The sequence below is a fragment of the Thrips palmi genome, unplaced genomic scaffold, assembly GCF_012932325.1.
Source record: "Thrips palmi isolate BJ-2018 unplaced genomic scaffold, TpBJ-2018v1 HiC_scaffold_17, whole genome shotgun sequence".
NCBI classification, from domain to species: domain Eukaryota; kingdom Metazoa; phylum Arthropoda; class Insecta; order Thysanoptera; family Thripidae; genus Thrips; species Thrips palmi.
Window position 1 is genome coordinate 10,632,327 of NW_023144626.1, and position 69,590 is coordinate 10,701,916.

The following is a 69,590-nucleotide window of genomic DNA, read 5'->3' on the forward strand; positions in this document are numbered from 1 at the left end:
TAGAATGTACGGGGGTCTGGTAACCGGGGATGGACAAGCCCAAACCAGGCACTTTTAAAGGTACAGTAACTTTAACTTTCCTTTTTATTCATTGATCCTCAAAAATTTCATATAAAATTTTCTTTGAGTTGAAGTTCGATGTGAGGGCGCCCTCCGATTTCTTGAGTCATGCCCAAAAAATCGGTAAAGGATGCCAGAGTTATTACAAGCCCCTTTAAAAGCAGTGCAAGCATCTGGGAACAACTAGAATAATTGCAGTATTATCGTCTTTCTGACTCTACGTTTCATTATTTTTTGCTCAAGTAATGAACGCAAGTAACCAACCCAAAAGTGATAAATTTTTTTCATCATTTAAATGGAGAAAAGGAGTATTGTCATAAGAAGCACCGGTAAAAGCGATAAAGTTCTATTGAAATGTCAGGCAATTAAAAAATTTAGGACTTGTAACACCTCTGGTAACGCCGCTCGCAGATACCCCCCGGGTCGGTTGGAAAGTCTGCGGACTCGTTGCGTTTACACATTTCCTCCTAAGTTTCAGCTAGCGGATTGTCTTCTCAATAGACATTGTCCTTCTAGCACACCAAAGAAACCTCTCCTTCACGGGAAAAGTTTTACTGAATTGCTGTGGTTTCAATAGCTCACTATTAAGAATTGGCTCAAAAAAGTTTTGGACCTCGATTTGAGTGCATAAAAAATTGTAACCCTGCACTTTTGCATACTCTGCATATTCTTCTTCAACCTTCACCACAAAGTGCTCTTCTCATTGCTTCAACTTAAAAATCTGTGATGCTTGCCGAAGGCAAGCAGTAAGCGCCGCAGGCCAAGGTAGGTGTAAACGCCAGGCGTGGATTGTCGTAACTAGCGGAGCATCGCGAAGCCTGTTACGACAAGACACGGTCTGGCGTACACCTACCTTGTAATTACTAAAGCGATAAGTACGCATTATTGTTGCACAAATTACTGGAGGTGCTACTGACAGTGTCAATACCCTGTACTTGAAGTCAATAGCGAGCCTGAGAGTGCTTAAAACCGAGGGGGCCACCACCCCCGTAATCCTGTGTACAAATTGGCTGGTAATCTCTGGTAATCCATGGCGTAATCACGTAATCCTTGACAAAATTCTGTCATTTTTCAACGTTTTTGAGCTATTTTTCAACGTTTTCGAACCAATTTTCGAAAATTTCACGCGTAATCCCTAGTAAATTTCCCGTAATCCCGTAATCTTGTGTACGCCTGAAATGAGAGTGGTGGCCCCCTCGCTTAAAACAACAAACTGTACGCATTTTGTATGCGGGTTCTCGGCATTAGCTTCACTCACAGCACGTTCGCATTACTTGTCGAACCGTTAACTGGAGTAGCTTGAGAAAATTTTGTGGTGGCTACAGACACACTTGAAACTGTGTGTTTGGTCATGGAGGAGGCGGTCTTAGTAACTAATCATTTTTCACACTTACACTCATTCCAGGAACGTGACATAACGTTGGAACGAACGTGACAAAATGTCACGTTCGTTTGAGCATTCGTGTCACGTTCGTTTCAACGTGATGTCACGTTCTGGGAATGAGAGTGTATTCATTCTAGGAGTGACATGACGTTAAAACGAGCGGCACAAAGTGTCGTACTCCTTTGATCAATTCGTTTGGATGTGAATCAGCCATAATTACAAAATTTACAATGTTAGTACCCCTTCTTTCTCGGAGATACCCCAATTCATTGTAAACATATACCAAGTGCGCTGTCTGCATTGAATGAAAACCTTGACACAACAATCATGTACTCGTATGTAATCTCTTTTTTTTTCACTTCTGCCGAGAGAAATCAGTATGATCAGGCAGTTGTGCTGGAAGCATTTGTCAATTTCCTCTTTGTTGAACGTTCAATGTGAGCCGCCATTCACCCTGCTCGTCTCTTTTTACAGAACGTGACACATTGCCCATTGGCAGAGCTGATTTATCCTTCTACGCAACGTCGGCTAGGTCCTTCTGAACTCATCAAATCTCAGGTTCGTCCCGTGTTGGACTGCTCGACGGTCCCTATCGATAGGCTCGTAAGTCCGAGCGGCGGGAACGTAGGAGCGCAAGTCCGTCCGCCCGGGACATACCGTCGTATCTCGCCCGGGTCGCGACGTAGCGCGCTATGTAGATACGGAATGATGCAAAGATAGCACGCTACACGGTGAAACCGATGTCTGGAAATTTCCAGACATTTTTTCCTATTTCCAGACATTGTCTGGAAATGGCCGTTTTTTTCCAGACAATGTCTGGAAATGTCTACTTTTTCCAGATAATGTCTGGAAATGGTCAAATCCCAGATATATATCTGGAAAAAAACCGGCATTTCCAGACAATGTCTGGAAATAACATTTTCCAGATAATATCTGGAAATTTCCCAGATAATGTCTGGAAACAAAGGCCTTGACGCCGAGGTCCACGGATTTGCGACCTGGGGGTCCCCGATGGTGTCCTCGAGGTCCCCAGGACACGAGGAGTCCAACGCCGAGGTCGCCGACGCTCTAGGACAAGCGGTTCCGGAGATACGAGGACGTACCACAAGGAGTCCGTCAAAGCAACTTTTTAGTTGGAGGCCAAAATCATCATCGGCCTCTGGCTGCGTTCCACTTGGGTGTCCGGGACTTTTCACTTCAGCATCGTGTTAAGGTAGTGCTAGACTACCAGGAAACCGTCAGAGGTCGCCGTCGGAACACCGGTGCGCCCAGGATGCCGACGTACGCGGCTGCTGTGCCGCCACACGGTTCAACACCGTTGTCGCCACCACCCAGGTGGTCCCCGATGGTGTCCTCGTGGTCCCCAGCACACGGGGAGTCCAACGCCGAGGTCGCCGACGCTCTAGGACAAGCGGTTCCGGAGATACGAGGACGTACCGCAAGGAGTCCGTCAAAGCAACGTTTTAGTTGGAGGCCAAAATCATCATCGGCCTCTGGCTGCGTTCCACTTGGGTGTCCGGGACTTTTGACTTCAGCATAGTGTTAAGGTAGTGCTAGACTACCAGGAACCCGTCAGGGGTCGCCGTCGGACCAACGGTGCGCCCAGGATGCCGACGAACGTGAGGCACGCCGGAGCGCCGTGGCGTGCCGGGTGCCTAAACAATCGTCGCCACCGCCGCGGCCGCTCCCGCCGGGTCCTCCGCCCCAACCGCGAGCTTGGACGACGGAGGCCGACGCCGTTGGCACCGACGCCGCCGACGTGTACGTCGACGCCACCACGTGCTTAGTCGGCCGTTAGTGTGCTCCAACGGGCGCTTCGGCCTCTGGCTGCGTTCCACTTGGGTGTCCGGGACTTTTGACTTGAGCACTGCGTTGGGGTGCTCCCGGGCAACCATGAACCCGTCAGGGGTCGCCGTCGGACTACCGGTGCGCCGAGGGTGCCGACGAAGTCAGGCACACTGGCGCGCCGTGGCGGGCAAGGTGCCTGAACGATCGCGTCGCCCCCGCCACCGCCGTGTCCTACGTCGCGATCCACAGCTTGGACGACGGAGGCCGACGCCCTTGGCGCCGACGCCGCCGACGTGTCCGTCAACGCCACCACGGCCAGGGCCGACGCCGCTGCCGCGTGCCCGGACGACGGCTGATGCCGCCGGCGTGTCCTTCGTCGCCACCGTGTGCTTTCACGGTCAAAGACGACGCCGTCGTCACCGTCGTCGGCCCTGGCCGTGGTGGCGTTGACGGACACGTCGGCGGCGTCGGCGCCAAGGGCGTCGGCCTCCGTCGTCCAAGCTGTGGATCGCGACGTAGGACACGGCGGTGGCGGGGGCGACGCGATCGTTCAGGCACCTTGCCCGCCACGGCGCGCCAGTGTGCCTGACTTCGTCGGCACCCTCGGCGCACCGGTAGTCCGACGGCGACCCCTGACGGGTTCATGGTTGCCCGGGAGCACCCCAACGCAGTGCTCAAGTCAAAAGTCCCGGACACCCAAGTGGAACGCAGCCAGAGGCCGAAGCGCCCGTTGGAGCACACTAACGGCCGACTAAGCACGTGTCGGCGGCGTCGGTGCCAACGGCGTCGGCCTCCGTCGTCCAAGCTCGCGGTTGGGGCGGAGGACCCGGCGGGAGCGGCCGCGGCGGTGGCGACGATTGTTTAGGCACCCGGCACGCCACGGCGCTCCGGCGTGCCTCACGTTCGTCGGCATCCTGGGCGCACCGTTGGTCCGACGGCGACCCCTGACGGGTTCCTGGTAGTCTAGCACTACCTTAACACTATGCTGAAGTCAAAAGTCCCGGACACCCAAGTGGAACGCAGCCAGAGCCGATGATGATTTTGGCCTCCAACTAAAACGTTGCTTTGACGGACTCCTTGCGGTACGTCCTCGTATCTCCGGAACCGCTTGTCCTAGAGCGTCGGCGACCTTGGCGTTGGACTCCCCGTGTGCTAGGGACCTCGAGGACACCATCGGGGACCACCTGGGTGGTGGCGACAACGGTGTTGAACCGTGTGGCGGCACAGCAGCCGCGTACGTCGGCATCCTGGCGCACCGGTGGTCCGACGGCGACCTCTGACGGGTTCCTGGTAGTCTAGCACTACCTTACACGATGCTGAAGTGAAAAGTCCCGGACACCCAAGTGGAACGCAGCCAGAGGCCGATGATGATTTTGGCCTCCAACTAAAAAGTTGCTTTGACGGACTCCTTGTGGTACGTCCTCGTATCTCCGGAACCGCTTGTCCTAGAGCGTCGGCGACCTCGGCGTTGGACTCCTCGTGTCCTGGCGACCTCGAGGACACCATCGGGGACCCCCAGGTCGCAAATCCGTGGACCTCGGCGTCAAGGCCTTTGTTTCCAGACATTATCTGGGAAATTTCCAGATATTATCTGGAAAATGTTATTTCCAGACATTGTCTGGAAATGCCGGTTTTTTTCCAGATATATATCTGGGATTTGACCATTTCCAGACATTATCTGGAAAAAGTAGACATTTCCAGACATTGTCTGGAAAAAAACGGCCATGGGAAAAAATGTCTGGAAATTTCCAGACATCGGTTTCACCGTGTACGTAGCGACCCGGGCGAGATACGACGGTATGTCCCGGGCGGACGGCCTTGCGCTCCTACGTTCCCGCCGCTCGGACTTACGAGCCTATCGATAGGGACCGTCGTGCTGGTTCCACTGAGCTTACACTTGTGCACTGTAACGCCCAGTCTCACTAGTTTGTACATTTCTGATCAACAGGGTACACATTTTGGAAGAATCGACTCAGATATTTCGTTTCCGGTAAAATGCCCGCCCAGTGCGCCATTTGCAGTCAAGTGTGCTTCTCGCCTTCAGCGCTAAGGTTGCATTTAAGGGTCGACTGCGGGGAGCAGCCTTTAGAGTGCACGGTCTGCAGGAAGATGATCAGGAATAGAAGAGACCTCCAAAGGCACCTCCTCACTCACATCGCAGAGAAGCGTTTTGAGTGCACGGTCTGCATGAAGAAGTTCAGTCAGGGAAGCCATCTCAAAAGGCACCTCGTCACCCACACTGGTGAGAGGAGTTTTGAGTGTACGGTTTGTACGAAGAAGTTCAGTCGAGGAAACGATCTCGAAAGGCACCTCCTCACCCACACCGGAGAGAAACCCTTCGAGTGCACGATTTGCAGGAAGAAGTTCCGTTCTGGAAATGAACTCAAGGTGCACCTCCGTACCCACACCGGTGAGAAACCTTTTGAGTGCATGGTTTGCACCAAGAAGTTCAGTCAACGAAGCACACTCAAAAAGCACCTCCTCACCCACACCGGGGAGAAACCCTTCGAGTGCACGGTCTGCAGGAAGAAGTTCCGTTCTGGAAATGGACTCAAGGTGCACCTCCGTACCCACACCGGTGAGAAACCTTTTGAGTGCATGGTTTGCACTAAGAAGTTCAGGCAAAGAGGACATTTTCAAAGGCACCTGCTCACTCACACAGGAGAGAAGCATTTCGCGTGCACTGTTTGCGCGAAGAAGTTCAGTCGAGGAGATGATCTCAAGTTGCACCTCCTGACTCACACCGGAGAGAAGCGTTTTGAGTGCACGGTCTGCACGAAGAAGTTCAGTCGAGGAAGCCATCTCAAAGGGCACCACGTCACCCACACTCTGCTGCCTCTTTCGGGGTGCAATTTGGTATCAGAATGAGCCGAAGTAGTTTCGGTTTTGTTTTAAATTTGCAGCCGAGAGGGTTGAAAAAATGATTTGTGTCACTCACATGAACCATGCACTTTGTTCAAAAAATGTGTTTCTTTTGACCAGAGCAATGCAATTTTCTTCTTAACTTGACCTGGATTTTGAAGCCCGGTAAGATCATACCATAAGTAGACTTCAACGAATCTCTGAACTCTTGTTTTTTAACATCCGCTGCTTCCTCAATAAAAAATAGAATCGAGTGTGGCTTCTATTGTATTTCCATACGCGCGCCCCCACTCTGGCACCCGGTCAGTTACGCCAAAATCGGCCTGTAAAGCAAGTTTCATTTTTCGTGCTGACTCCCCAATTATACTCATAGATACGGAATCGGCATGAGAAAATTAGCCCTGAGTAGGCAATTGTGAGATTAACTGATAGGATCTAATCTATAGATTTGAGTGTTGATGATTTGAGTGTTGATCAACTTTGTATCAAATGGACATCTGCTCGTCACAATTACGTACTCGGTATAAACTGTCCCTGCACTCTGGAAACCTTACAAGCTTAATAGCCCTTACGGATTAAAGTAGCAGCTTCGTATAACAAAGTGTTTCGAGCACACGTGAGCTTGCAAAGAAAATAGTTCACATAATTCACGAACCATTTCTTTGTATAACAAACTTAATTAGTTTGCACTTGCACTACGTATGCTGAAATCACTTCGTAACGTTTCAAGCGCGTGGTTTTCCGAGGAACTTCCTGGATATCGCTTGTCATTACCATGGGCTTCCAGGGAAAACCAGGAACCGTTTTTACCGTGTATTCACTGCAAATCCTGTAGTAAGTTTTCTTGCCAAATTTTGGCATTCAAACCGGCTTGCCAAATTTGTGGCAAGTGAACTTACCACAGGATTTGCAGTGAATACACGGTAAAAACGGTTCCTGGTTGGCAAGCCGGTTGGAATGCCAAAATTTGGCAAGCTTTGACCTGAAATCTTCTAAAGATTTCCAAGTTTTGGCAAGCTAGGAAGTATTTCCGGGCCAAGGCTTCCAATTTCTTGGCATTCAAAACGGCCTCCCAAATTTGTGGCAAGTAAACTTACCACTGGATTTGCAGCGTTACCCATAGACATTAAAACTGTGAGCAAGTTATACCAATTCACGAATCTCCCACCCTTCCCCGCAACCACGCGCGACTGCGACAAAGAAGCACGTCCCGTCACGACACATGAGCCGCCGCCTCCGCAGACTTGCTTGTTTGCCGGTGCATCCGATACGCGTTCCCTCGAGGTCCCCAAAACAGCGTAACGAGGAAGGCGGAGCTATTCGCGGTGGCGACATATTTTAATAAACATCACGCCACGCGCGCTGAGTGGGCAGGCGGGCCTGGGCACCGTGGGCCAGAAGACCGCTGGAGGCGGCCAAAACTCTAAACGCGTTTTGAGCTCCAGAGTTGCTAAACAGGCCTCGAACCAACGTGTGGCATCACCAATCGATTCCCATTGGAGGCAATCATTCACGGATTGAGGAATTACCCGCTTAAACTGTGAGCCATTGACCATTCACAATCTCCCACCCTCCTGCAACCACGCTGACTGCGACAACAAGCACGTCCGTCACGACCATGACCGCGCCTCCGCAGACTTGCTTGTTTGACCGGGCATCCGATACGCTTCCCTCGAGGTCCAAACAGCGTACGAGGAATGGTGGCTATTCGCGGTGCGACATATTTAATTATACATCACGACCACGCGCGCTAGTGGGCATGCGGGCCTGGCACCGTGGGCCAGAAGACGGCGAGCGGCCAAAACTCTAACGCGTTTGAGCTCCAGAGTTGCTAACAGGCCTCGAACCGAGCGTGTGACCCCCATCGTTTCTTCCTTCGGAGACCAGTCCATTGGTGGGGTCACACGTTCGGTTCGAGGCCCCCCCTCTAGTGACTCTGGAGCTCAAAACGCGTCTAGAGTTTTGGCCGCCTCCACCGGTCTTCTGGCCCACTGTGCTGGGCCCCGCCATGGCACCGCCACCGGGCAGTGAGGCGGCGCGGCCACAGTGGGCTTCCATTTATAGCAGGCGCCGCTAAATGAGCTTGGGGAGCAAGGCCGGACTTCGCAAACGCCAGAAACACAAACATTCACACACGCGCGCGTACCTCGCACCTAACCGCAATGTATTGATGTGCAAGGCTGAGGGCATAACCTCACATATTTGGACACGGCGCGGCTTGATGATCAGTAACCAGAATGAACGGCCTACACATGTATCTTCTCTCTCTCTCTCCCGTGTGTGTGTGTGTGTGTGTGTGTGAGCGTGGGTGTTTACGCTTGTGCTGAAAGGCAGTGTAGGGCTCTGCCAACCCGACGGAAGCATTACCACGGGGATACATTTCCGCGTATGACGCATCATTTTGACACATGCTTTCGACAGCCACGCATTTTAAAGGGCTTTCTGAAATATTTGTACGAGTTGCTTCGATTTGCCCTGTACAATCGCCAGTGTCCTGTGGCAATGCTTGGTACGGAATCGCAGCTAGTGGCCAGGAAAGCAGGTCGCAACGGCACCTCACTGTATACAAAGAAAGTTTAGTTTATGTCAGAATGCGCTTAGAATGGGGAAAGGGGGTGCAAGGCACCATCTTGAGGCTTGACACAACCAACGCACGACTTTGATGTTCTCCCCAGTGGCATTCAAACTACAAAACTCAGTCTATGTTTTATTATAAAGAAGTTATCGCAACGTTTCGCAGCAATGATAATTATTTTGCAATAATTCGGCAAAATAATCTCCAACAAAAGTGCTCTAAAAGAATCATCGCATACATTAAGGGGTGTTTATAGCGAAATATTGCAACACCTGAACTACACCCCTGAATGAGATCAATCGTAGGATTCGCAATCTCTGTTATAGCGCAAAATTTGGAGTAAATTTATCGCAAATTGATTGACAATGGCTGGGTACACTGGTGGGTGACGAGGGAGGCGAACAACTTCGAAAGATGTTTCTACTCCCTTGTTGCTAACTCAAATAATTTGACGCTGCTTCAACGTAAATTATTCAGGTGGACCGTACACCAAGATTCAGGTTATTTCCCCATCGGTCGGTGGACGATTATCAAAGAATGGCCCGAAAAGGTTATCTCTCAAGGTTTGCAGCGGCCAGGTGGCGGGCAACTTTGGCAGACACTGGCAGTGTGCCTCGTCCTTATTGATTGTCCTGGCCACTCATGTGCAAGCCAAGGCGAGGCATAAATAAAAGTGCCACGTTCCCAGGAGTGTGACCGTTCCACTTTTACAGCGCAGCGTCTCGGCGCGTGCGGGGCGGCCGCCAGCAGGCTGATTCCGGGCGTCGTCTTCGTCGCTCTGTCTCTCTCGCACTCACGGGTCGCACCGTGCAGGTGCGAGAGAGACAGAGCGGCGAAGACGACTCTCGGAATCAGTGTGCTGGCGAGCACGCGGGCCGTGCCGAGGTGAGTCCCCCCGGTAAATCATTCCGCAGCTCCTCCTGCGTGATTTAAAACTCTTCGAGACGCCGAGCTGCGCAGCCAACTCGACCTCCGCCGCCTAAATCTACGTGGCGAAAAGTTTCTCTGCTCCGTACGGTGACAAGGATCAGCGAGAACGGGAAGGGGCAGCGCGCCGCTCGGTGCTGCCAGCGGGCTGACTCGGAGAGTTCGTCGCTCTGACGCTCTCGCACTCGTGGGGCGTCCCTGGTGCGAGAGAGACAGAGCGGAGACTCTCGGAGTCAGCCCGCAGAGGGCAGGGCTGGGGGAGGGGGCGTTTCAAGACGATGCATAACCTTTGGCCCGTGCCTACAAGGGCCACGGCGCGCTACACGCCACTGCACGCGGAGGGAGGGGCAGCAGCGCCGGCCAAACAATTTCATGCCACATTTCACTCAGTCCGAGCCGCGCGGGCTGCGCGAGCGACGCCCCCGTCGGGCCGCATTGCAATGACCAACAGACTCGGCTTCTTCTTTGCCTTGCGGACGGCCTGCAGACCGAGAGTCGCTTTCGTCGCTCTGTCTCTCTCGCACTCCTGGAGCGTCCCGTGTGAGTGCGAGAGAGACAGAGCGACGAAAACGACTCTCGGAATCGGTCTGCTGGAGAAGACGGAAGCGGAAGCAGCTGGCAACACCGCCCCTTGGCGAGAACCTGCAGAGCCACAGTCTTCCGCACGGATGTATGGCATCAAAAGGTTTTCCAGGCGGGCCCTACATTCTCATTTTTTTCTTATTTTCATAGGTGGGCTGTCTGTGGTATGTTTCCCGGAAACAACGATTTTAAATATGAAAGAAAATGGAACCAACACGCTAAATTACTATGTATTTTTTTTCCGTACTCAGCTGTTCTACAAAATTGAACGTGTCCCTGGAACACGAATTTATACGCTCACTTGCGTGCTTAGTTACGCACCAATTCGTGCATTTTAAAACGCATGCACAATTTTGTGCGAAGCTGATGCACAAAGAACTGCAAAGTAGCTTGAAAATGAAACAAGTCCCCTCATTCTTGAATGCGAGAGAATGCCCCGGTTTAAGTCGTCAAGCTAAAAACTAAAATATACCTACGTCAAATTATTTTTTCCCCTTTACAATTGGCGTAGTTTTAGAATACTCGATCATTCACGGCCCGTCTGCTCGAGCCTTCTTACTATACGGAACTGTGTTTGGACCCTGGAAGTGCAGCCTGCAGTAGGCTCCGATTTCTTCCGCCATCACTTTTCGCGCTTCTATATTTCGCGGGCTGAGCCGTGGCCGTGCGAGGATTATGTAATTGTATATCGTTTGGGCTTGAGCACATCTCGCGCCGGGCTCGGATGGAATTATGGCAGACCGGATTAAAACTTTTTCACTTGCCCCACCGTGAGACCGCCTGATGCTTTTGCAACAAACAACAAGAACAATAACACACTGTGCACCCAACAATACCCCATCCACTGCGAGAAAAAAGGGTGCAGGCTTCATTCGAGTTGGTAATCTTCAGTGCAGTGTTGCGCTTTTCTATGTCCTGTATTGTTTTTTTTTTAAAAACGCCCACCCTGCCCCTCCCCTTCTCTCTCTCCGCCCCCCCCTCTCTCTCGCGAGCAAACTTGGACACGTTTTCCCGACATTACTTAATCAAGTTCCCAAAGCACGGACTAGGGGGCTGACCTAGGCCGAGCCAGGTTGAATTTCATACAATATTCATACCAAAACGACGTTAGTTTTTCCTTAACGCTCTCGTAAAAGTCACACACCGAACGATCAGTCCACCTCTCTCCATCTTTCTTCTTCCCATGCCCCTCGGGGACCACTTCCCTCCCCTTCCTGGACGTCTCACCCTCTCACACACACACACTTTTATCTCCTGCGCTTCAGCCCCCCCCTCTTGGGCTCGCGTCGGACAGAGCAATCAAACAGTTTGAATTAAAATATATTGCATTGCGCTTCCAATATACCCAGTACGGATGCAAGTAAAAGTGTGAAAAACGACGTGAAATCCCAGTCAAATAGCCCTTTCGATTCGAACCTGTTTCAAGAAAAATGCAGTGGGTTCGACTTGCAATGACAGTTTTTAAGGATAAAAAGCGTAATTACTCGGACGGAACAATTGTACTCATTTCGACAACCAACGGTAATTAGTATGCTGCTATACTGATGAAGTAATTTTATGAAGTTTGAGTATCTCTTCTTGGAACAGTTTGAGGCGTGTCGAAGACCTCCAGCGGGTGTTCCCACACGACCTCCACGACTGCAACTAGCGCGGAAAACAAACAAGACGCACTAGCGCGCGAACACACACACACACTCACACACTCAAACACGATACATCACACCGCCATGCCGACGCGCACAAGGACTTCTCTACTCGTGACACGTGACTGAGACAAAATGCACGGGACTCAAACTCGGTCTGGCTGCATCCGACCTGCATTTGCATATTTAGATTTAAACTACTTCCTCGCTGTTGAAACAGAGTTTATCTCCCAGGCGAAAACAGAGACTTCAGAATAATTCCTGGGCAGATAAGTAATTTGCTCCGTCTTGCTCGGGTGCCTCCTCCCCGCGGTGGCCTAATCTAAATGCCCTCTTCCCTCCTAAGCGGTTTCTTGTTTCTGTTCAAATGTCTCTTTTGACCGAGATGGGCGATAGAACATTGAGCATGATAAGCATGTGATGTTCATATCACCATTAGACACTAAACTCCTTTGTCAAAGTTTCGAACGCCATCGCACACAATGTTGCACACACTGCGTGCTTTTCGTGCAAATTACACGCAATTTGGCACACACTTGCACGATTCCGCGTTATTTCAAATTTGTACGAAGAAGTTCACATGTCACACATGTTCGCACGCCTGGCCCAAGTCAGGAAACGAGACTACAATGTTCGAAAGTAAATACCGCCGGTGAAGGTTCCCTTCGCTAGTCGGAAACCAATATGGTCCTGGCACACACGTGACTGTTGTAGCAGTTGAAACCTTTCTGTGCGATCTCATTGGAAATGCCGTCCACGACTTCTCGCAGCGACCCGAGAAACAATTATTGCCATCGGAAAAGAAAAACACTAACGCACTCTTGAGTGAGCGGGTGATGTGCCCTTTCACCGCCTTTTACACTCTTTAAAACCGAGTGAAAAGTATTTTGAGCTTACGGAAGGTACAAACTAGTATTTAGATTGTTATACGAAGAATTAGTTCGTCAAGTTTTTTCTTTGTAAGTTCTATTATGTACGATGGTCAAAATACTTTTATACACGAGGAAGGCTATACTGCTGCTTCTGAGGGCCAAAATTGTTTGCACACTGATATTGGAAGAGTCATGATCATGACTAAAGTTTTGGGCGAGGAATTCTGTATTACCCAAATTTGGGTGAGGAAGGTTTCCTCACCCAAATTTGGGTCATAATACTATGGAGCCATGTAGGCAGCTGATACACCCTTCCTCACCCAAATTTGGACGAGGAAGCTTTCACCCAAATTTGGGTGATAAAGAATTCCTCGCCCAACATTTTAGTCATGATCATGACTTTTTCATTCTCAGTGCAAGGTTTCGAGAGTGCATAATTTGCACGCTTAAAACCTTACGAAGTGTTTTCAGCATACATAATACAAGCTTATTTACTTTGTTATGCGAAGTAATAGTGTTCGTAAATTACGAAGTATTTCCTTTGTAACACACTAAATTACTATGTACACACTAAACTTCTTACGGATACATCCTATCTGTATTACGGACATTTTTGTGCAATTGCAATTACGGATAGATTTTGCTTGTAATACGGATGAAATCATCCGTATTACAAAGAGTTTGACGTCCGTACCATACGCATATTTTCGTCTGTATGTTACGGACGTAAAACTCTTTGTAATACGGATGATTTCATCCGTATTACAAGCAAAATCTATCCGTAATTGCAATTGCACAAAAATGTCCGTAATACAGTTAGGATGTATTCGTAAGAAGTTTAGTGTGTAAGTCCTATGTATGATGCTCAAAATACTTTTATACACGAGGAAGGCTTATACTGCTGCTTCTGAGGGCCAAAATCGTTTGCACACTGCGAATGGAAAAGTCATGATCATGACTAAAATTTTGGGCGAGGAATTCTGTATTACCCAAATTTGGGTGAGGAAGGTTTCCTCACCCAAATTTGGGTCATAATAGTATGGAGCCATATAGGCAGCTGATACATCCTTCCTCACCCAAATTTGGACGAGGAAGCCTTCATCCAAATTTAGGAGGAATTCCTCGCCCAACTTTTTAGTATCGATCATGACTTTTTCATTCTCAGTGCAAGGTTTTGAGGGTGCATAATTTGCACGCTTAAGACCTTACGAAGTATTTTCAGCATACATAATACAAGCTAACTTACTTATTAAGTAATAGTTCGTAATACGAAGTATTTTCTTTGTAAGCTAATGTATGCTCAAAATACTTTGTTATAACGAACTGCTTTGCTTTGTAAGGCCTAAAGTAGTTTGTAAGGTTTTCTCAGTGTGAGAGACATTCACCCGCGAACGTTCTGCCCCCGCTTCGATGCCAAATCTCGAGGCGCTCCCCACCCCGCCTTGCCCCGCCTCCTCGCAGGTGCATGTTCGCACATTCACCTATACGGGCGTCACGTCAACTCGAAAAGGCTGGCGTCTCCTCACCAACACAAAACACGCTTTTCCTTTACTGCCCTACGTGCCACAGGGGAAACGGCCTCCTTGCCGTGCCGAGCCGAGCCGTGGCGAGCCGAGCCCGAAGTGAGGAGGTGTCCAGGAGTACGTGCCGTGCTGCGCGCTGCTGCGCGTTGCTGTGCGAGCCACGCGTGTTCTGGCTGCGTCAAGGGGCACCCCCGCACCCGGCCAAATCAAAATGGCGGCGGCAACGTTAAACGCCGATCCACTATCAGATATCGCACCGGAAAAGTAGCTCGGGAATTACGCAGTGTGGCCTAATTGGAAACCTTTGTTGGCGGGAAACACGAAAGTTGTAATTTTGCCGGGTGGCCTGGCTGGCGCCGCCGTCAGGCCCGGACGACATAAACAGGAAGGCGATCTCATTTAATTAAGGAGAGCACCATTATATCCGGTACAGCGATCAATGGAGACACGCCGTCAGGCCTCGCGCCTTGTCCTGCCCGGCCGGCTGACTCATCGACTCAGCAAGTCACCCCCGCCTTTTACTGTCTTTCGGTGATCATATCTTATCGGAACTTTTGACCTGGCTGTCTCTATCTCTTTGGGAGTCGCATTAATTAATCTGTGACAGTCAGCAATTTCGGAAGACACGGACTCGCCGTGTCCCCGCCGACTTTGCGAAGGGATCGGCCGGTTTTCTTTTTCCCTCCCTTTGGCGCAACTTGTTACGGTTGTGGTCCTTATCAAAGACAATTTGCTACTTGATACGCGAATTTATGTTGCCGCCCGTCTCAGGTGTGGCCGCGTTTGCAAATAAGACTCCGACGTCCTCGCTTCGGGATGAAGGGATTTCCGCCCGTTTTCCAGAAGACGGCACTGCTAAGAAGGACAAAAATCGGAAATTTCCGGAGAAAACGTTGAAAAATAAATAATTTCATCTAATCTTTGGAAAAATTTAAAAAAAAATGCATTTGAAGTTCTTGTATTTTATGTAAGTTTTTCAATAGGGATGGTACTTAAAAAAAAGAAACAACTTGTTTTTTGGAGAAAGCGAAGTCTTGGGAGAATCCTGACGGCGATTTTGATCACACTTCCCGCGATTTTCCCACATTTTTTTTTAACAGTGCAGGAAAAAGAATCCTCAACACACTCGCGCCGCGCCTCACCGCCGCGGCCCGCTGCGCCCTTTGTCCCCCCTCTGCCCTTTCGGCGCTCTCGCCATTCAGTTCGAACCACTACCTCGACGATATTGTGTCTCGCCGCGCCTTCCCGCAGGGCTCCGCGTTCCGCACCGCAAGAAAGCTCTTACTGGGATTACTCACATTTGATAAATTAGACACCGCCAGCTAGCTGCTGGCGGCTAAGCGGCCCGGCCCGAGGCCCGGCCGGCCTGCATGCCTGCAACTTGCGCCCCGGCCCGGGGCCCCCGGCCCTCCGTACAGTGGGCCAGAAGGCGGTGGAGGCGGACAAAACTCCAGACCCGTTTTGAGCTCCTTAGTCTCTAAATGGGACTCCAACCGAACGTGTGACCCCACCAATGGATTGCTCTCCGAACGAGGAATCCATTGGTGGGGTCACACGTTCGTTTCGAGGCCTGTTTAGCGACTCTGGAGCTCAAAACGCGTCTAGAGATTAGTCCGCCTCCACCGGTCTTCTGGCCCACCGTGCTCCGCCACGTTACACTGCTACACGCCGGGAGGATGGACCGAGCGGGGCTGGGGAAGGGTGCCAGTTTACCTTGGGACGACCCATTTTTATCTTGAAATAAAGATAAGCCGGTGCGGGCAAAGCCTGGCCGAGGGTTTGCTGGCCGTAAGCTTGCGTTTGGGTAAGACTCGCAGCAGACGAGGGGGGAGGGGGGCGTCGGTGCGATTTGTAGGCCAGGGCAAGGGATGCGTTGTTGCCTGCCCTCATTGGCAGCACTAGCGTGCACTTGCTGCCTGACCCCATTGGCAGCCCTCGTGTTTTCTTGCTGCCCTCGTTGGCAGCACTAGTGTTTTCTTGCTGCCTGCCTTGCCTACCCTCGTTGACAGCACTAGCGTGCACTTTGCTGCTTGCTGTTATCCTTCGTCCCGTTTTATTCCTCGTTCGGTTCCCCGTATTTTCCCTGCAGTTTCGCTTTGTTTCCTTGGCGGGCAGTGCAGCGGCTGGTTCCCAACGGTGGTACTTTCGTCACTTTCTCTCTCTCTCTTTCTCTCTCTCTTTCTTTCTCTCTCTCTCTCTCTCTTCTCTCTCTCTCTCTCTCTCTCTCCTCTCTCTCTCTCTCTCTCGCAGTCGAAGGGCGGCGTCCCGCGGGGTGCGAGAGAGACAGAGCGACTGCTGGAGGTCGGCCCCGCACGCTAACGACTGGGGCCGCGCCGCAAGCAGCCGCAAGCCGCAAGGTGGCTAGGAATCTGAAAACATGCCAAAATAATAAGGCAGCCCCGAAGGAAGGCGGGCAGGCGGCGACAGCCACCGCGCCTTGAGCGCTTTCCCTCGTTAGCACACCAAAGTCATTTTAAGTTTGGCTGTGTCAGCGCGCCACTACCGAGGGTTAACGCTCCGCCGCCCCCCTCCACTTTCCCTTCTACTGCCCATCACACAGAGCACCCCCTTCATTGGTGACCCTCTCTAGGCCGTGGAGAGCCGCGTCGTCTTTCCCTATCACACACACACACACGTACACGCACACACACACACACACACACAAAAGCACGTGTACTGCGGGGCCCAAGTCAGCACACCATGTTTTACGCATCATATCGCATTATGGCCGGCGGGCATCTAGAGCACGCACGCCGAGAAATCGCCACTCATTCCCCCCCGGCCGTTCCCAATGCACTCGGAGAAGGGACTCGGGGAGAAAACGCCCTTCCCTCTCGTCACTTGCACCACACAGTGGGCCAGAAGACCGGCTGAGGCGGCCATAACTCTAGACACGTTTTGAGCTCCAGAGTCGCTAAATGGGACTCGAACCGAACGTGTGAGCCTGTCAATGGATTGCCCTTCGAACGAGGAATCCATTGGTGGGGTCACACGTCACGCGCTCGGTGTGAGTCTTTGTTAAGCTCGAAACGCGTCTAGAGTTTCGGCCACCTCCACCGGTCTTCTGGCCCACTGTGCGGGGGCACGTTTACACTGAGAATGCAAGAGATTTAATGAATACCGTATTACCGCGTATTGTTTGTCACCCACATTTGGGTAAAGTACATTTCCTCACCCGAATTCGGTACAAACTTGGCACGAGACGTGTTTTTTTGTCCACTTTTCGCACTATTTTCGTACGAAAAACTGCACCTATTGGTAAATAACTGTGAGTTTCGCTGTACAAATTGAATGAATTCCAGTTGAATTTCGAAAAAGGTTGGCCAAAAACTACTGAATTCGGGGAAATTTCGATCCAATTTAATTAACTTATGGACATATGAAATCTTTGATGAAGATGTACAAATTTGGCTGAAGTTATTTTTCCTTTAACGTTTCTTTGGTCTTGAACACTCTTGTACTAAAATTGTACTAAAATTTGTACAAAAACATTTAATGTGTAACATTTTGAACTTGGCGGAGCCGGAGCCAGCCCATCATCTGAAGAGCGACCCTTGCCCCCTCCCCCCGTTTCCTCTCCATTTTCGTGGAAAAGGTCCACAATAGGCCGCCGCCAGACAAATATGAAAGCAGCTGTGACGCGTGGTGGACCATTAGCGTTAGCATCCCAACAAATCCTTTCACGACTGGGGGCAGAAAAAAAAGGCAGCGCTCCAGCTTTCTCCAGCGCGCCTTGAGTACGTCTGGAGGATGCAGCAGACTGACTCCGAGAGCCGCGTTTTCGTCGCTGTGTCTCTCTCGCTCTCGTGGGGCGTCTCGTGTAGGTGCGACAGAGACAGAGCGACGAAAACGACTCTCGGAATCAGGCTGCAGCAGGGCCACCTTAACGACGCCCCCTCCCTCCAGGAGGGCGATTGCGAAGGGCGCCTCGTCGCTCTGTCTCTCTCGCACCAGTGCGGGACGTCCCACGAGTGCGAGAGAGACAGAGCGACGCGGCCGCAAGCAGCCCTGGGACGGCCCCCGCGGAGGCGATGCCAAGGGAGCGCGCCAACTCGCATCACGCCTCCCGCATCAGCGACCATAAAACAATCAGGTGGTCGCGGCGCAGCGCGGCGCAGCGGCCGGGGCACCGCATACCAACCAGCCAACCCTTTTTTCCGACCCGTTCCCCCGCGGAGCCGCCGCCGCCGCAGGCAACTCATTCTCTCTCTCTTACAGCACTCCTCACAAAAATCCTCAAGAAACACCAAACCAGCATGCACACTGAAATTCGAAGGGTAAGACATCTGACCGATTTTCGGTGATACAAAAAGTATGACCGAAAAACGGTCATACACAAATGTATGACCGAAAAACGGTCATACTTAAATGTATGACCAAAAAAAGGTCAGACATCAGCGAGACTGGCTATAGTTTAGCTTGGGGATATATCAGCCTTTACCCGTGATACACTATAAAGTATGACCGTATTTCGGTCATACATCGAAGTATGACCTTTTTTCGGTCTTACATTTCAGTCAGACCGTTGAAGGGGTCAAAAGTCTGACCTTTCTATTTTCAGTGCATGCATGCAAATGTTTGAAAAAAACAAAATCAACCAAGTAACTCCTCCCCATGGCCTAATTGGTATTAAGAAGAAAAACCAGAATAAAACGGTGTTAAAACATTTTTCTCTCACTCGTTCTCCTACGGGGCGAGTGTGCCTAGCGACAAACCGACTCCTCGTGGACACTGGCAAAAGGCTACAGAAAATTCTGTAAACAGCTTGTGGTAATTCTCCGTAGACCGCTTGCCGCTTGTCAATCGTCTCCGTAGGACCTTACAGTATTCTCCGTAGGACCGTGCAGTCATCTCCGTAAGACCTTACAGTGATCTCCGTAAGACTGTCTTCCAGGTCCTTTGTCCAGGTCCCACGGATAAGTCTGTACGGTCTTAAGGAGAATACTGCGGTCCTACGGAGGATACTGTAAGAGCCTACGGAGAATCTTGGCTAAAAAATTGACAGAATTTTCCGTACCTTTTTGCCACAGTGGAATCACGCGGCAGTGCGAACAGCTCGTCGAGCGCACTGGTTTAACGGACGGCTCCTGAGGGGTATCCCCGAGGTGCCTCCCAAGTTTGCTCCGTACTGATGATGATAGTTCGAAACTATCACTGCGGGATCTGTTCGCTGTCCGTCTGCGTGGAGGGAGATGATCGGAAACGGACGCTTCACATTGCCGTACTAAACCACACTTTAACAATAACGAAACTTTTAGTTCCTGATATGACTGTCGCACATTTTGACATACTAGAGTTACAATGAGTGCACTTATCTAGAAAAAAAAAGCTAGTAGTTTATTCAAGTTAAGTTAAATACTATTTAGTTTGTTCTACAAAGAAATGCTTAATTTCAAAGTATTTTGTTCAAAAGGTCAGCACGCGCGTGCTGACAATACTGCTTTGAAAATAAATAATTTCTTTGCTGATAGTTTGTTCTCTTTTTACACTCTCCGACACTCCACGGACATTTTTTTCAGTAAACCTACAGTTTAATTATTTTTTCTGCAATTGTAGTCCTTTTGATTGTAAGTACAGAAAAAATAATCAGCAACCTTACAGAAAAGTGGTCTGTTGATAATATTTTCTGCAACTACAGTTATGATCAAGCAGAAAAAAATTACTGTTCCATTCTAGTAAAAATGATCTATAAATGTAGGCAAAATGTTCTCTACATACAGATAATATATACAAGAATTAACAGAAAAGATTTTAAAGAGTCAGAATAACTTTTTGGATGTTTCCGCTAAAAGTCACAATTCAACCATCTCTTAAAAGCCGCTTACATTGAGTCCTTTCTTGACTTGTCGAAGCTAAGAATGTTTTGTAGGATCATTTTGACTAAGCGCATTACCTTCCAATCAGCTTTGTTTGAACGGAAAAAAATTTCACTGAAAATATTTACTGAAGATCACAAAGTAGTCATCGACAAATTGTTTATGAGCACAAACTTTGTCTTCTACATTTGCAGAAAATAAATTCTTTGATTATAAACAAATTTGTCATCATATTTCTACTGACATTGTAAATTTTCTGTAAGTAAGTAAAAGATTGTCTATAATTACCAAATTTGTTACCGCTAATTTATCTGTATCTCATGTAAAATTTATTCGATATGTTATTGAAAATATTTACTATATCATAGTAACGCTCTAAAATCAGTAAGCCGTAGTGTAAATTTTCTACAATATAGAAAAAATAATCAGTGAAGGTCTGAGAGTGTAAAAATTGGCTGAGCTGTCTTCATCTGTACTTCGTTTCTATACGTCGATAACGATATCACCGCCGATCCAAAGGTTATACTTTTGGTATCTTCTTAGCGATACAATTGAGTACCGTCAATAAACGGCCTTACTCGAAAACCTCGCCCTAAAAACGACGGTACACAAATAATCGCAAAAATTTGGCGGTACTTTGGGGTATTGCCAAGATTTGAAAATAGACATCGAGTAAATCAAGGGGACCAGTTCTTTGTCTATTGCCAGATTTTGGTGATATTCGAAATTGCCGTTATGAAGGCAGGATTTTCCGGCAAGGCCGTTTGTTGGCGATACTCAATTGTATCGCCGAAAAAAGGTGCTCAAGTATCGCCTTTGAATTTGCAGTGGTAATGCACGTCCAGCAGTTTGTTTTTTCGTTCCCATGGCGGTACTGTGTGGAGAAGGGCAAACACTGTTTAAGAGTGTCCTCGTAATACTCAACAAATGCACTGTGGCAAAAAGCTACGGAAAATTCTGTGAACAGCTTGTGGTAATTCTCCGTAGGCCCCTTATCAATATTCTCCGTAGGCTCTTACAGTATTTTCTGTAGGACCGCACAGTATTCTCCGTAGGACCGCACAGTGATCTCCGTAGGACTATACAGTCTTCAAGGTCCTACGGAGAAGACTGTGCGGATTTACAGAGAATACTGTGCGGCCCTACGGAGAATACTGTAAGAGACTACGGAGAATATTGATAAGAGGGCTACGGAGAATCCTGGCAAAAAAATTAACAGGATTTTCCGTACTTTTTTGCCACAGTGTGTGACGTCATATCGTTAAAATGCTAATTTTTTCACGTTCATTTAAGTACGCCACCTTTGTTTGAAAGTCTTTCTCGAACGAATCTGGCATCCCAACTGAACGGCCGTGTCCCGTTCAAACGAGTGTGACGTCATACCCGACAAACAGTGTAGTGTGGTAATCTTCGTGGCAACAAGCGCTTCTTTGTGAGGTTGTGGTCGCGTGAGTGCTGGTGATGGGGACGCAGCCTTGGTTGCCGCCCGCGCTGCGCGGCAGCGTGGCCGCAGAACTGCCTGCATTTGACACTTCTACGACTTGGGGCAGCGCGGGGCGGTTTTCTCCGCCTCCGCTTTCCACTGCAGATGCCCTGCAGCCGCTGCGGGGGCGTTTCTTGTAAACAGAGAAGTTCAGTTTACCTCAACGCCTTTATCGGCAGACAGCCAATGCGGTCAGGGAGAACAAAAAAGTTAATCTCATGACAACGTGACCTTTTAAAGTTGTTTTAGAGAAAAATGTGACCATCTTCTCGCTAATTTGATTAACCCCTTCTTCTCACTGGCATCCTAGGCGAGAAAGACGCAACGATTTGGGCTACCGTGTCATAATGTGTTGTTTTGAAACCGTGAAACCGGTTAAGGCATGGCCACAAACAGACCTTATTTAACGATACATTCTCCTCTTGAGGACATTCACATATTCCTTTGCTTCTGTCCTCACGCTCACTGACAGTCCGTAAGGAGCAAGAGGGACAGAGCTAGAGGGAAACGTTACGTAAATTTTCGTGCACATGTGCAACGCAAAAGGCTACACAGGCACTTTACTTAATGATACCATTTTTCAACGAAAAGTTTAACACGGATGTCATGAAACAGTAAACTTGCAAAAGATTGAACCAACATTTGTCTCATATGATCCATCCGGTACTGACACACCCGAACTGAAAAAACGGAATAATAAAACCCGGCTCCGAAGCAGTGAATGGAGCCCCCTCTGCACCATACTTACAGCCCGTTTCCTGTTTTGGAGGGGCAAGGGCTGGGCTGATGCCCTCGGGGGTTCCGTAGGCGCACAAAGATGTTTGAAGCAGTCTTTTCGAGAACCCGCCTCGAGTGCCGCCATTGTCGAAGTGTATCTGTGCAAATACAATCACCCAACCGGTGCGAGGACGTTACCTCGCGGGTGCATGCTCGAGAGGGCCGCACTTTTATTCTTTATTTCATTTTCTTTCTTTTTTTTAGGACGTTGTGTTGGCACTCACAGCCCTTCCTCCTCGAGGCTCCAGGGAGCTCGCCGCGCAAATCTGGTATAGAGTGGTCGCCTTAGTACCTGATCTACACACATACGCGCGTGCACACACACACACACACCACCCACCCAGTCTCTCTCTCACACACACACGTACTTTCACTCAGATACTCGCTGAATGGAGAGCCGCACTTGTAGATCCCGTGTGGGAGCGAAGCCACAAGGCGCTACTCGGCCAGGTGGCCGACTGAGAACAGGGTCGTTTCTCGCCCTGTCTCTCCCGCACCCAAGGTGGAACGTATTCATGAGTGCGAGAGATACAGTGCGAGGACACTGTTCGGAATTAGCATGCAGGTGAAATCGAAGGGGTGCGTTAACGCACCCCTTCGTCCAGTCAGTGAACACCCCTGACACCAGTCACTGCCGCAAACATATCCCCTTAAAACGCATGCACAATAATTCCGTGCATAGCTTGCACAAAACACTACATGGTCATTTAGAAATTCGGAGCAGGTCACGGTCACTTTATCTCGTCTCTGTTCTTTTCCACGGCAGAGCCCCCTCCCCCGGTCCAGCCGGGCCATAGCCGTGCCCCTGCAGCCCCCCATGGAGGGCGTCCAGACGGTCGCAGGTCCGACGCCAGCCCGACTCTCTGCTTTTGTGATTGTTGAGTTTAGATTTACTGCACTGCAACGACACCCCGCGGTGTCCAGGCACCCGCAGGCATCTCCTCGATACGTATTCCTTGCGAATCGACCAAACATAAATTGCGTGTCGTTACAGTGCTTCCATAGGTACTGTATTTTTGTGTTGTGCTTATCTTGCGTTTGCTGCGTCAGGACAACATGCGTTCTTTTCTGACAGTCCCCACTAGCCTCTGGGTCCCACCGTTTGGTCCCACCCGGTTTACGAACATATTTTTTTCTTTTTTGGAGTGGTTTTGACAAATTCAAGGATTTTTTTGACAGCTGCGTCCCGCACCACTCCCAATTTTGTATTGGGGAGGAAATTGATTTTAAAACATATTTTTGGAGAGCTAATTATTGAAGGGACGTAAGGGACGTGTAAGAATGGGCCAGGGACATAACACCGGTTACGAAAAGTTGGGGGGATCGCGCCGGGGATGCATTCTCGGGCACTCGTCAAGAGATAATTTTTCTAATTAAAAAACCCTTGTGCAGTGGAAAAAATTATCTCTTTAATCAGTTTGTTCTAGAAGTAGCACGTGGTTTCCGACCCCGCTTTCACAGAAAAGCAAGGATAAAATCGTAGCCATTCCACTTAAGGTCAGCCACTTAGTCCAATGAAATATAAAAGCAACAAACTGTTTAATTAAAAATTAAAATTAAAACATTTTTTTTAATAAAAATTTCTGATGTCAACTAAAACAAGGTAACACAATTTGGGTTTTAAGGTGATACGACTGTAGCCCCAGTAGTTCTTAATGACTTCTTATGATTGTTGCAGCCAGCACACCTGAACACTCCTCACTGGTGTTAGCGTGACGGTGCGTAGGAAGGTTTCTTTCTTAAACGAGCTTCTTAATGCAAACACCTCTCAAAGGTCTTCCCTGGTATGAGAGCGCAGATGCATGAGAAGGTTTCCTTCTTGAGAGAACTTCTTATGGTAGACATCACACTTAAGGGGCTTTTCGGCAGTGTGAGTACGTAGGTGTGTCAGAAGGCCTCTTTCTTGAGGGAACCTCTTAGTGCAGACAGCACACTCGAAGAGCTTCTCACCAGTGTGAGTACGGAAGTGCTGTCGAAGGCGTCCCTCACGAGCGAACTTCTCATTGCAGACAGCACACTCAAAGGGCTTTTCCCCAGTGTGAGCACGAAGATGCGCCGAACGGTTTGCTTGCGAAGCAAACTTCTTATTGCAGACAGCACACTCGAAGGGCTTCTCCCCAGTGTGAGTGCGGATGTGCCCTCGAAGGTGTGTTTGCTGAGCATACTTCATATTGCAGACAGCACACTCGAAGGGCTTCTGCCCAGTGTGAGTGCGGAGGTGCATTCGAAGGTGTGTTTGCTGAGCAAACTTCTTATTGCAGACAGCACACTCGAAGGGCTTCTCCCCAGTGTGAGTGCGGAGGTGCGTACGAAGGTGTGCTTGCTGAGCAAACTTCTTATTGCAGACAGCACACTCGAAGGGCTTCTCCCCAGTGTGAGTGCGGAGGTGCCCTCGCAGGTGTGCTTGCTGAGCAAACTTCTTATTGCAGACAGCACACTCGAAGGGCTTCTCCCCAGTATGAGTCCGGAGGTGCACCCTAAGTTTGTCTTGCAGAGCAAACTTCTTATTGCAGACATCACACTCGAAGGGCTTCTCCCCAGTGTGAGTGCGGAGGTGCCCTCGAAGGTTTGTTTGCTGAGCAAACTTCTTATTGCAGATAGTACACTCAAAGGGCTTCTCGCCAGTGTGAGTGCGGAGGTGCCCTCGAAGGTGTGTTTGCTGAGCAAACTTCTTATTGCAGAGCACGCATTCAAAAGGCATCTGGCCTGTGTGGAAGCGGAGGTGCGATCGAAGATTCCCACCGCGAGTGAACTTTTTGTTGCAAACCATGCACTCAAAACTGCCCTCCCCGCTGTGAGTAAGGAGGTGACTCCGAAGGTTTCCTTCTTGAGCGAACTTTTTATTGCAAACAGCACACTTGTGAGGATTCACCCCAGCGTGAGTGCAGAGGTGCATTTGAAGATATCCTTCAGCAGTCAACTTTTTGTTGCAGGCGGCGGCGGCGCATTTAGGAGACTTGTCCCCAGTACGAGTCCTAAGGCGCGCAGTGTAGTTTGACGGAGAGGCCCTCACCTTACGCCAATCTGCGCTCGGAGTGCAAACTTCTCCGCGAGTGACTGTTGACTCCATGGCTTCGTGCGATACTGTCCACGCCTCAACCTGTGACACCAGAACGACTTCTGTTAGGGAATTTGAAGTGACAAATTGGTCATCCACTGAAAATTGAATGGTCGGTCACATGGCCAAATTATCGTCACGCCGTCATACAGCGGGAATGTACCGTAAACCGGGGTAACTTGAGACAATATTTCACGTGTTTTGGACCGTGTCTACAAAACTTCTCTGAGTCTAGGACAACTCGTCCCGACCAACTTGCGCCTGGCCCAGTAAGGGAGTATGGGGCGATTTGTAACAGATTTCGGAATTCTCTGTACAAAATTAAGAACATTCTGCATATCGGTGTCAAACTTGTGCCAGTTTAGCAGTCCGGCCCTTCATCTAGACTGTGCAGCTCCATTGGATCAATTTGGAGTCCGTAATCTTTGAAATATAAGACGTTTTCCAAACCCTTGCATGCTGTTACGAATCGCCCCAGCGTGGGATGATTTGTAACAGCCATGGGGCTTTTCATAACATCCTACACATTAAATGAAACATCGTCGGGAATGTTATCTCCTCCACCAGTTGTTCTTCGGGTGTCCTGCAGACGTCTAAAAACCTACATTACAAGCTGCCGTTGACCGCCTCAGCATTAACTGATAGGCTATGACAATCCTAACCTCACTTTTTTCAATTATAGAGGAAAGCATAGAATAACTCGCTTTAAAATGCATTTCGAGCTGTGTAAATGTATTGGAATTAGGCAGCAGATGATTCGAGAAATAATTCAAGCATTTAACAGCAGAACTACTTAAATTCTTGTTTTTATACGGGTCTGTTACGAATCACCCCAATTGCCTGTTACGCAAGAAATCCGTCCCTAACTATCACTGGACAAAGTAAAAGCAACTTATGCCACGTGTTTACATTGTAAAGGGGTCACGCTTCAAGGCCCCAACGGTACTTCGATGGTGATTCATACCTGTGGAGCCTCAGACAGATACTTCCTAGAACTCAAAATAAAAGATTTGCCTGTTTGCCGAAATTTCGGTGTACCCTATATTTCAGACGCCCTCCAAAACTATACCTGAGCACCGATCACATCCGCTTCGATTGTTCAAAGACCCTCTACTTGAAGAGAAAGAGGGGCCATACTCAGATTTTCCTCTGCTCCCTCCACTTAAATTAATAAACGCATTTGTTACGAATCGCCCCTGTTACAAATCGCCCCATACTCCCTTACGTCCCGGGGTTATCCCGTCCCAACCCGAGTGGCCCCCTTCCTAAGTCGTCCCAGTAAGTATATTTAGGGGTTCCCAAGAACCCCTATTGTCCGAGGTCCGTGGATTCCTTCCCCCCCCCCTCTCCGATTTTCAAATAAACAACGCTAAACTAATTCAACCATGGAAAAAACGAAAATTCCATTTTTTTTCGAAAATTCATCGTGGAAATTTTCCGTAAACTAGAAAAACATAAATTTGCAACAATCGAAAACGAGAACCCTTAATGATATGAAAAAATGGTTCAAATAAAAAATGTGCCACTCCTCAAAACTAAACCTCCTGACTCATCAAAAAAACAAGAAATCGTCTGTGTTCTGAGCAAATAGTTAAAACATGAAAAATAATCTCCATGGCAACGGCATGGTCCCATCGTGCCACCCGTCAAAATTTAAAGTCGCCGATAAAGAGAAATCAAAACGCCGTGAAATTCGAAAACGCTGATGCTAACGCATTGCACGGTGTCTCAACGTTGGAACATCTTTAAAGTCTGTCACAAGTAAAAAGTTCGTAGCAGAAACGACGCATCAAATTAATTTTCGTGGGTTGGCACTGATTTGCTTGCTGTCTGCGCCCTTTCGAAAATCGCGTGGCTGAAAAAAAGAGTAGGCGCGCATTGAAACTGCCCCTCCATTGTTGCTCCGGTTGGATTGTTTGGCATGTTGTTAAAGGCTGCGGTTCTCTTGTCATGTTTTCCTCAATTCTGTCGAACAGTTCTTACTCACAACGTAAAAACAGCACGATGGTTGGTTTGACAAACTTTACAAACTCGGGAGGGGTGATTTCGGAACGCGGGTGACTTTCGTTTGGCGAACTTGAGCACTGTAAGTTGCGAGATGGAGTGAGGTGGTCATGGTGTTAACTGAATCAGGTTTGACCAGAACTCTTTTCTATTGGTTAGTTAGAATTTAGCGCATGCGCACTTTGAAATTTTTGGATGTTCTCATAATCATTGAACAGTTGACACTGGCACGCTCCAATAAATGGCTATTTTAAAATAGCCAAATGTGAAAATGGGAACACCGTGCAATGCGATTAGCATTGGAATTTTTTTTATTTATTATTTATTTTATTTAAATTTTTTTGGTTTCTGCGATTGGTTTTATTTTACGGTAGGTCCTGTGATGAGTGCCAACTGCTCTCACCAAGCCGAATCCTAACTATGTTTAATTTCACATGATTACAATCCGTTTGGAATCCATGAATTTTTTGGGGGTCAACTAAAATAAGAGTCATGGGCCTCTAAAGTTGTCTTAAGTTACCCCGTCATATGGGGTAACTTCTCTGCAAACTTAAGTGTGTGCCAGGCATGCACTTCTTGGTGCATGCCTGCAGGCACACACTTCCTGGTGCATGCCTGGCAGGCACACACTCCTTCAGAAATAACGAAAATTACCGAGCACAATGAAATTTACAAAAGACTCAGGATTCACAAATTTCGCTCAGTCCCTCTTCGGCTCATGAAGCTCATTAATAGTTGATGTGCATTTACAAAAAAATGGGGGGAAGCACGGGACCATAGAGCAAGTGCAACTTCAGAATGCTGACCATGATTTTCGGGGCCTGGGACGACCCATCGTAAACTGGGGTAACTTCAAACAGTACGTGTGTGATATTTGAACCTAATCGAATTAACGTATCATTGGATAACTTTGTTCTGTTCTGCCGCATGTCTAATATTAAAAGCAGCAAGCAAATACGTGGCATCATGGTTTAGATGATGGCCTTCTCGGTGACCGAACACGTGGTTTCAATGTGTTTCCCTCAGTTGATTCAGGAAGGGGAAGAAGGGGATAACTCCATTTTGACCATTTTTCAGGGGCAACAAAAAACTGTCAGCAGGGAAATCTAAAACTGAACAATGGAATGTTATAGATGACTCGCGCTGCTCGCTGGGGGCTCCGCCCCCAGACCCCCGCCCGCATGTGTGGGGCGCGTGCCGAAGTATTTTTAGTAAGTCCGTGGTGACCAAAGGCAAATTTTCTAAGGAAGTAAATGTACTGCTTCTTTGAAAGGTCTATTTAACAGCTTTTGACCATATAATTAAGCTACTTTTACTGCCCAAATAGATAGCTTGTATTGCATTGGCTACTGTGGCAGTCAATGGGTGCATACAAGGTCCGGAAAATATTGAAGACTGCTTTGACAAGGATAGAGGTGAATGGAAAAAACCGCAAGTCTCTACGACCACTCCTTGACCCCAAACATTTCTATGAGTAAGTGAGTGAGTGAGTCAGTCAGTCAGTCGGATTGGGGCTATATAGATTCTTGATGATGATGATTTACTCAATTGCCGGTGGCGGGGACCCGACTGCGGCACAGTTTCGGAAATTCTCGACCAGACCTACCGATGGGGCGAATAAAAATTTTTAGTCATTCGGTCCCCTTTTTAGAAGATTGAGTAGGTTTGCTCGGAAACGGTGAGAAATTTTCAACTTTTGGGATTTACCCCTATTTTTCCATTAAATTTGGAATCGAATGGAGAAAACCGCAAGTCTCTACGACTACTCCCTGACCCCAAACATTTTTATGGGCGAGTGAGTCAGTGGATGAGTCAGTGAGTCAGTCAGTCGGATTGGGGCTATATAGGTTGTTGATGAGTGAGGGAGTCAGTCAGTCGGATTTTGGGGCTTTATAGGTTCTTGATGACAATTGATGATTGATTTTGAGTATGTTGCCGGTGACGGGGACCCGATTGCGGCACAGTTTCGGAAATGTCTCGACCAGACCTACCGATGGGGCGAATAAAATTTTTTAGACGGTCGGTCCCCTTTTTTGAAGATTGAGTGGATTTTGTTGAATTTAGGCCTATTTAATCGTTTTGAGGATGTTGCCGGTGACGGGGACCCGATTGCGGCACAGGTTTGGAAATGTCTCAACCAGACCTACCGATGGGGCTAATAAAAATTTTTAGTCGGTCGGTCCCCTTTTTTGAAGATTGAGTGGATTTTGTTGAATTTAGGCCTAATTAATCGTTTTTGAGGATGTTGCCGGTGACGGGCACCCGATTGCGGCATAGTTTCAGAAATGTCTTGACCAGACCTACCGATGGGGCGAATAAAAATTTTTAGTCGGTCGGTCCCCTTTTTTGAAGATTGAGTAGGTTTGCTCGGAAACTGCGAGGAATTTGGTCCCCTTTTTTGAAGATAAAGTGGGTTTGCTCGGAAACGGTGAGGAATTTTCAACTTTTGGGATTTTTCCCCATTTTCCCATAAAATTTGGAATCGAATGGAAAAAACCGCAAGTCTCTACGACCACTCCTTGATCCCAAACATTTCTATGAGTGAGTGAGTGAGTTAGTGAGTCAGTCGGATTGGGGCTATATAGGTTCTTGACTCGCGCTGCTCGCTGGGGGCTCCGCCCCCAGACCCCCGCATGTGTGGAGCGCGTGCCGAAGTATTTTCAGTAAGTCCGTGGTGACCACAGGCAAATTTTCTAAGGAAGTAAATGTCCTGCTTCTTTGAAAGCTCTATTTAACCGCTTTTGACCATATAATTAAGCTACTTTTACTGCCCAAATAGATAGCTTGTATTGCATTGGCTACTGTGGCAGTCAATGGGTGCATACAAGGTCCGGAAAATATTGAAGACTGCTTTGACAAGGATAGCGGTGAAAGGAAAAAAACCTTAGGTCTCTACGACCACTCCTTGACCCCAAACATTTCTTTGAGTGAGTGAGTGAGTGAGTCAGTCAGTCGGATTGGGGCTATATAGATTCTTGATGATGATTGTCCAATTGCCGGTGGCGGGGTCCCGATTTCGGCACAGTTTCGGAAATTCTCGACCAGACCTACCGATGAGGCGAATAAAATTTTTTAGTCATTCGGTCCCCTTTTTAGAAGATTGAGTAGGTTTGCTCGGAAACAGTGAGAAATTTTCGACTTTTGAGATTTTTCTCAAGTTTTCCATTTAATTTGGAATCGAATGGAAAAACCCGCAGGTCTCTACGACCACTCCTTGACCCCAAACATTTCTATGAGTGAGTGAGTCAGTCAGTGAGTCAGTCGGATTGGGGCTATATAGGTTCTTGATAACAAGTTAAAAAACGTAAGTTGAATTTTGAGATAAACATCAGAAGTGTCAAGTCACTGCGTATACGATATCTGTGACTTATCGCTTTCCGCTTATATGGAAAATAGAGTCATCTCAACTTATATTTCTTAAACGAAGTGGAATTTGGAGACATGTCAAGTGGAACTATAGTCAGCAGAGTGTTGGTTCCTCTAGTGCATTTTTTGGACTTAGCTCTTTTACAGTTTAAGTTCTTAAAATTAAAGGGGGGTAAGTTGACTTGATTCTTTTTACAATGGATACATAAAACCACAAGTTGAGTTATCTCCTATCAACAATATGTTGAACGGAGTCATGTTGACTTTGGTTGAGATGATTCCATTTTCTGCTAAATTGAGAGTGTAAAAGGGGTCAAGTTGAGTTACATCTTTTTTCGAAGTGGATTTTCTCTTTAACTCGTAGAAATTTAGTCAAACAATTTGGTGCAATGATGCAAACCATTCTAAGGCACGATATAATAAAAACTCAATTTGGAGAAAAGTCGAATTATTCCCTTCTTCCGGTTCCTGGATCAGTTTACGGTACTAGAGCGCTCTCGCTGTCTGATAAGCCAAGTTACACTTCCCACCTACCTCAGATAGGTCCGTCAAAGAAAGACCGACGTGAAACGCTGAATCCTTGCCCTGGACCCTGCAATCTTCAATGTGCCTGTAAAAGAGAAATTCTATGAAACCACCACAAGGTTACAAGGTCGTCAGTTTCTCTGAACCCTCCTATATTATTGATCTCTTTGACCACAGTGAAAGAACAGGCGGTACACGTGGAGCACTTGTCAGATACAAACTATTAACTTTGTTTCCTACACTGCATTACGTAGAAATTTCCCATTATGCGAAGAAAATGGCACGAGCATACTCTACAAATCGAAAAGCGTGCTTTGTATGGTCTAACTGGAGCATGCCTGCAAGCACGCTCTAGCTAGCGCATGCCTGCCAAGCATGCACTTGCTAGTGCATATATGCCATGTACACGCTAACTGAAGCATGCATCTAGTGCATAAGGGATAGGGAGTTGCCTGCATCAGGAAGCGTGTACATGGCATGTATGCACTAGTAAGTGCATGCTTGGCAGGCATGCGCTGACTAGAGCGTGCTTATAGGCATGCTCCAGTTAGAGCATACAATGTACGCTCTTCGATTTGTAGAGTAATACGAAGGTAGTTTTTCTTCGTATTACGAAGGTTTTTCTTCGTCTAACAATGAAAATTCAGACAAGATTCGTGTTGCGAAGGAATACTGCTTCGAATTATGGCGCCGAATTCACTGTAACATAAGTCAATTTTCAGTGCAAGGCACAAAGAATGTAGACGAAGAAATACCTAATAAAATAACAGGTTGCTATTTAAACGAAGGGAATGGATGCGTAAATGACTGTAGAAATGACAAGGAACATTACGTTGAGGCTTGAAATAGTTCATGAGGTGAGAAGAAAGAAACAACATCCGGAAATCGTTGTATGATAAAGACTGTTAGTCACAAGAGATTAAAAAAATCAAAAAAATCGGAGTGGCGTTGCGTAGCGGGAATTTTAACCTCGGTATCTACTGCACCGTCACTTGATTGAAGTTTCAACTTCAGAACTTTAATGAAGACAGGACGTTGTGTCTGACACCACAAGAAGTGAGTCCGTCAATGTCATCTGGACCTGCGTATCACATCTTAGGAACGTTCCCTCACTACGCGGCATTTCCTTTCAAATTCAGTCTTGCGTACTAAGTTTCGTTGCTCCGACCAGTTAACAGAATTTGAAAAACCAATAGTTTGGAAGAACCTACCTCTGGCTACATGAAGATACGAAACATTGCTACGCAGCTGAGCACCAACCGCATTGACGATTTAACCCTCCGATCTATAGAGCTGGTTACTGACTCAGGCACGCGTAAGTAGTGAAATCTTAGTTTCACTCGGTTTCTTCTGGCTGGAATCGTACTACTGGGTTGTGGTACCGAATCCCTGGGCCAGAAGTCAAATGACAAAAGTGCAAACTGGCTACAACGCGGGGCCGGAAGTTGAAAAGATATCAAGAACAAACGCCAGATCCGTATAAGAGATTCCCGTACGATTTTCCTAATCTGTTTTTCCTAATCTGATTTTCCTAAGGGACTCGTTTCCGAATGGATACTTTTCCTAAGTCATTTTTCCTAAATCTCAAATTTCCTACGATTTCCTAAAATGTTCCTAATAATGTAAATCAGTAGGAAATTTTTAGGGAGATCACTGGCCACACAAGCTGAACGTCTGAATTTCAGTTACAAATTTGGTTCCAAATTCACAATGGCAGAAATAGTTGGAAAACAATTGCATCCTAATGGATTTCTATACTACACAAAAGGAACTCTGTGAAAGGAAAATTTTATTGGATTTGTAAGCGCGGCAAGACCGAAAAAACGTGTAAAGCAACTGCAATTGAGGGATCCTTTGACTTAACTTAGCATTTAACTCACACTGCTTTCGTAACGTAACATAAGACAATGTTCGCTAAAGGTTAAGTGTACGGACTTTTGAAAGTACTTCCAAAAGTATATCCACACAAATTCGAGACAACAAAATAATAACTTATCCTTTTGAAAACTTTTTTAAACGTTAAAGGTAATAATTTTAAGTACCCTATGAAAGGTGATATTCAGCTGTATTCCGTTTTAGGAAAAAAAGCTTTAGGAAAAGCGTCTTTAGAAAAGCCTGATTAGGAAAATTTGCTTTAGGAAGATTGTCTTTAGGAAAAATACACATTAGGAAAAATGGCTTAGGAAAACTGGGCGGGAACGGTATAAGAATATGACTGCACACTGCACAATGTCTTACGAAGAAATTTCCCATAATACGAAGGAAATGGCGCAAGCATAATACGAAGGTAGTTTTTCTTCGTATTACGAAGGTTTTTCTTTGTATCTTTACAATGAAAAAGCTAAAAAGATTCGTATTACGAAGGAATATTGCTTCGTATTATGCTTGCGCCGAATTCACTGTAACATACGAAGAACATAGGTCAAATTTCATTGTAAGACATTTAGAGTGTGTGACAGCGGCAGAACGGCGACGCACACGCTCATTCTCTCAAATTTCGCATTCTTTGTTCTCGGTTCTTTTTGATTTCTTCTTTACTTCCGCTCCAGCTCCTCTCCGATGTGCCCTAAAACTTCCGCTTTCGATCTCCTAGCTTCCGTTCTGAGAGAGTGTTGGAGGACACTATAGACACATAAAATATTCGTTCCACATACCTGCGTGATCCAAATCGTCGTAAATTCCTGCGAAGGGTCGCTGGGCAACGGCACTGTGCGATACAGGTCGTCCTGATGAGAGGGGAAGCCGAGCGTCCCAAGTTGCATGCGCGGTTCAGTTGTTGTCGCTGCCACCACAGTGTATGTCCTTGATGCGGTTAGCTACAGCAGCTCCTCTCTTGCGTAACATCACTGTCAAAGAAAAGAACCCTTTTGGAACTGCTAGTTTGCACACGGTAAATACGGAATCTGGTTTTCCCAGGAAGCCTATGGTAGAGACAGGTGGTTTCCAGGGAGTTCCTGGGAGAACCAGGTACCGTTTTTACCATGCACAGCAGTTTTCGAAGATAGTAGGCTCTCTTAAGTCACAGAAACTTTCTCCTCTTACACGCTTTAAACGTTGCGGAGTATTTCGAGCAGAACCTAATTAACTTCGTTACACAAAGAAATAGTTGCACTCTTAAAACCTAATGAAGTATTTTGAACATACATATAACAAACGTAAATGCTATACGAAGAAATAGTTCGTAAATTACGAAGTATTTTCTTTGTAAGCTTACGTATGCTCAAAATACTTTGTTATACCAACTACTTTTCTTTGTAAGGCCCAAAATAGTTTGTAAGGTTTTCTCAGTGTGGTATACTGAGTATTTTCTTTGAATGCGTATGTATGCTCACAATACTTGGAGTAACAAGCTACTTTTCTTGGTAAGGCTTAAAATAGTCTGTAAGGTTTAAAGAGTGTTTATGACCAAATTTTGAAAATTACACTTATAACATGTCATTAACGCATTTGAAGCAAGTGGAAGAAAAGAGCTGCTTTACTGACCTAGTGAGGTTAACTATACATTTAACTTCAAACTATGTGTGTTGATGCGGCCCATTTTCTGACAGGGGAAGGAACGTCAAAATTGATGATGGAATTTTATTGTAAATCTATTTCATATGAAAATCACGACTTTGGATTGGCGGCAGTTCCAAACTCTCTTAAAGGCGCTTAAAGGCCACAATTTTTGCCGCTCTTGGAATCAACCCGAATGAACCCTTCTACAATTCGGCGAATTTTGAGTGTACTATTGACTATGCTGTTGTAAGTGTGTGCCCGGCCAAAAGTGCGCCTCCGTAAGTTTCACTTTGCCAAGCATGCATGTGACGTCATGCGGGGCTGTGGTTCGCCACTTCGCCGCGTTGGGCCTTGGTCTAGTCAGCCTAGGTGGACCCTGACAGGAATGTTAATAATTGTGACAAGAGCCGTGTGTCGCTCGGCGGTCGCGAGCGAGGCAGCCGCCACAAACGAGTAACATAATTCCGTCTGCCGTGGTCTCACAAAGGCCGGGGCCCCCCTCCCGAGGAAACCTTTTTTTTTCCTTTTTCGCCCTTTTTCACAAGTAAAAAGCGCATACGTTTCCTCCGACCAAGCAGTACCAAAAACATGAAAAAGAAAATAAACCACGACGCGGTCACGGTGGTTCCCGCACGGCCGCAAACACCACGCTACCCCCCGCGCCTTTTCTGAATGATAATCATAATAATTAAAGGCAATAGAATGGCTCTCTTTGAAGAGTGTGACAAAGCGGCTCTCCCCTCTCTGTCGCGCTCCGGACCCGCCGTAAGAAGAATGTGTCGGCGGTTTTGTTCTGGGAAAATGTTACGGACGGAGGGGTGCCACCGCGCGGCGCCACGCCACGCCACGCCGAGCCACGCGCGAGAAAAAAGTAATTTGAAAAGGAAGAATGGCGGCGGGCACCCGGCGGCGCTGTGTTCTTCGCCGCATTATGCGCTTTCTCTTGGGCCCCTGTATGCTCGACCGGCGAACACGTATGAGGGAGGCAGTCTCCCCGTCATGCGGCTTTTGAACTGAGGCATGCAATGCAGGCAGGGTCACCTACGCACAAGCTTCAAACCTGATGAACACTGCAAGAAAAAGTGTAGATAGTGCAACAAAAGTACAACAGAAATTGTACAATAAAAGTACAACAGGGATTGTATAGAAAGTACAACGAGAATTGTACAAACCACAACGAGCCCTGGACTGCACAGCACTCCTCATGCCGGTACCATTGCACTTTGTACAACAATTATTGTACTTGAAAAGTACACTAAATTCCTGATAAAAAAATTTGCCAGAAATTTGTGTACTTTTGTTGTGGTTATTTCCGGCAGTGAAGGGGTAGTACACTACGCAAGGTCAAAAAAATACCGTGTTTCCGAAATTTTTTTGCGAACGCATGACATACGGGGCGTGAAAACTGATCATGGGATCTTTTTATACTGTAAGTAACGATCAAAATCACAAATTTTGAAAGGTGTCTTAAGCAGCTATTGCGAGTTCGTCGAATTTCACTTAACCACTGCAATAAATACGTCGTTGGTTTGCGCGATTTTGACAAAACGGTGGGACCTAAAGGATCCAAATGTTGTGTGCTCAATCTAAATACATGTCATTCTGGTGTAAACTAAGGAAAATTTTTTGCATTAATTGTTGGTAGCTCAAACAACATGGCAAAATGACAAATTCAGACAACAGCATTTTTCTAGCCCATTTTCTTCCAAAAAAATTTAAGTTTGAATATAGGTAAACAAAATTGATTACAAGTATTCTAGTTCACTCCAGAATGACGGGTCTCAAGGTTGACTATGCGAAATCTCGTCCAAATCGGATGAATATTGCGGTCTGTATCACGCAAACCGTGTTATTTTTGCACTGGTTTCGAAAAATTCGTGGAAGTCGCAATTTCTGCCTCCAACTGCGCTCCATACAAGTGATTTTGGTCCAAAATGAAAGTTAAATAAGGTCCCATAGTCAGTTTTGACGTACCTTACCTCCTCTACCCGCAAATAATTTTTTCGACAACAATTTTTTCAACCTTGCAGGGATCCTTAACTTAACTCAACATTTAACTAACACTGCTGTCATAACGTAACATAAGACAATGTTCGCTATAGGTTAAGGGTACGGACTCATGAAAGTACTTGCAAAAGTATATCCACACAAATTTGAGACATAAAAAAATAACTTACCCTTTTGAAAAGATGTTACAAGTTAAGGGTAATAACTTTAACTCTTATGATAACGTTATGATGCACTTATGAGGTAAGTTAAGGATCCCTGCAACCTTGCGATGTGTACTACCCCCTTAAGTATGTTGAACACATGTAATACAAACTTTTAAATTTGTAACACGAGGAAATAGTCGTAAATTAAAAAGTGCTTTCTTTGTAAGCTTGAGATGGTAAACGAAAGCATACACGGAAAAAAGGAATTCTTTGACCCAACGAAAAAGTACGTTGATTCCGTGATAACCGAAAAAAATTTGTTTAAGTTACGAAAAGTTTGTTCGCATAACGAATTATTTGTTAGTACGACGAACAATTCGTTGGCGGAGCAAAAAAGTTAGTTGGAGAGACAAAATCATGACTGTGTTCCTTTGACGGATCTTTTGGTTGCGCTAACAGATTGTCAGTTTTACCGACAAAAATTTCGTGACTCACACAAAGTTTTCGTAACTCCAACAAAGTTTTTCGGTTATCACGGAATCAACGCACATTTTCGTTAGGTCAACGAATTCCTTTTTTCCGTGTAGCCTTCCGAATCTGCGGTTCCTCGTCGATGCACTCGGCACTGGAGTTGGATGTCCGCGGCGCAGGGTTTGCCCCCGCTGACCACGCTGGCACCTCCTGCTTATTGAATATTCTACACAACGCACGCCCCTACGGCTCCTCAACGGTTTCCAATCGGATCAGCCGGCGGGGCTGCTGCCGCCGCCAGGGAAGCTGTTTGGGAAGCTCTGGCTGGCAGCGAGCGGCGCAGAGGTCAGAGCCGAGACACGAAATAGCCGGCCCTCTTCCCTTCGGCTTGACGCGCTCGACACGGCCCGGCCGTCACGTCCAGTCTGGCTCCGAGGAGTGCTTCCGTCGCTCTGTCTCTCTCGCACTCGAGGGGCGTCCCGTTTGGGTGCGAGAGAGACAGCGCGACGTGACCGCTCTCCGGGATCAGCCCGGTGCACACCCAATCCGTCAGGAAGGGCGGAGGTCAGCGTCCCTGCAGTGCCATGAAGAGGCCATCCCCCTACTCTTCCCCCTTACGCCCACCCCCTGCCCCTTTCTGTTTTTTTGGCCACGAAGAATTGGCTCACAGTTTCATCGAAATTTCTACGCGCCGGCCGGGCCTATCCGAAGGGTCGCTCATATATACTGCAGCTGATCCCGAGAGTTAGCGTTCTGTCGCTCTGTCTCCGTCGCGCCTCTGCGGGACGCCCCGTGAGTGCGTGAGAGACAGAGCGACGAAAACGACTCTCGGGATCGGTCTGCTGTACCCAAGGTCAGCGTTCTGCCGCCCTCCCCCTTTGCTATAGTTGGCCGCGGTCCTGGCTCCCCCGCCCCCATTAACAAAGTACCACGCCCCGCGCGGCCTGCCTGGGTCTGGAATGCTGTGGCTTGTACGTGTGTTATTAGGGTCCCGGCCGTGTATCAGTTGTTGCTGAGTGGGCCGTAGCCCGTCGGGGTGCCCTACCCCCTCCTGCTTCCGGCAAGCTGAGTACACGCGCCAATTTGATCCGAAACAACGAAACGATTGCTCCGCAAACTGAAGAGCGGGCTGACTTCTCGAAGAACTCAATAACCTGGAGGTTGACGCTTTCTGTCCACAACTCGACAAGCTGTTAAACAAGTGCGTACATGGCAATGTACACAATCAATTGCGGCCATCCTGCCCTAAAACAAGAACGCGTGTGCTCGCCAGGTACACTCTTAAGCATGCCCTGTCAAGCACACAATAGTTGCACGGTGAAAACTGTTCCTGGTTTTCCCAGGAACCCCCTGGAAATCGCCTATGTCTTTACCATAGGCTTCCTGGGAAAACCAGGAACCGTTTTTGCCGTATGAGCAGCGTCAACTAACTAATGTCTTCGAAAGAAGTTTTGATTGGGCCACTGCAGTTTTTTTCAAAAAGCTATAAGTATTCCACTGAAGTTTTAAAAGAAGTACTGAGGATTCCATTGCAGAATTGAAAGAAGTTTTGAGTATCCCACTGCAGATTCGAAAGAATTTTTGAGCGTTTCACCGCAGTTTTTGGCCCGTCCCGTTCATTTTTTGTAAAAAAAAATGACGGAGGGACGGGCATATAGTATGATCCCTGCTGTGCGTCCGTCCGTCCGTCCGTCCGTCCGTTCGTCCGAGGACTTCCCGTGGTCCGATCTTGACCATATTTGGTATGCAGCCTCCTTGGGTGACCCTAAGAACCGCCCGGTGGCAGCAAATCCGATCCGAGCCCCGGGGGCGCTGCTGCAGGTGCATCATGGTCTACATGGGGTCGAGGAGGATCTCGGCAACGGATGCAGCTAGGAGGGCATGTAGGGGTATTTTTGGAATCGGGGCAACGAGAAAAAAACAATGGTGCCAGTTTCCAGCGAATCGGAGAAGTTCGGACCCGGGTTCAAATCCCAGCGGGGTATTTTTTGAACATTCTTTTTATTCGAGTTTTTGCATTGTTTCTGATGTTTTTAATGGTGCTGATGACGAAAATGACATTAATTTTAACCCCAGATCCAGGTTTTAATTCCGTCGGGGTCAAACATAGGTGAAATTCGTACGTTTCTTAATGTACGGGACGGGCCAAAGTTGCCGATGTATATCGCTACTTTTCCTGTTATTCAAGAAGGTTTGAGTATTCCGCCCGCTGACTCAACCGCGTCCATTGCAGCTGCAGTGTTTGTTCGGCCCATGCTGGTTTCCTAGGAGCTTACTGGAAACCGCCAATGTCTTTTCTTCAGGCTGGGAAAACCAGGAACCGTTTTGGCAGTGAATTTTCTAGTCATCACCGTTAATTTGGACCTGTTCCGCCCACCGGGTCTCGCTAGGGAAAAAAGGTGCACATTAAAATGTGCTTTATTCCGTTAACAAGGCGGATAGTGGAAACAGACGCCCGCTCTCTCATCTATGACAGGAATAACTTAGAGGTCCAAACCAACCGCCCCTCCCTCCGAGCCGCGCCCCAAGGACCAAGCTGTCGGGGTGCCTCATTCACTGCTTCAGGATAATTAAGCCATTTGCCAGCGACTCCCTCAAATAGTGTAATATTTAAATCAAATGAGACGTACGCCCCGTTGCGCTGCCCGCAGTGCCCTTGATGCCACTTGCCATTACATTCCAGATGCTGTTCCGTCGCCCGAGAGAGAGAGAGAGAGAGAGAGAGAGAGAGAGAGAGAGAGAAGTAGAACACCGTTCGACAGCAGCCTCTGGGGATTACAGTGCTCCGCGGTCACTGCAAAAAAATTCCGTACTTCGGTACGGAAATGGTACAGGAAAACATAGTACGGAGGTACGGAGAAAAGTACGGAACGTCGTCCCTACTTGCTCCATGTGAACCCATGTAAACGAGTACGGAAAAAAAAGTACGGAAGTTCCGTAGGTGGCAAGTACGGACGGTCCAGGCAAATTATTAACCAGACATGTTCCGTACTTTTTCTGTACTTTTTTCTCACAGTGGCGGTGCACAGTGGGCCAAAGGGTCGGTGGAGCTGGCAAAAATTCTAGACGCGTTTGGAGCTCAGGAGTCGCTAAATGGCACTCGAACCGAACGTGTGACCCCATTAATGGATTGGTGGACCCCATCAATCGATTGGTGGAGTTACAAATGCGGTTCCAATTCTGTTTAGGAACTCCGGAGCTCAAAACGCGTCTAGAATATTTGCCGCCTCCACTGGCTATCTGGCCCACTGTCCGCGAGGCTCTGCTTGCTATCCGTTCCCCTCTTGAAGGGGCCCCGATTGTGGGCCCGGGTCATCATTGCACCCAGAGCTCGGCAGTCGCTGCCTGAAAGGTGGGCAACAGGTTGCTGCCTGGATCGGGGGCCTCGGATTCGGCCGTCGGTCACTGGGAGACGATTCGGTGAAGAACGGGGACAGCAGATGTGACGTCAGTGCTGATTTACCATGTATCTCCTTGGCCACCGTTAAACCATCTTAACTCGCTGGTGTTGGGAGACCATTCTAGCTCGCCAGGTCACTGGATCACGGGGAAATAAGTCCAACTCTCAAACAAGACCTATCCAGTTAAGATAGTCTTCCTGGTGCCGTGCGAGTTGAGATGGCTTTCTTAAAGTACTCTTCAAACCTTACAAACTATTTTAAGGCGTACAACGAAAAGTACCCTCTAGTATTTTAAGCATACACAAGCATTCACTGAATTTGTGTCAAATATTTGTTACTTAAAACATCTTACAAGGTGGGCATTTGTCAGGGATAGACACAAGGCAACATAGGAAAAGAGGAAATGCTGATCTTGCAGACGCGCTCGCGGCGTCCGGCTTGGCCGCGAGTCGTCAGTCGTAGGCTGAGCCTCGGAGCGGCAGCACCTTTCGGACCTAGCTTGGTGAGTGGGAGGTTATCCAACCCTTAAAACAGTGTCCTCATTGCCGTACGAACCCCGCTCCATGCCGTTCAGGAACACCACGCTAGCTCCCCTGACATGGTGGAGGTGCTGGGCCAAAATTGAATAATTTGGATGTGAGCCCGTACTTAGGAGTGTTGTGCGTGGTCTAGGAATGTCGTTTCTGCTGCGGTGGGGTGTAGACTTGACATGATAGTGCTTGTCGAGATTTCAGCATCATCCCGTAGAAATTCGCTTCCGGTTCCCATTTTGGGGTTTGCGGTCAGCGACCGTTTAGTAGCTGTCTGAGGAGCGAAAGTGCCCTCGAAGTGCCACAAACTCGATTTCTCAGATTTAGTCTAGATAGTTAGCTAAGTTTGCGGTCGATTTTGTTGGGCCGAAGGATGGTTTCAATGGTTGTTTAGGCAAAGACGCGCAGAGTGACTGAACGGCTTTCCGGAGGAGCATGGCAGAGTGCGGGAGGACTCGTGTTCTGGGGGGGAGACCCTCCCACAAGCCTTGCTGGCTCTGTGGTGTTGTCCGCGAGGGCAAATGTCTTCGTCTCACGGAAACAGTTTTCGGACTTGTGTTTTGTGGCTTGAAATTTGTGTTGTGAGACCGCGTGTTCGGCGCCTCGTTCCACGTGGCCAGCGCTGTGGACGCCCGACATCATGCGCCACGCCGCGCCACGCCGCGCCGCGAGTCTCGCCGCCGCCTCGACACTGGACACCCTGCGTCAGCAATCGCCTGGACGGGGCACTGCCACCTCCGCTGCCACGGCTGCCGCAGCAACAACAAGACGGCACGGCGATACCCCAGCCTCCGCGATACTCCTTGCTCGACACACGTGAGTTCGTCAGCTGGCTGTCGCTGTCAAGCAGCATGGGCAAGCGCTCGCCCGCCCAGTCCGTCAGCAGTGCCTGCCTCACACCATCAGGCACGCTGCGATCCAGACATCTCGATTTTCCCATCGCATCGAGTCTGCCGACCTGAACGATCGATGGTCGAGTGCACAGAGAGTGCAAAGCGAACGTCAACTTCCATCAGCCGACGTGCTTTTCCGAGGACGCAGAAAGCATGGCGGCACTCCTGAATTGAGTAGGGAGTGCCAAAGTGCGAGAAGCCATCACTGCCATCACGAGTGCACAGCGTCCCCGGGAAAACGCACTCCAACGTGGGAAAAACATATTCCTGCAGCCATCATGAGTGCACAGCGTCCCGGAAGACGCACTCCAACGTGGGAAAAACATCTTCCTGCAGCCATCATGAGTGCACAGCGTCACGGAAGACGCACTCCATCGCGGGAACAACATCTACCTGCGGTTGAGGACGTGACCGGCTTCGAGATCAACAACATCGAAACAGCCCAGAACATCTAAAATATCTTGTTTTGATTCATAACTTTTGATCTATTATTTCGATTTTTATTGAACTTTCGCGGCAACATGATTGATTTTGGAACTTTAGAAATATTTAGGCCTGTTGGGTTGACATGAAATGAAAAGAAAATTTTACAGAACTTTGAAGTAAACAATACTTCTTGCTTGCCAAGCTATAAATGATCTAAATTATTTTTGTTTTCTTTTAATTTTTTTTGTTTAATTTTGATAAGCATTTCGCCTTTTCCTATATATACTAGCGTATTTTTTTTTAGGAAAGTTAAGTTAGGTAACATATTTTTACACCGTTAGTTATAGTTCGACTAGGCTCTAATTTAAGGTTAAGTAAAGTGCCTTAATAAGCGAGGACGCTTATTTTCCAAAAGGGGGGGCATGTCAGGGATAGACACAAGGCAACATAGGAAAAGAGGAAATGCTGATCTTGCAGACGCGCTCGCGGCGTCCGGCTTGGCCGCGAGTCGTCAGTCGTAGGCTGAGCCTCGGAGCGGCAGCACCTTTCGGACCTAGCTTGGTGAGTGGGAGGTTATCCAACCCTTAAACACAGTGTCCTCATTGCCGTACGAACCCCGCTCCATGCCGTTCAGGAACACCACGACTAGCTCCCCTGACAGCATTTCCGGTCATTTTTTGACTCCTGATTTCGTAAGATCTGCCCGTTCGTGGAACTGCCAGCAGAACCGGAAGTGGAAGCTGCGAGTCATTAGGAGAGCTTAGGTCAGGCCAGTCCGACATCGGTGCGACCGGACGATCTTTTGTAACTTCCGTTTTTGTTCCTCCAGTCTACGACCTCCAACGTTGACGACGCAGTCCGGGACGGAGCCCCGTTTGCATTCTGACGCCGACCAAGCTTCGAGCCAGTTCCTTCAAGGCGCTTCCGCTGCAACTTGCCGCCGTTCTCGCAGTGAGAGGCATCCCGTCGTTCCACCAGTGTGCCGGCGATCGTTACGAAACAGAACGGAAGGGTAAGTTTCACCGCATCTACAGTTAGGCCTAGGTTCTGTTCTCAGGGTCTGTAAGAGTATTGCTCTGCACACGCTTCTAACGTTCCGAGCATGTAAGGTACATACTATTTTCACCCATATAATAAAGATCAGAAAAAGTACGTAATAAAGTCGGGACGGAATTTGCTTGGACCTTCCGTGCACTGTGAATGAAAAAGTCTTGATCAATATCCAATTTTGAGCGAGGTATACTTTATCACCCAAATTTGGGCGAGGAAGGTTTCCTCGCTCAAATTTTTCAGAGGAAGGGTGTATTAGCTACCTATCTGGCTCCATAGTATTATGACCCAAATTTGGGTGAGGAAACCTTCCTCACCTATATAGGGGCGAGGAATCCTTCCTCTCCCAATTTTGGGTAATGAAGAATTACTCATCCAAAAGTTTACTTACGATAATGACTCTTTCTTTCTCAGTTGTGAAGCATTTTTTTTAATGAAGTCCGATCGTGGTACACGACCGATGACGATTTCCTTCATTTTTGGCCAAAAGTAGTCCTTGTAGGTCTAAGAAAGGCCCCAAAATTTTTAGGCCGTAATATGCACGGTCCAGATTCTACCACGGTCTCGTTTCGCGCTTCTGTAGGGCCACGGTTGCAATGCGTTGTACAAAGCCTGCTGAAGGCAAGCAGTAAGCGCCGCAGGCCAAGGTAGGTGTTAACGCCAGGCGTGGATTGTCGTAACTGGAGCAGCATCGCGGAGCCTGTTACGATAAGACAGTCTGGCGTACACCTACCTTGTCAGCTGACAATATGGTCTCCTAGGAGACAATATTGTATGCGGTAATAGTGACAATTTATTTCTGCATTTCAGGAATTCCTCATTCCCAAAATGAAAATAAGTCGCGACTGTCCAGTGTGCGGTAGGAAAAATGAGTCCGTGTCCAAGCTGACGATGCATCTCCGGACCCACACGGGAGAGAAGCCTTTTGAGTGCACGGTTTGTAACAAGAAGTTCAGCCAACGTAGCCACCTCAAAAGGCACCTCCAGATCCATACAGGAGAGAAGCTCTTCGAGTGCATGGTTTGCAACAAGAAGTTCGGGGAAGGTGGCGGCCTTAGAGCGCACATTCGGTCGCACACAGGAGAGAAACCATTTGAGTGCACGGTTTGCAACAAGAAGTTCATCCGTGGTCCCACCCTCAGAGTGCACCTCCGGACCCACACAGGAGAGAAGCCATGGGAGTGCACGGACTGCAACAAGAAATTTACTCAAAACAGCGATCTTAGAAGACACCTCCTAACCCACACAGGAGACAAGCCCTTTGAGTGCACGGTCTGCAACAAGAAGTTCAACCGTGGTTCCACCCTCAGAGTGCACCTTCGGACCCACACAGGAGAGAAGCCCTTTGAGTGCACGGTTTGCAACAAGAAGTTCACCCAAGGTGGCAACCTCAGAGTGCACCTTCGCACCCACACAGGCGACACATCCCTTTAAGTGCGTGGTTTGAAACATAGAGTTTAACCACAGCTCTCGTCTGAAAACGCATTGCAAACCCACGCTGAGAGTAACGCTTTGAGTATCGAGTTTGCAGATGGAAGTTCAGTCAAGACGTTGAGCAGTCTCAACTGCGCATTTTATTTGAGGACAAGCGTCTGACTGTACGTCTCCTTTCCGGAAGGCGATTACTTAGCGGCAGGCGTAAGTGTGCAGTTTGAAACTGCTCATATGGCGCTTGATTTTTTTATGTACTCCCGATTTGTTAAAAGTATGAAACAACCATTTCCGTGTCAATCTTTTGCTGTCTGCAGAATTGTAGTGTTTTTTTTATTTTTAAAAGTTAAGTGAGAACACATGTAGAAATATTACTGCCGTGTTGAGGTGTTGGAAGCTAAGCGCGAATTTTATTCAGAACAAAATTACTTCCAACGTGAGATAGTCTAGCGTTTGCTTGTAGATAAGTGATACAGAAATCGAACTAATGTCGTTTGTAACGGTGTAGATGATACAGGGTCGGAGTTTTTTTTTTAAATGTGTAATTGTTGTGGCATAGAGACGTCTGGATGTTTAAATGTTATCTAAAGTATGTTCTTAACGTTCGTTTTCTTTAAGCTTTTGACTTCAGAGCAATGCAGCTCTTAGGTCCTCGTTAGAGTACGATATTCTTTTCGAGTGGAGTATCTGCTCATATTTGATGATGGCATTGCGTGTCTGAATTAAGACTCCTTTGTTTGTTCTCAGCACGCTTCGGTTGGTCCTTGGATGATGGCATTGACTGAACCTTGGTTATATTACATAAGCGTTGTATCAGTTTAACTGTTTCACGTTTTATGTTGTCACTTGCTTCTAAAGACTAGACTTCTCTGTACTGTTTTAACCGCTCTTCTGAATAAAGAAGTAGTAATTTTATTATTGACGTATTCATTATTTAGACGAAGCTTTTGTCATGTGCACATCAATACATCGTTTTAAAGCACTACTTCTTGATACCATACTCCAGAAGCCGAAAAAAATAATGGTCGTTTTATTGTATCATTTAGGAATGTGCAAATCAAGGATTTTCATGCCGAATCGAATCTAAAAGAAGTTTCGATTTGAGCTCGAATTGAATCAGGAAACAGTTGTCGAACCGAATTGAACCTTCAAAGGGGTGCATCACTTCCAAAACAGTACTTTTGTAAAGACGTCATTAAAACCAAACGGGAAGAGATAAATTGTTCATATTTTAACAGTTAAAGTATAATAAAGTCAATATGCCAGGGCAGTACACACTGCAAGAAAAAACCACATCAAAAGAACACAAATTTCTGGCAAATTTCTAACTAGGCATTTATTGCACTTTTAAAGTACAACAATTGTTGTGCAAAGTACAATGGAACCGGTATGAGGAGTGCTGTGCAGTCCGGGCCTCGTTGTGGTTTGAACAGTTGTACTTTTATTGTACAGTTTTTGTTGTACTTCCGTTGTACTATTCACACTTTTTCTTGCAGTAGAGCGCTTTCGTTGAAAACACACTTTTCATTGTTAGGTTAGACCATTTCGTACTGTTGCAGCGCTAGGACGCCAAACGGTTTGACCTAGAACGAAATTTGGTGACTGCCTTCCTGAGATGTCTGGCTATGGTGTGTACCGCAATCACATTTAAAATAGCATTTTCAGTTGCATTTGTTAAATAAAAAAAAATTGATCAGTGTTTTGTCAAAATTGTTCAATTTTGAACGTCAAAAAAATTATAACAGTTGACCTATGCAAATTATTTTGCTACCCACCATAGCGGCATGTCGTAGGAGCTTCCATGCTAAATCTCACCGCTTCAGCTAAAAAAACTGCGTCCTGGAGGCCTGCAACCGTTTGCAATTTCATGTTTCGAGAGAAACGCGATTAAAGTTGGGGAAGTTGGGCTTTTCCCCTAAGCATGTTTGAGGCCCACCACCTCCTAAAACCCGCTTTTTTTTTGGAATGCGGTTTTCGCCATTCGACACAGAAAGGAATGATCTATAATGTAAAATAATTTCAAAAAGTTGCAATTTTGGACAATTTTTGATTGATGGATGTCCCCCCCCCCCTTGAAGATTTAAAAACGAATCAAATTCGAGCTGAATTTAATAAAAAATAGTGGTTTCAAAACACATTTTCTGTAATAAAGGATAGGGCATAGGGTCAAATATCTGATCTTGCCTTGGTTTAGAAACAACGCTGTGCGCGCAACATTAAAAACCGTTGTTCCCGAGCAACCGATTCGAAGACGAGCCACTGTCGGTTCGAAAATTTCGAATATTCGGGGCTGACGCAAAGAGATCCGTCCCCGAATCGAATCAATCACCCCTGATTCGATTCGATACCCAACTATTCGCACATTCCTAGTATCATAATGAATTATTTGACCACAATTGAGTCCAAAACATTGTTAAGTGATTGTTGGTCAAAATTTGCGACGAGACGAAAGGGCAAGCTTGTCTCATTTTGTTTGGTTTACGCTGGCTCCCAAAGTAAAGGTGGCTGTGGTGCAAAATAAACGTTTTTAGATCCTTTTAAAACGTTCTGTTTGGACGTCGATGAAAAGATAGTTCTGAATGATACAGACACGGCGGGCCTTATGTCATACAACCTTTTTACGCCAATTTCTTGAAGACCCTCGTTCAAGCAACAAATTAAGAACGAATATGAAGCTCGTAATAAGGCTGTGCAAAATTACATGGTGTCACGATTTGAGCTCTAGTTTCGAAGTCTTTTCCAAACGCACTGGATATTTTATTCTCGGTACGCACATACAGAGTGAGTTTGCTCGATGTGTCAATAATTTGCAGGTAGCTTGGGCACCCCGAGGGGATCATTTTTCACCAATCTAAAGTGGGTGCAAACGTCTAAGTACCGAGATAATTCTTGTTTAGTTCTGGGCGTTCGCACCTTCGAGGTAGGCACCCGCCACTGAGGCTCGCAGGACCTCACGAGAGGGTGTCCCAGGTCAAGCGGGGATGCTTCGGGGCTCTTGAGGGTGAGGCGGGCCTTTCAATTGTCTTTTCGGAGGGATTGCCGAGGGTCTCAAGTGGCTGTCGTGGTGGCCTGCGTAACAGTGGACCTCGAGGCTGTCTTCGCGAGGGAGGCAGGACTCCACGGATACATCTGCGATGTCAGTGGCACTCCTGCAAGTACTGCGAGTCCCTTGATACCCACTAGTGAGGTCCCGCCATCCTCAGTGGCAGCGGGTGCCTTTCTCAAAGGCGCGAAGGTAAATTACAAAACACTAATTATCTTTGTAACTAGACGTTTGCGCCCACTAATTAGTTCGTGAAAAATGGTCCGCTAGGGGTGCCTTAGCTTCCTACAAATTATTGACACATCGAGAAAACTCACCCTAGCACTTGACTGTGTACAAAGTACAATCATAGAGGACATTCGTGTGTTCTCAGTAACGATATGAATTTTCTGAGCAGTCAAATGAATCTGACCAATCTCACAGCATATAATTACCCTCACAATTAATCGACCTCTTGCTTCATGCCGGTTCAAAGTACTGAAGTAGAACAAGCGTCGATTGATTGAAGTAAGAATAAGCTCTACAACAGAGGTCAGATATTTCGCCGACCCTTGATTCGACCCAGATTTGATAAACCTACACTGATTAAAAAAGCCGTACATTTCAAGGAAAAAGGTACGGCTAGACGGTATCTCACGGTTACAGAACAACCGTATCCCAAAACCGTGCTTCCCATAAGAGCCCATGTTATGAAAAACCGTACTCCGTACCCGAAAAGCCGTACTGGCCGAGGTACGGTGGTACCAGGCAAATTGTCTACCAGACTGAGCCTATACCTTTTCCCGTGGATTTTTAGCAGATGATACCTTTGCTTTAAAATATACAAAATATACACCTAAAACTACGAGACACAAAGGTGTCAGCTAGCTTTTACGAGTCCAGAAACGAAGTGCGTATCCTAACAATACAATAGGGGCGGGCTGCCGGGGCGGGATGGTGCGTCTGGCTGGCTGTGGCTGGCCGCGGCGCAGTCTGCGCGGAATTCGCGCAACAATGCTTCCCGGCTAGGCTCAGCCCCGTGGGCGCCCGCGGACCCCGCGCGGCAAGGACTCAGGCAGGCTTCAGCTCGGCTTGCGTGCGGGGCACAGCTCCTCACCTCGTACCGACTTCGGAGCCACCTCTTAGGCATATATAAGGAATATAATTTTCAATCATATATGTTCTATCTTTTATTTAAAATTTTACGTACAATCACAAAGATGAGACCATACTGCCAAAACTAGCACACACGAGTATCATCTGCTTTCATTAACGTTCGTTGAATGAGATTTTTCTAAAGTGTACGGAAGTTTTAAAATTCGCATTAGGTTATCGTCTACCTGTACCTACCTCCCTGGTGTCAAATAATTGATGCTTTACACGTCCTATAGTAACTAGTTGGTCTTTTGCGGTTATTTCGGACTCCTTTATTTTCTTCATATTTCAGTCCTTACACACCTGTGAATAAACGATCTGCCGGTCCTTGGTTCATTTTTTAAGCGGAACCGAACACCGGCAGTTGGAAGCTTGAGATAGGTGAGCCTTAGTCAAAGGACGCTCTTTTCTAACTCCCGTTTTTGTTCCTCCAGCCTACGATCTCCGACGTTGACGTCGCTGTCCCGGAGCAACGTTTGCAGTCCGACGTGCACTGAGTTTCGAGCCGGTTCCCCCAAGGCGTGTCCGCTGCAACTTGCCGTCGTTCTCGCAGTGAGGGGGTTCCCGTCGTTCAACCAGTGTGCCGGCGATCTGTACGAAACGGAACGGAGGGGTAAGTGTCACCACATCTACTGTTTGGTTCTGTTCTCAGGGCCTGCTCGGACTGCCCTGCAAGTGTTTCGAGCATATGTACACTCTCATTCTAGGAACGTGACATCACGTTGAAACGAACGTGACAAAATGTCACGTTCGTTTAAATGTGAACGAGCTGATTTTTGGCCAGTTTACCCAAACGAATAGGACGTGACATTTTGTCACGTTCGTTTCAACGTGATGTCACGTTTCTGGAATGAAAGTGTAAGGAAGGGACAAATTTCACTCTAAGAAAAAAGGGCAGAAAAAGTTCGCAACGAAGTGTGGTAAAAAATTTGTCTGAACCTTACGCATTTGCCATGAATGGAACTTCTGTTTATTTGTCACGTAACTGTTTACGTACGTTCACATGCAACAAGTACGGACAATACTTCTTTTTTTTAAAGTGGAGAACAGGAAATCTCACTAATCCAGCCTTCCCAAGTATTGCGCGCGGGCAAGGTACAAACTTAGTTTGTTGTACGAAGATTTAGTTCGTAAATTGCGAAGTATTTTTTTGTAAGCTTATGTATGCTCAATATACTTTGTGATTACCAGACCGCTTTTAACATAGGTCAATTCACAGTAAGACATTTAGAGTGAGGAGACTACATTTTCTGTGGCAAGAGTGACCAATTATTTCTGTTTTTCAGGAATTCATCATTCCCAAAATCAAAATGGGTCACGACTGTCCAGTGTGCGGTAAAAAAAATAAGTCCGTGTCAAAGCTGACGGTACATCTCCGGACCCACACGGGACAGAAGCCTTTTGAGTGCACGGTTTGCAACAAGAGGTTCAGCCAACGTGGCCACCTAAAAACGCACCTCCAGATCCATACAGGAGAGAAGCTCTTTGAGTGCATGGTTTGCAACAAGAAGTTCGCCGAAGGTGGCCACCTGAGAAAGCATCTACGGACCCACACAGGAGAGAAACCATTTGAGTGCACAGTTTGCAACAAGAAGTTCGCCGAAGGTGGCCACCTCAGAATGCACCTACGGACTCACACAGGAGAGAAACGATTTGAATGTACGGTTTGTAACAAGAAATTTATTCAGAACAGCGATCTTCAAAGACACCTCCGGACCCACACAGGCGAGAAGTTTTTTGAGTGCACGATTTGCAACAAGAAGTTCAGCCGGGGCGAAAACCTCAGAGTGCACCTTCGGACTCACACAGGAGAGAAGACATTTGAGTGCACGGTCTGCAACCAGAAGTTCATCCATGGTGGCAACCTCAGAGTGCACCTCCGAACCCACACAGGCGACCAGCCCTTTGAGTGCACGGTATGCAACAAGAAGTTTAGCCAAAGTACACACCTCACAAGACACCTCCGAACCCACACAGGTGACCAGCCCTTTGAGTGCACGGTATGCAACAAGAAGTTTAGCCAAAGTGGACACCTCACAACACACCTCCGAACCCACACAGACGACAAGCCTTTTGAGTGCACTGTTTGCAACAAGAAGTTTAACCATGGTGGGCAGCTCAGAACGCATCTGAGGACCCACACAGGAGACAAGCCCTTCGAGTGCATGGTTTGCAGCAAGATGTTCAGGCAAAGCTCTCATCTGAGAACGCATTCGCGAACCCACATGAGAAAGGCTTTGAATGTCGAGTTTGCAGATGGAATAAGAGAGCAGTCTCACTAGTCTCAACTGCGCATTCTCTTTGAGGAATAAGATACTTTTCCGTTACGTTGCAGATAATTGTAACCGAATGAATGTTGGTTGTGTGTGTTGGATAGATTCTCGGGGAAATCTTCTGTTAGCGGAAGTGTTGTATGGAGGTCTGCTTTCGGCTGTTGACTTCAGGGCAAAGTAGCTCTTAGACCCATTTTAGAATATTATATTGTTTCCTGGAATTTGATGATAGCATTCCCTCTCTGACATTAGACTCGAATATGTGTCCTTAGCACGCTTCTGTTGATCCTTTGAAAATAGAATTGATTCAACTTTGTTAACAATATATCAGTGTAGTATCAGTTTCACTTAGTTCCACGTTTCATGATATATTACTTGCCTTCAAAGTGAGTAGAGACTTCAAAAGCCGCTTGTACTGTTTTGACCGCTCTATTGAATAAAAAAGTTATCAATTATTGACGTCAGTCTATTAATTCCAATGTAATATGCCCATTTCTCTACCTCCTTAGTGAAACTACCGTTTGATGAAATGCTGCAATCTCTAGAAGCCGAAAAGAAAAGGATCTCCTCCTACTGAAGAATTATTTGCCCACCCCTAGTCTACATTGTTTGGAGAGTTTGGGTACAAGTGGGACGAGACCAAAACGCAAGCATGTTTATCCTTTCATTTGGTTTACGTGGGCTTTCAAAGTTGGGGTTATGTCACAAAATAAACGTTTCTAGGTCGTTTTAGAACCTCCTGTTCAGAACTCCGATGAAAGGATTCGGATATAAATGCTAGAGAAAAACGGCGGGCACTCTGTTAAAGTACAAACTTTATGCGATTACCAAAATACTTTATGTGTTTTAGCGTCACTGAAGCACGCTGAAAAGGCCTGTAAAATTATCTTGTGCCGCAATGCGCGCACGATTTCAGTTCAAGTTTTCAACTTTTTTCAATCGGCAAAATGCATCTGAAAGAGCATGAAATTGCTCGCAAAGGTAATCTCTAGCTTTAACATTGGACAAAAGATATGCTAGAAAACCAGCTTTTTTTTTTCAAGTTTTGCCATTGAAGCAGTTTATCGCCACGTTGGAGGTTTTGCTGCCGCGGGACCACGCAAGTCCCCATTGCACCGCCTCTGTGCGACGCGAATGTGCGTTCTCTATTCTATCCCTCTCGCGCCGAATTTCGGCCGCTGCCCAGGAGCCTACTGCGCCCGCCGCTGCCGCCGCACCTCCAGCCTTTGAGGCATCGGAGAGCCGCCCGCACCCTCTCATCTTGTTCTAACGACTCTCATCTTTGCGCAACTTTCCCCGGTGGTGTGACACCCGACCGGCACAGCCGGCTGTCTCCGAGCAGCCCCTGCTCTCTGTCTCTCTCGCACCCGCGTGCTCCACGCGTGCGACGGAAGAGGTTGACGGTGACGTCACTGTTCGGAATCGCTCGGAAGGAAAAGGGGACAAAGAAAGGGGCGTTCACTTCCGCCGGGCTCGCCGTGCGATCCTAACGCACTGGAGTTGCGAAGCGAATTTCGGCCGAACGCGTCGGAAAGAAAACCATTTTAGAGGCACACACTTTAAATGATTGTGCACGCTTAAGTCCTTACGGATAGCGTGTTTGTAGGTTACGGATAGTTTTGTGCAGCTATATTACGGATCGAATTTTATTTGTAATACGGATGTTTTTGTCCGTAATACAAAGATTTGAGAATCCGTATATTACAACGAAATTATCTGTAAATTACGGACATCAAAACCTTTGTATTACGGACAAAAATATCCGTATTTCAAACAAAATTCGATCCGTAATATGGCTGCACAAAACTATCCGTAACCTACAAACACGCTATCCGTAAGGACTTGACTGTGTGTTCATTTCGTTTAACGAGACTTCACATTTTATTCTGCAGATTTCACATAGATGGGGGAACACATGCGCGCGTGAGGAAACACCGTGAAAATTTGACTCTTCACTTGATGCAGAGGTTATTTCTCCTTACAATAATGTCATCGAAACAATTGTTGACATTGTTGTCAAGCCCATGCAATATGGACAGAAGCTTTGATGAAAATATCATCCACGTTTTTGTCAACAAGTGACAACAAATTTTCACGGTGTAGGGCATGTTCAGAACCGCACGTAAGGTGCGATCAAGCCGTTTCGAAATCAAAAAAAATTGCTAGCTTAGCCGGGAAATACTACTCAGCTTTCCAAAATTCGGCAAGCTTATGAAGATTTCAGATCAAAGCTTGCCAAATCTCGCCATTGAAACCGGCTTGCCAAATTTGTGGCGAGCAAACTTACCGCTGCACTGCTAGAAAAAAACGAGGGGCAAACAACTTGAATTTAGGTGTACATTTTCCGTGAAATAACGGTGAATTAACGTGAAATAACGGTGAAATAACGCCAAAATAAGCGTGAAATAGCGTGAAATAACGGTGAAATAGCGCGAAATAACGTGAAATAACACGAAATAACGCGAAATAACGTTGAAATACCCTTGAAATAACGTTGGAATAACAATGAAATAACGTGAAATAACGTGAATTTGAAATAACGGTGTACAAATTTTGACGAAGTTGTTTGCCCCTCGGAAAAAAACCACAACAAAAGTACACAAATTTCTGGCAATTTTTTTTATCAGAAATTTATTGTACTTTTAAAGTACAACAATTGTTAAGTACAATGGAACCGGCATTACGAGTCCTGTGCAGTCCAGGGCTCGTTGTGGTTTGTACAATTCTCGTTGTACTTTATACAATCCCTCACTCTTAGAACCTTACGAAGTATTTTGAGCAACTAAAATACTTTGTTATACGAAGAAATAGTTCGTAAATTACGAAGTATTTTCTTTGTAAGCTTACGTATGCTCAAAATACTTTGCTATACAAACTACTTTTCTTTGTAAGGCCCAATATAGTTTGTAAGGTTTTCTCAGTGCTGTTGTACTTATATTGTACGGTTGTTGTTGTACTTTTGTTGTACTATTCACACCTTTTCTTGCAGTGTGGCCTTGCAATGCAGTCTGTGGAATCGCAGCGTGTTGAAAACTCGTCGACGCGTCAGACTATCCACGCACGTTCCGTGTCGTATCAGTCGGTGATGCCTCTGGACATGCCAAAAAGCAACAAGTGGAGCGCACAGGCGATCGGACCCATATTCCGCGGGGCGTGCGGCGGCCTGCTGGCCGTGGCCGCCTTGTTCGTTGCCTTAACAAAGACCGCGGGACTTAAGCCCCGCGGAATGGGCCCCGCTTGAGCAGTTACCCGAGTGAGCCGACGGCAGCAGGCTGCGTCCGAGCGGGGCTTCTCTGTCTCTCTCGCACCGCAGCGGGGCGCCCCGTGAGTGCGAGAGAGACAGAGCGACGGGGCGCTTCGGATGCAGACTGCCGGGCCCTGGCGCGCCGCACTTGCTGGGCGTCAAATTGGCCGGAAAAACATTTCAGCAGACAGCTATGCGCAGCGGCGGGCTCCGTAACAAACCTCACTGCGCACACAGTGTGGTCGTATTCTGGCTGGGCACTTTGGACTCCAGTTTGCGTTTAATGCATTCCGTGCGTATTTTGCACGCTGTTTTTGAATTTCTATGTTTGTACCTGAAGTAGAGGATGCGACACGGGGAAGCAAGTCTATTGAATCACCACTGATGAAACTCAGGCAAGACTTAAGTCAAAACAAAATTCACTTTTTTTAAAGCAGCGCAATTGATGTTACATTTTTACGAGCCATTGCTGCGAAAAATTTTCCGCGCACAACGCATAAGTTCAGTAAACAATCTAAATGTTTGACGAAGAAATCAAAGTAATTTCACTGAAAATTGAATGGCAAGACTGATGGCCAAAATTTGGTGAGACAAAAAAGTCTCGCCATTTTTTGGCGAGAAACAAAAGTCTCGCCATTTTTTTGGCGAGAAACTAAAGTCTCGCCATTTTTTGGCGAGAAACAAATGTCTCGCCAAAATATGGCAATAATTGCAACCCCACTCTATTTGATACTGGGAAATATATCCCAATCAAGATCACTCTGGTAAACACATCACTAACTACAGTCTTTCAATTACTCAAGTTGAAAATAATACACGAAGCTATCACTTTCAGATATGAAAATATTAATGTTAGGTTATATGATGTGAACTTGGTTTGCGTCAGCAAAGCGTTGCCCAACTATTTACTTTTTTTTTGTCATCGTTTAAAAAGACATTGGTCCAGTGGGAGGTCAATTTCAGTGTCCATGTAGTAAGAGATAATGTCTTTAATAAGAGGCCTAAACAAAGCGACATCCATGATGGACAGAACTCGGTTAATAAACTCGAGTTAAGAAAGTTCTGTGCACTATCTAGCACTCTCCGTTTCGCCGTCTCCACTGGACAAAATGCCAAAGTACAGCAGCAGCACTTTAAATCGCCAACACAGATATAATAAAGAAAACATTTTAGTGTACAGACAAGCAACACAGCAACAGGACTGCCATGTTGAAATTCAGTTGTTGTCCTCGTTGTGTCGTCTGCTACAGTAGCATTTGTTTTGCGGTAGTGCCAACCTGCACTGCCTTCCAAAAGTAATTTTACAAGTAACGAAAAAAATGTATAGGTTGGCACTACCGCAAAACAAATGCTACTGTACCAGACGACACAACATGGCAGTCCTGTTGCTGTGTTGCTTGTCTGTGCACTAAAATGTTTTCTTTATTATATCTGTGTTGGCGATTTAAAGTGCTGCTGCTTTACTTTGGCATTTTGTCCAGTGGAGACGGCGAAACGGAGAGTGCTAGATAGTGCACAGAACTTTCTTAACTCGAGTTTATTAACCGAGTTCTGTCCATGGAACCTCCAACAATGCCCAAGTGCAGCAAGGTTAAGCTGGGGATTGGAATAAGTCAAAGGAGTGAGTAAGAACTTGTGTCATCATGGATGTCGCTTTGTTTAGGCCTCTTATTAAAGACATTATCTTTAACTACATGGACACCGAAAGAGACCTTTTAGGATCTGACTCACTGGACCAATGTCTTTTTAAACGATGACAAAAAAAGTAAATAGTTGGGCAACGCTTTGCTGACGCAAACCAAATTCACATAATATAACCTTACATTAATATTTTCATAACTGAAAGTGATAGTTTCCTGTATTATTTTCAACTTGAGTAATTGAAAGACTGTAGTTAGTGATGTGTTTACCGGAGTGATCTTGACTGGGATATATTTCCCAGTATCAAATAGAGTGGGGTTGCAATTATTGCCATATTTTGGCGAGACATTTGTTTCTCGCCAAAAAATGGCGAGACTTTAGTTTCTCGCCAAAAAAATGGTGAGACTTTTGTTTCTCGCCAAAAATTGGCGAGACTTTTTTTCTTTCCCCTAGGTTGGAATGAATTCTGACCTTTGACTTTTCAGTGTTCCCATGATATGAAGAAAATGCATAGTGCGAAGGTCTTCGCCCCACGAAGGTTTTTCCTTCTATCTTACAATGAAAACACAGAAAAGATTCGCATCGCGAAGGATCGAGCTCAATGTAACAATGTCAGACATTTAGAGTGACTGACAGAGGTCTGAAAAAAAGATCCAGTTTTTGCCAGCTTGTGAAGCCACGTTGTTCTCAGTTGCCTTCGGCAGTTAAATTCTTTCCTGGTCCATGCTTTCACGCGCTATCCGTCTGCAAAACTGTGCGTGTTCTGTGTTTGATTGTGTGGCGGTGCCGAAAAAAAGAAAAGATGGAACAGGTATTTGCTTCTCGTTTTTCTTGCCTACTCAGGCTCGTGTTGCGCTTGGGGCTGCCCGGGGCCGACCAGGGCCGCGCCCCGTCGGGCCTCGTCTGTCGTTTGCTCGTCTTCGAGGCTGCTGTGCAGTGTGCTGGGCTGCTTGTTTGCCAACAAACTTTTCTTTCAGGCGGCTAAGCAATGTCCAGGCCTCTGCCAACGCTTCAGTCCCCCCCCCCCCCACTCTTCCCCCTTCTCTATCTTTCCCATCGCTAGACTTTGGCTAGACTCCCCCTCTCTGCCCCGCTTCTAGTGTGTCAACCCAGACGGACCCGCAGGCTGATTCCGAGAGTCGTTTTCGTCGCTCCGCCCCTCTCGCACCTGCACGGGACGCCCACGAGTGCGAGGGAGACAGACCGACGGAAACGACTTTCGGAGTCAGTCCGCTGGTGCCCGGCAGCCTGGCCGCTAGCGCCTGCACCCTGACTGGCCATACTGTGAGTGGGGGCTTGTACACTCTAAATGTCTTACGATGAAATTTGACCTATGTTATTCGTATGTTACAGTGAAATCGGCGCAAGCATAATACGAAGCAATATTCCTTCGTAATACGAATCTTTTTAGCTTTTTCATTGTAAGATACAAAGAAAGACCTTCGTAATACGAAGAAAAACCACCTTCGTATTATGCTTGCGCCATTTCCTTCGTATTATGGGAAATTTCTTCGTAAGACATTTAGAGTGTAGTCGCTTGAGGCTCTTCCCCGCCGGGATAAAGTGTCACCTTAGTAAGGACGGCCATGTCTCGTTTTGCAGTGCAGGCGGGCATGTGTCGGGCCCGAAATGGCATACGATCATGTGTGGTCTAGCCCTTAATGGTAATGGATGGCCGCGTATGCACCCCGCAGCGCTGGCCTGCGTTGCGGGCGGGCCTACCCTGCACTGCAAAGCCAGTGGCAAGTTTAGTTGCCACAAATTTTGGGCTGTGAAGCGGAAGAGTGAGCCAAGTCGACTTATCCCAAAATTGAGTTTTTTCCAGAAAACGGTTCTCAAAAACATTTAGCATCACCTCATAAAAGGCCCTGGTCTATATCTCACTTAGTTTCATGGGAAAACAGAGTTAAAAAATGAGCTAACTTGACATATCCCCTTTTACGTTAAGTGAACGGTGGAAAAAAGAGATATGTCAAGTTACCTCTAAACTATTTCTACACTTGTTCTAAATAAATGCTCTCAGAAGGTTTGAACTTTTATATTAAATTAGCTTACTAACAGGAGAACTCAGACCAGCAGTTTGCACTCTCAACTCCAACTCATTCTTGAGATATAAATGTTTACGCTAAAAATGTAGAAATTGCGTAAACCTTTAATACTCAGAAACGAATAGGAGTTTGGGGTTCAAACTAGTGGTCTGACTTACTCTAATAGTAAGCTAATTTTATGCACCAAAACAATTATGATACACCTCTTTAAATCATTTTTAAATGACTTGTCTCATTTTGAGTGGGGTTTCGCAAATGTATAAGTTGACTTATCTCATTTTACCACTCCGTAACTTGGGATAAGTCACCAATGTTATAGAAATATTGATGATACACCATATATGCCAAATGATCTGTTATTGGTTTATGTTGGTAAATTATTTTTAGTCTGAACATTTCAAAACAAAAGGGGGCAACATGTTTTTAGTATTTCCTGAAAAGTGAGCGGATTTGACTTATCTCCTTCTTCCGCTTCACAGCCCAAATTTGGCAAGCCGTTTTGAATGCCAAAAATTGGCAAGCTAGGCCCGAAAATACCACCTAGCTTGCCAAAATATGGCAAGCTTATGAAGATTTCCGACCAAAGCTTGCCAAATTTTGGCAATCAAAACGGCTTGCCAAATTTGTGGCAAGTAAACTTGCCACTGGCTTTGCAGTGTGGAGTCTGCGGGCGGCGGCGGTCTTCGACCCTTCGACCTGCCATGCACTTCGCCTCCGTCGATACTCCAGGAATGCTTATCGGTTGGCAGCACGTCCCAGGCACCGCATTCCCCCTCGTTCCCCCCCCCCCCCCCTGGATCCGTCATTATTATTGATGTTTCTCGCGAACTTGGCGACCTATCTGGTCACGCCTGCAGGCCGATCCCAAACAGCGCCTTCACTGCAGCTCTCTCGCTCTTCCCAGGCGTCACGCGGGCGTGCGAGAGAGACGGCGCGACGAGGCACTGTTCGGAATCAGCCCGCTGCGCGCATGCTGGTATGTTTGCCATTACTCACAGTCAGTGGCGACAACATTTCCACGTTCAGCTCCCTCACGGCCTCTCCGACACAATCTCAGCCGCTGGGAATAATCGAGAGGTCGAAGAAGAGGGGCGTTTCACAGTGGGCCAGAAGCCGGTGGAGGTGGCCAAAACTCTAGACGCGCTTTGAGCTCCAGAGTCGCTAAATGGGACTCGAAACGAACGTGTGACCCCACCAATGGATTCCTCGTTCGGAGAGCAATCCATTGGTGGGGTCTTACGATCGGTTCGAGTCCTGCTTAGCGACTCTGGGGCTCAAAACGCATCTACAGTTTTGGCCGCCTCCACCGGCTTCTGGCCCACTGTGCGTTTGGGCCTCGGGGAGGGAATCGTACGTGCGTGCCGAGGTCAGGGACAACAGTAAGGTCGACATCCAATGATCTACACCCTTAAAACCTTACGAAGTATTTTGAGCATACATACGTACAAACTAATTTACTTTGTTATACGAAGAAATAGTTCGTAAAACGAAGCATTTTCTTTGTAAGCTTATGTATGCTCAAAATACTTTGTTCTAACAAACTGCTTTGCTTTGTAAGGCCTGAAATAGTTTGTAAGGTTTTCTCAGTGTAAATTAGGTTAAAAATTGTGACAATTTTTCGCTTTTTACGGAATATTGAACTTTGCATTAAAAGTTGTTGATCACTGTCTTTTAGTTTGTTGGTTTCATTTGTAGAAGTTATTTTTACTCCCTGTGCACAATAGACCAACACTAGTATTCCTAATGTGATAAGTTTCATACAATTTGCTGCGATAAAAAGGCTAGTGTGATTCCTTCAAATTATCGCATCTGTGGCAGCAATAAAAAAATTATCGCATTAAAAAATGCAATAAGTCCCCTAGGTTTTGGCCTGTCTGGGCCCAGATTATCACAGTTTTGATGTGATAAAATGATAACTACGCTAATAATGCGATAAATGCGCTAATGCAATAAAATAATTATTGCACTTATAATGCAATAACTTTTTCATGGCGCTACTAATGCAATAAAAATTTTATTGCTTTTTAAATTAGTTCATTATTACACTTAGAAAATCAGTTGACTTGGAGTTTTTTTTGCAAGTGGGCCAAAACCATCCATTGTCGCTGATGTGAAGAAGACAAAACTTAGTCGCTCATGTGAAGTGGACGAATCCCTTATCATTCTTTTGCCCACTTTGTTGTTTTTAACATTTTTGGATGGCCATTTTTCTAATGCAGGCAGTGCCTCTGACTCTCATGTAAAGGATTCATACGGTCCTGAAAGGAGTCATGGGGTCCTGAAAACAGCTTGAAAATCGATAAAGATATCGATCAGAACATGTACCTTTAATCCTGGCACCAGAAGATTGGCGAAAATTCTTGGGGTTATTTGAACAAATATCCTTAATTTTACAAGATTCTATGTGAATTTAAGAAGATTCTACGCAATTTACGAGGAATATTCAGATTCAAATCGTATAGTACAAATACATTTACTGTGTTGTTAGCGTAAAGGAGTGAGCTTCTCAAGGTTGCACCGATTAGAGCATGTCACTGTGCGATAAGCAATGGCAATTAAGCAATCTACGAATTAAAGTGACGGAGAAATTAATGCAAAAAATATAAAAATAGACAATACATTTAGGCCTTGGCCCGGTTTATTTAGATTCATGTATACAGAACATTGTACAAACCACCACCACACTTCATATCAACCTTCATCGTTCTCAAACAACTTGAGGTGCCACCGGAACCTCATGCGAGGAACCTCCCCAGACAGAGACAAAAGTACAATTAAAACGCTAAGAGCACTTGAAAAAAGGTTACAAATCGTCAAATATATTTACAGTGGACAGTTTTGTCATTTCACACGTTTGCAGTCGGGCCCTTTCCCTCCTTCATACTACCATTGACCTCGCAGTTTTCGTTTGTACAAACAAAATATGTAAATTCCCAGAGGGTAACATCTGTGTCTGCTACTGAACAAAATCTAAGGGAAAAAACTGAGGAGATAACTAAGGGTATGCCGATTCACATATTGTTCGAGCAATGACTTGTCCAATTTGAGATACCATCTATCCCACAAATTTGTCTCCGTTTGTCATGAACTCTCCTCTAAATGTGTTGTAAGATGATCTATCAGATGATTTCTTTCGCTGAACAATTTATTGCATTCCGTGCACTTGTACGGCTTGGCCACAATATGAGTTTTTAAATGAGTCCGGAGATTGGCTGAATAGCTGAACTTCTTGTTGCACACCGAGCACTCAAAAGGCTTTTCTCCTGTATGGATTCTCAGATGACTCCGAAGATTACCTGACACCCTGAACTTCCAGCCACACACCGAGCACTCAAACGGTCTCTCTCCTGTGTGGGTTTTGAGATGAAGAATTAGGCAATCTTGCCTTTTGAACTTCATACAACAAACTGAGCATTCGAAAGGCTTCTCATCTAAATGGGTTTGAAGATGACTTTTCAGATACTCTTTCTTGGCAAACTTCCTTTTACATTTCGAGCACTCGTAAGGTTTTTCGTTTAAATGACTCTTAACATGAGTTGCGAGGTTAGCTTTTTGATTGAACTTCTTACTGCACACAGAGCACTCGAAAGGCTTTTCACCTGTGTGAATTAAACAATGAATTGTAAGACCACCTGATGATCTAAACTTCTTACCGCAAACGGTGCACTCGTGAGGCTTTTCTCCCGTGTGGGTTCGAATGTGAAGGCGCAGGCGAAATGAGGTTCTGAACTTCTTAAAGCAAATGGCGCACTCAAAAGGCTTCTCTTCCTTGTGGATTTGAAGATGACTTTTCAGATTTCCTCGTTCCCTGAACTTCATATCGCAAACCGAGCACTCGAAAGGTTTCTCATCTCTGTGGACTTTTAGATGTTTTCGTAGGTAATCTTGTAGTTTGAACCTCTTCCCGCAAACCAAGCATTCAAAAGACTTTTCATCGGAGTGTGTTTTAAGATGTATCTTCAAATTGCTTCGGCGAACAAACTTCATGTTGCACTTCGCGCACTCATAGCGCTTCTCCCCTGTGTGGGTCGCAAGGTGCGCTCTGAGGGCAGCACCAGTTTTGAACGCCTTATTGCAAACTGCGCACTCCAAATTTTTAGACTCTCCATCTCCATGTGTCTCCGCATGACGTCTCAGATCTACCCCTGTATTGAACCTCTTATTGCAAAACGTACACTCGTAGGGCCTTTCTCCAGTATGGGTTCTAAGATGTACCGTGAGGTCTCCCTTGTAAGTGAATGTCTTATCACAAACTGTACACTCGTAAGGTTTCACTCCTGCATGAGTCCTAGCGTGAAGTCGAAGGTTAGAGTCTTGACGGAACTTCTTGTGGCAAAGGGTGCATTCAAATGGCATCTCTCCTGTATGGATCCTGAGATGATTCTCGAGGTGTCCCCGACGACGTAGCTTCAAACCGCAGACGTCGCACTTAAAAGGCTTTTCCTGAGTATGGGTCTTTACATGAGCTCGTAAATTAACCTTCAAGGTAAATTGTTTTCTGCAGATGTCACACTGGAATAGCTTCTGCCCAGGATGGTCGGAACGGCCATGCTGCATCAGCGTGGACAACGAAGGAAACTCTGCTGCACACACGGCACATTTATGGACCATAGTTTCCGTGAGGCGTGAGAGAAAATCTGGAACAAGGTTTGAGAAAATGAAGCAAGAGCAAAGTATACATTGCACGATTTGACTCGGGCGTTACTGACCTCGACTTCTGAAATTGGTGGTAGCCGAAGAACGGTGTTTGGCGCACGGAATCAAAGTAGAACTCGGGCGGTAGAGGTGCAACATACACTGCAAAGAATGAAAATGAAATGTGAATTTTGCAAACGGGACTTCGAGTGTTTAATTTAAACGTTACGATCTAAAGTCGATTGATCGGTGCGAAATAGGGTACTTTCGTGGATCCCTGAACCGGAAGCACACAGACGCCATGTTGGCGGAAGTAGATCCAAACTTGACATGGGAAAGAGACGTTAGTCAAACGTATCGGCCACACTTGAACATAAACAGTCGTTTAATACTTGTTTGCAGTGCATATGTGTTTCGCGAGCAATATTTTTACAGCTCGGCTATAGTTTTAGATCCGAAGAGAGGTTAGTTTCCGGCCAATTTGGCGTCTGCTGGTCTGTTTGCTTCCGGTTTCAGGATCTACGAAAGTACCCTATTGCGTTTTGCACGAGAAGCACGTATGGGCAGTGAGACTACGTAGAAGGGCAAACAACTTCGTCAAACTTTGTACAGCGTTATTTCAAAGTCACGTCATTTCAACGTTACTTCTAAGGTATTTCAACGTTATTTCAAGGGAAATGTACGCCAAAATTCAAGTTGTCTGCCCCTCGGACCACGTACAACGAATTGTACACAGGAATTTATACATTGAATCTACTTGTGCACTTTCGTACGTGTGCTCTCACAATTTTAAACATACGACCTTTTTCAAACGGGCACAACTGTGTGAGACCGCACGTTCAAATATTGTAATACAGAGTTAATTAGAGAGTATACGGGAGTCGATATCGTTCCGTCGAACCTTATTCCTGGCTTCCGGTTTCAACCAGATCCAAACTAAAATATTACTTTGAGAGGCAAATGAATGAAAATTAACAACACCGTGAATCAGAGACCGAACTGAGACTTTTCAAGAGGACTACTCGTCTTGCGTAACACTTGAGACTTCTACTGTGAAGTATAAACTGCACGCCCTTCGGAAATGACTTGTTGCGAAACGTTACGCAGGGGAAGGGTGCAAGAGGCTGAACCAGCGTAAAGTCACATCACGAGTGGGCAGCTTGTAGGCGTCTAAAACTGCAAAGCTAGGTTAAAAAACGTGTCCTCACGCTCAAAATTCGGGCGCGCTGCTACTCACCCACGAAACTGTCACGCAGGGCGTGGTTTTGAGACGCATAACTTACCCAGAAATTTAAGAAGAATCCGCTGCCGTCTGGTCAAAAGCTGCTGCGTTGGATGGACGCCTTCCTTCCGGCTTCAAGAGATCGGTTCCGTAAAAGGCAGGGGAAAGCAGTCATGCACAGTGATCCTAGATGAGGTGGAACGGAAGAGGTACAGGATTGTAGTTGTAGCACCACGCACATGAAACAGTCTCCTCTTTCTATATAAAATACCCCCGGTAAATGAAGAATGAACCGCGCTTACACACAATCGTGTCCAATCTGTTGAGAGACTCACGTGTTGGTATTTGTTTGCAATCCTCAGGAGCGTGGCTGCGGCGGTCTGAGGATCTGAGGGCATCTGCTCACCGACGTCAAGAGCCACCGTTTCCAGTCAGGAGTAGAAGGTGAGTGATGACACTTACAGAAGTGTTCTTCGATGAGCTGTTACGGCAGTGATCAGGGAATCAATCGATGGGCAAAGCTCAAGTGGCAAGGGATATGAGAATGTTGAACTTCACTTGTCTCAACGGCGTCATGGAATATTGAGTCGATCCGGGTTTTGGAGTTGTGAGGAGAACTACTCGCGATATATCGCACTCAATAAAAGTTGAATTCGGATGAGAGCCCCGTGAAGGCTGGAAATAATCACGGCCCTTTCTGAACCTAGATCATCTCAATAGGGTATTTTAACGAATCCCTGGCCCGGAAGTCAAAGAACAAAAGTAAGAACCAAAACCGCTTCTGCGCATGCGCAGACGCCCCCCCCCCCTTTCCACTCTGAGGCAGCGTCAGCGCATGCGCAGAAGCCGTTTTGGTTCTTACTTTTGTTCTTTGACTTCCGGGCCAGGGATTCGTTAAAATACCCTAAGGGTATTTTCGTAGATCCTGAACCGGAAGCACACAGACGCCATAGTTGGCGGAAGTAGATCAAAACTTGTCATGGGAAAGAGACGATAGTCAAACGTATCGGCCACACTTGAACATTATCAGTCGTTTTATACTTATTTGCATTGCATTTGTGTTTCGCGAGCAGCATTTGTACAGCTCGGCTGTAGTTTTAGATCCGAACAGAGTTTACCGGCCAATACGGCGTCTGCTTGCTTCCGGTTCACGATCTACGGAAGTGCCCATTGGCATCAGCAGTAAAAAATATTAAATTGAAATGAATAATTCAAAATAATTTCAGAGCCAGAGACGAGGTTCAGCGTTCATTTACTGCGTTTACCAAAATTCTTCGAAAAGCAATGAGCTCTCTTTCGACTTCCTGCGTTGTTTCTTACGATTTTATTTTAAATATTGTTTCGAAGTCTCACTTGCCATGAACAACGCGTACCGAACAAAACTGCCGTTCACTGTCCACTGCCCTGGTTAAAGTTATAGTTGGATACTGCCTTTAGACCTGAATCGGAAGTACACAGCAAGAAAAAGTGTGGATAGTGCAACAAAAACTGTACAATATAAGTTCAACAGGGATTGTAGAAAGCACAACGAGAATTGTACATACCACAACGAGCCCTGGACTGCACAGCACTCGTCATGCCGGTTCCATTGTACTTTGTACAACAATTGTTGTACTTGAAAAGTACACTAAATCCCTGACAAAAGATTTGCCAAAAATTTGTGTCCTTCTGTTGTGGTTATTTCTTGCAGTGTAAGCAGTCACCATGTCTGGACCCCCAAGCTCCGCGTATCCCTCCTCTCCCCGGTGCCGTAGGCTTTAGACCTAGTGTTGTGCAGTTTTGGGTGTATGTAAGGTACGAACTATTTCGTTCGTCCAAAAAGCAGTTCGTTTATTACGAATTTTGTTTTTTGAAAGCTTATGCATGCTCAATAAAACTTTGTGATAGCAAGCCTTTGGGAGGTCCAAAATAGTTCGCAAGGTTTCCAGATTGCACCTGAAATCGAAAAGCGTACATTGTACGCTCTACCTGGAGCATGCCTGCAAGCACGCTCTAGGTAGCGCATGCCTGCCAAGCATGCAGTAACTAGTGCATACATGCCAAGTGCACGCTTCCTGATGCCGAATACTCTTCTTCACCTAGTGCATGCTTCAGTTAGCCTGTACTTGGCATGTATGCTCTAGATGGTGCATTCTCGGCAGGCATGCGCTAGCAACAGCGTGCCTGCAGGCATGCTTCAGATACAGCATACAATGAACGCTTTTCGATGTGTAGAGTGCACTCTCAGACCGGTATGGCCTTTTTTCTCTCTTGCTTATAGCGTGTTTTTGTTAGCAGACGTAAAATGTACTATTTTCTCTTTAGGTTAACTGAGCACAATTTTGACCGTTTTTAATGTAAAATGGTCAATAGATCATGTAATTGATAAGTACATTGCAATGATATAAAGTCAGAATTAATGGACTAAATACAATGAACCAAGTTGCGTAGCTAAAGAGAAAATAGTACATGTTACGTTTGCACAAAAAACTTTGTAGCAAGAGATAAATATCAATACGAGACTCAATGGCAATACAGTGCGTACAGCCTCTCCAGGAACTCAGCTGCTCCTTTCGCTTTCCATCTTCGGCTCGGCCTTCGGCTCGGCATGCCTCCTGGATCCATTCCCCTCGGATTTGGCGGGCCTCGCCCCGAGCCCCTCACTCAAGCCAAACATTCCGCCATATTGTATCGCCACGTCGTCCATTGTCACTCGGCGGTCCCCTCCACTGGGCTCCGCGAGGCGACGATGCATTCCGTTCAAACTGGCCGGCCAGTCCCGATTGGCCGCACGTATCTCCTCGTATTCTCTTTCGGAGGGGGAACTCTTGAATGAATGAATGTGTGTGTGTATGTGTGTATGTGTGTGTGTGTGTATGTGTGTGTGTGTGTGGAGGGGGCGTAGGTCGTGTGTGCACAGCAAAGCCGGTGCATGGTGAAAACGGAACCTGGTTTTCCCAGGAACTTCCTGGAAATCGCCTATGTATCTAACATGGGCTTCCTGGGAAAACCAGGTTCCGTTTTCACCGTGTGGTAAGTTTCCTTGCCACAAACTTGGCTAGCCGTTTTGAATGCCAAAGATTTGGCAAGCTTGGCCCGGAAATACTCCCCAGCTTGCCAAAATTTGGCGAGCTTATGAAGATTTCCGACCAAAGCTTGCCAAATTTTGACATTCAAAACGGCTTGCCAAATTTGTGGTAAGCAAACTTACGACTGGATTTGCAGTGTGTGCTTGTGGTGTGTGACACTGTGTGTGTGTGTGTGTGTGTGTGTGTGTGAGAGAGAGAGAGAGAGAGAGAGAGAGAGAGGTCGTATGTGTGTGGCGTAGGTCGACGACGCGGTCCTCGCGAAGGATCCTCGCCGCGGAATAATATTTGTAGTGGTCTGGCTTCGGCAAGGCTTCACCGAGGCTGAGCGCTGTGGCAGTAAAGCAGCCGCGGCGCCGCAAAGGCAGTGCAGTGCAGCAGGCTGATTCCGAGAGTCGTCGCTCTGTCTCTCTCGCACTGATGAGGCGTCCGAGGTGCGAGAGAGAGAGAGCGCGACGAACTGGGCCACTCGGAATCAGCCTGCGGGGCGGGGAGGTGAGCCATTGTGCAGTTACTGCAGCCTGCTGCAGCCTGCAGCCCGCCACTCGGCGCCGCTAGTCGGCGGCTTAAGGTTGTCGGTCTAGTCTTCCAGCTGTTCCCAGTGTCCCCGCCGTCTGGTGCGTCGAACAGTGCTCGGCGAGAGCTCACTGCGGAATCAGCTTGCTGCACGCGAGTGCGCACTTGGCTGTGGTCTAGACTAGAGGCAGGCGTCTGATCACAATATCGGCACAGTGACCTAAGAAGGTTTCACAAACTTTTCGAGGCCCCTTTTGTGTGATGTTTGATACAGCCCGATACAGCTTTTAGGGTCAACCGAGGGGGGAATAACTCTTAAAAACTGTGACCCGACTACTCGCTATGTTCTATTACGCTATTACAGTCCTCACTCCATGTGAACAGGAAAGTAATCATATTTGAAGGTGCTTGTGTTGGGGAGTTCAAATTAGCCTTCTTCGTGTAAGAATGTGGGAACTCATCAGGCGTGAAAAAGTACGACCAGGAGTTTTTCGTCCTTTTCACTCGTTCTTTTCATTCACTCTTGGTCCTCAGGACTCAGCAGTCCTCCCAAAATCATGATTTTGGGAGTCCGTTTTCGACGCCATATCTCTCGCGCTCATGCACGGTAAAAACGAAACCTGGTTTTCCCAGGAACTCCCTGGAAATCGCCTATATCTCTTCCTGGGAAAACCAGGTACCGTTTTTACCGTGTGGGGCGTCCCGTATACGTGCGAGAGACCGAGACAGACAGCGACGGGGACGACCCGGCATCAGTCAGCAGACAGACGCTTGCGTCTTTCTTGTTTGTTGCCGCTGTTTGTCCTGAGGTGACTTACTGTCGTGTCATTGCACAACCCCTTTCCTTCCCGACCATCCCGAAGCCAGCGAGGTGAAACCCCCCCCCCCTTTCCCCTCTCCTGATTGGACGGCGAGGGGGCGCACGACGCGGCACGCACGCGGCCAGGCCCGTAAACGAGACTAGGGATGATGCTGACCTGCTGACACATCGAATTACAGCGTATAGGCAAGCAGACCCAAGCGGCCCCCTGCCTTAGCCCGCCTCCAATAACCCTGTAATATAGAGTAAGACAATGAGGCTCTCGTAAAATTATACGGCGTCACCCACCCACCCACACACACACACACCTATACTTGCACAGTCGCACTCTTACACCCACGTACATTCACGCACACACCAACACACAAACACACACACTCGAAGTTGCACGCATTGAGTCCGACGCTTGGTGAACGTTGTGGGTGTCCCATTGCTTTTCATAGCGGAGCCATCCAGTTCCCCTGACTTTACATATTCGAAAGAAGCGTTGTTCTTACGGTGTGCGGTCGGGGCTAGGCCGAAGGCCAGGGCCCCCGTAAGCAGCAGGCTGAACCTTGCTTTCTTCTCTCTCTCTGTCTCTCTCTCTCTCTCTCTCTCTCTCTCTCTCTCTCTCTCTCTCACCCACTCTCACTCTCCCACTCTCTCGCACTCCCTCTCACTCCCCCTCCCTCCCCCCGTCTCTCTCTCCCTCTCCCTCCCTCCCCCCGTCTCTCTCTCTCCCCCCCTCCCCCCTCTCTCTCTCCCTCCCCCCTCTCTCTCACTATCTCACTCTGTGAGGGGGCGCAAGAGAGACAGAGGGAGTGAATGCCTACAGATTGCAGGCGTGATTGGATTGGCCACCGCTTTAGGGC

The 69,590-nt window shown here is 46.9% G+C and overlaps 6 protein-coding genes across 37 annotated transcripts in view; 4 read left to right on the plus strand and 2 right to left on the minus strand.

The window, feature by feature from the left end:
• Nucleotides 1-6,352, plus strand: part of LOC117643302 (gastrula zinc finger protein xLCGF3.1-like) — an 11,287-nt gene extending 4,935 nt beyond the window's left edge. For 4 of the 8 annotated variants that reach the window (XM_034382130.1, XM_034382132.1, XM_034382133.1 and 1 more), the window contains 2 exons: nt 1,919-2,002; nt 5,181-6,352. In XM_034382130.1, the coding sequence (XP_034238021.1) occupies nt 5,228-6,100 (873 nt within the window). In that variant the 5' untranslated portion in view covers nt 1,919-2,002; nt 5,181-5,227 and the 3' untranslated portion in view covers nt 6,101-6,352. Of the gene's footprint in view, nt 1-1,917; nt 2,003-5,158 lie in introns of all 8 variants that reach the window. The other 4 variants (XM_034382136.1, XM_034382137.1, XR_004587613.1 and 1 more) reach the window with 3 other exon arrangements.
• A 17,462-nt stretch (nt 6,353-23,814) lies between these two features.
• On the minus strand, nt 23,815-40,848 carry LOC117643299 (gastrula zinc finger protein XlCGF57.1-like). 9 transcript variants are annotated; one of them, XM_034382114.1, is made up of 4 exons: nt 40,831-40,848; nt 33,900-34,091; nt 31,255-31,330; nt 23,815-25,392 (listed from the first exon to the last, which is right to left on the minus strand). In XM_034382114.1, exon 4 carries the CDS (start codon nt 25,360-25,362, stop codon nt 24,061-24,063), a length of 1,302 nt encoding a protein of 433 aa, XP_034238005.1. In that variant the 5' UTR covers nt 25,363-25,392; nt 31,255-31,330; nt 33,900-34,091; nt 40,831-40,848; the 3' UTR covers nt 23,815-24,060. The 9 variants fall into 9 exon arrangements, with proteins under 9 accessions (XP_034238005.1, XP_034238001.1, XP_034238003.1 ...); XM_034382110.1 differs by lacking the exon at nt 40,831-40,848 and adding an exon at nt 34,729-35,076; XM_034382112.1 differs by lacking the exon at nt 40,831-40,848 and adding an exon at nt 34,578-34,647.
• Nucleotides 32,445-52,007, plus strand: LOC117643300 (gastrula zinc finger protein XlCGF17.1-like). 10 transcript variants are annotated; one of them, XM_034382125.1, is made up of 3 exons: nt 32,445-32,560; nt 49,710-49,888; nt 50,562-52,007. In XM_034382125.1, exon 3 carries the CDS (start codon nt 50,586-50,588, stop codon nt 51,555-51,557), a length of 972 nt encoding a protein of 323 aa, XP_034238016.1. In that variant the 5' UTR covers nt 32,445-32,560; nt 49,710-49,888; nt 50,562-50,585; the 3' UTR covers nt 51,558-52,007. The 10 variants fall into 10 exon arrangements, with proteins under 10 accessions (XP_034238016.1, XP_034238019.1, XP_034238017.1 ...); XM_034382128.1 differs by lacking the exon at nt 32,445-32,560 and adding an exon at nt 34,117-34,135; XM_034382126.1 differs by lacking the exon at nt 32,445-32,560 and adding an exon at nt 47,580-47,599.
• On the plus strand, nt 43,636-46,016 carry LOC117643305 (gastrula zinc finger protein XlCGF49.1-like). Its single transcript, XM_034382139.1, has 2 exons — nt 43,636-43,726; nt 44,478-46,016. Exon 2 carries the CDS (start codon nt 44,496-44,498, stop codon nt 45,099-45,101), a length of 606 nt encoding a protein of 201 aa, XP_034238030.1. The 5' UTR covers nt 43,636-43,726; nt 44,478-44,495; the 3' UTR covers nt 45,102-46,016.
• A 9,133-nt stretch (nt 52,008-61,140) lies between the features above and the next one.
• On the minus strand, nt 61,141-65,726 carry LOC117643587 (zinc finger protein 26-like). Of its 5 annotated transcripts, none has more exons than XM_034382549.1 (4): nt 65,712-65,726; nt 64,674-64,819; nt 63,191-63,278; nt 61,141-63,118 (listed from the first exon to the last, which is right to left on the minus strand). In XM_034382549.1, exons 2-4 carry the CDS (start codon nt 64,734-64,736, stop codon nt 61,563-61,565), a joined length of 1,707 nt encoding a protein of 568 aa, XP_034238440.1. In that variant the 5' UTR covers nt 64,737-64,819; nt 65,712-65,726; the 3' UTR covers nt 61,141-61,562. The 5 variants fall into 5 exon arrangements, with proteins under 5 accessions (XP_034238440.1, XP_034238439.1, XP_034238438.1 ...); XM_034382548.1 differs by lacking the exon at nt 65,712-65,726 and adding an exon at nt 64,897-65,072; XM_034382550.1 differs by lacking the exon at nt 65,712-65,726 and adding an exon at nt 64,400-64,524 and having other exon boundaries at nt 61,142-63,118; nt 64,674-65,072.
• LOC117643588 (gastrula zinc finger protein XlCGF8.2DB-like) overlaps nt 63,063-69,590 on the plus strand; it is a 12,220-nt gene continuing 5,692 nt past the window's right edge. The window contains exons 1-2 of one of the 4 annotated variants that reach the window (XM_034382556.1): nt 63,063-63,128; nt 64,701-64,782. Coding sequence is in view for 1 of the 4 variants with exons in the window: in XM_034382553.1 (XP_034238444.1) it covers nt 64,529-64,547; nt 64,701-64,782 (101 nt within the window). In the remaining 3 variants the exon portion in view is untranslated. Of the gene's footprint in view, nt 63,129-63,636; nt 63,769-64,071; nt 64,615-64,700; nt 64,783-69,590 lie in introns of those variants that run through there. The other 3 variants (XM_034382555.1, XM_034382553.1, XM_034382554.1) reach the window with 3 other exon arrangements.

Excerpts from the sequence above, each read along its gene's own strand:
- LOC117643299 (XM_034382114.1), bottom strand. The coding sequence starts at position 25,362 with ATGGAGTCAACAGTCACTCGCGGAGAAGTTTGCACTCCGAGCGCAGAT.
- LOC117643300 (XM_034382125.1), top strand. The coding sequence starts at position 50,586 with ATGGGTCACGACTGTCCAGTGTGCGGTAAAAAAAATAAGTCCGTGTCA.
- LOC117643587 (XM_034382549.1), bottom strand. The coding sequence starts at position 64,736 with ATGCCCTCAGATCCTCAGACCGCCGCAGCCACGCTCCTGAGGATTGCA. Across the intron at positions 63,279-64,673 it reads TTGCAAACAAATACCAACAC|TGTATGTTGCACCTCTACCG; the intron begins GTGAGTCTCTCA and ends CATTCTTTGCAG. Across the intron at positions 63,119-63,190 it reads CACCAATTTCAGAAGTCGAG|ATTTTCTCTCACGCCTCACG; the intron begins GTCAGTAACGCC and ends ACCTTGTTCCAG.
- LOC117643305 (XM_034382139.1), top strand. The coding sequence starts at position 44,496 with ATGAAAATAAGTCGCGACTGTCCAGTGTGCGGTAGGAAAAATGAGTCC.